The sequence below is a fragment of the Amborella trichopoda genome, chromosome 2, assembly GCF_054954075.1.
Source record: "Amborella trichopoda isolate Santa Cruz 75 chromosome 2, AtrichopodaSantaCruz75HAP2 v2.0, whole genome shotgun sequence".
Lineage (NCBI taxonomy): Eukaryota > Viridiplantae > Streptophyta > Magnoliopsida > Amborellales > Amborellaceae > Amborella > Amborella trichopoda.
In genome coordinates this window covers 14,290,328-14,349,526 of record NC_142337.1, presented here as the reverse complement: position 1 = coordinate 14,349,526, position 59,199 = coordinate 14,290,328, and the positions used below count along the sequence as shown (strand labels likewise).

The window sequence follows — 59,199 nt, the reverse complement described above, 5'->3', positions numbered from 1 at the left end:
AAGAAAGTATTTTATCAAGATTTTGATAATCATTCTTTACTCATGCTTTATTTTGGATAAAATTATAAGAAAGTATTCATGATTTTTTTTTTTTTTGTAGCCATGAACTTGACTTGGTAGGAAATGAATGTGATAAAATGATTTATGAAGGCTAAACATGTATTTTTGAAGTAAATTGGATTATTTAAAAAAAACCTAAGTCCATGAATATGGTTTTGAGAAAACCACATAGTCTTGCAAGGTCCACTAAGTCTTTATAAAGATCATTCTAAACCGTCATACTATTTTCTAACTATAGCTTGTGATTGTATACATACTTGGTCAATAGTTTTTTTTTAATTAAAGAGAAAAGCATTGTCCGTTGAAGGTATTTATAAAATTATGAAAAAACCTGTCCTGCTCTGATTTTTAAATACCAATATGCCTTGACTCATGTTTCTAGTTATTTAGAATCTTGGATTACCTAAGATCTTGAACCACAGGGAATGTTGTAGAAAGGCCACCTTGCTAAGCTCCCTTGATACATGCTGTGTTGATTAGATAACTTGGTTTGTATGAATTTAATACCAAGATGACTGTGGTTGAAACTTTGTAGTTCAGGAAAGTTTTGCATATTGTGAAACCAATGGGTATTGAATTACTTATTGTATAAGAATGCTAAGAATGTATAAGTTGTATATCCAATAATTGAGTGGGAGCTACTATAGTCCCTTGTTTTTTTTTAACTGCTTGGATATTTAGATATACAGATGCAAGCTATCTCACGAATCCAGATAATGCGAAGTCTACATCTAGATATGTGTTCATGCTTGGAGGAGGTACGATTTCTTGGAAATCAAAACATTGAATATGGTGGCATTGTCCACCATGGAAGCAGAGTACGTAATGTGCTTGTTGGTGGCCAAGTAAGTCATATGGATTAAGAAATTTCTTGATCCACTTGAATTTCTCCCCGTACGTTGTGAGACAATAAGGATTTTCTGTAACGACACGACGGCGATATGCATGTTAAATGAGTCATGATTCCATTAGAACTCCAAGCATATAAAACCATGCTACTACCACCTGAAGAATGAAGTGAGATTAAGAAATATCGAGATTAGCTATATATTCATAGATCTGATGATTGCAGATCCTCTAACAAAAGGGGTTGCCCCTAATATTTTAATAAGACATGCGAGAGAGATAAGGATAAGAGAAAGTGATGAAGATATAATGTAAGGCCTTCAAAGGTCAAGTGGGAGATGTTGGGTGGGTGTGGCCATTAAAGGCCTTATGAGTGCTTGTAATAAAAACATTTTGATATAATGGAACATGAACTAAGTGGGAGTGTGGTCCCTCATGGACCACAGTAAGCAAACGATGTTTGCTGATATCGGACTGAGCTTGAAGAGCTATGACAATCGGTTGGAAAAAACCTATATTACCTACGCATAGAAAACTATTCGATAAGGGTTCTAATAGGTTATCCCTTGATGAAGTCGGAGTATGCCCGGATGAGTGAGCCGAGGAACTGTGTGACCTTGTGTGTGATGGTAGCCTTCATAGACAAGGGCCAATGCCACATCCACGAGCTATCACACAACATGCATATATGATAGTCGTTTCGAGAAAGAGAACCACCTTTCAGGGTGAAGCTTATGCATGTGCGAGAGATAGCCCTATACGTCATAGGAGCTGTGGTCGCATCAGGTCTAGGTGATCTCAGTACGTCTCTAGGGGAGAACCTGCAATCCAAAAACTAGGATTATGACCCCTTGACTCATCGGTCAAACTTTGGTGGTCTACTAATGAGCCCTTGCATGGACTGTGGGTCATGGTAAATACTGAGTCAGTTTGATAAAGCAAGTGTGGACTATATTCTATAGTTGAAAGTAGAGTGACCCAGCATTTATTTGTTTAATTCCTAGACCATATGAAGCTTTTTCCCATCTAATGAATTTAATTATGTTTGTTTTTAATGACAAATGATTTTTGGAATTGTTATTTGAATTTTTCTTAAGCTTTGGATATTTCATTTATCAAATTTAGATTTATAAAAATAGATATATTGATTTTAGATTGATTTAACTATTCGTATTGGATTTTATAAATTTCTAAAAAATCATATAATTTTTAATTAATTTATTTTTACATGGGAGGCCCAATAAGCATATGGGCCACCATTACAATGTGGGTGGGCCCATGAGTGCCACGTAGGGTGGCACGCCCTTTCCAATTTGTTGGATCAAGCTTTGGCTTGAAGAAAAGGTTTGTGATATTTTTTAAAGCCTTTGCCTTGGGGAAGCTTTGAATGGATTTTTTAGAAAGCATGAGAAAGCTTGTGTATAATTTTGATAAGCATAATATTATGAATGGAATTATTTAATTTAATTTCTATTGATTGAAAAATGATTTAGGAATGGGGGATAAATGTTCTAACACCTTACATAATGTTGATGGCCCATATATAGAATAGATGGCTCAAATCTCTCACCCCATAAGTGACCTAAGATCAGTGGTACATATTCAATTTCATAAGAAGAGACAAGTCATGAAAAACCCTAATCTTGTTCAAGCACTGTAAAAAAGGGATTGATCCCTACCCAAATCGCTACACCTAACTCTCATTTCTCTCTTATATCCCATAAAAAGGGCATGCCCCACTTAGAATATCTCTCTCTCTCTCTCTCTCTTAATAAAGTTTCTCTCTCCTTCTTTTAAAAAAGTTTATCTCTATCTCTCAAGAGACCCAAAGGGGCACGCCTCACTCTCATCTTTGATATCTCTCTCATGGTGGTTCTCTCAACTCTCTCATGATATCTCTTCTCTCATTGAGGTTTTAAACTATAGGGTTACAGTAGAAAAGAGAAGCATCTCTCTCTAACTAGGTTGCTAAGGAGATTCACTTAAAGGTTTGAAATTTGTGATAAAAGAGTTCATGGTTCCATTAGAGGGTTTGGTCTAAACTTGTTTTCCTAGTTAAGATTGAAGGTTGATCGTTGATCCAACGTCATCGGATGGTGGTGACTTGGTGTGAGGCGTAATAAGTACAGTTGAGGTAATCTCTGGCACTGTCTTTTTGTTTCTTGCCATATTTAATTATGGGTGTAATTTTTATAGAGCTTAGGCTCTAAACAATCAAATCAGAGCCTACCTACAAATAGTATCGAGATATTGGGTTTAATACTGAAAATCTCTGTAATTGCCTTAAAATATATTTTTATCGTTATTTATAAAGTTTAAAGCTTCAAAAATAGTGTAGATCGACAAATCTATGAACACTTGAAATCTTGAAAATTGACGGTCCAAAAATACGTTACAAAATACCCTATTTCCAAAACTTGAAATTCATTTTTTTATCATGTCCATGCATCGTGATGCCGAGATGATCAATTTGCAAATATTTGGGCATCAAAACAACCTCTTCTAGTGAAAATTTTTATGTAGGCTCTAATTTGATTGTTTAGAGCCTCGACTCCATATAAACTTTTCCCTTTAATTATATTGTCTTTATATTCCAAATGATAAGAACTGTGGATATTTTCTTTGTCTAAAAAAAATTGGTTTAGTGGAATCAAGGTTTTTAAGATGTTATATTTGTTAGTTTTATTTTTTTTGAATCAAGAGTTATTGTAATAAAACTAATTGTAAGTGATCTTTGCCAAAAGAAAAGAAAAAGAGGTGGAAAGAAGAAAAAAATTTCAAGGGAATCTTGGTCAATTTATTTTTCACAAAATATTTTATTATTATTATTAGGTGCGCATCACTAAGGTGTACACACGCTCCAAATTTCATATCGATCCGATTTGTAAAAAAAAATGAAAAACTGAAACACTATCGGACAATTGTGACCGTACAATGAACTTTAGATGGTGATGAGGGTAGGTGAAATCACTGTTCATTTTTACCTATAGGCGACAAATCATTCCAATTTGTAGAAAAAAAATGAAAAATGAAACACTACCAGACAATCGTGACCGTGCGACGAACTTTGGACAGTGATAAGAATAGGCGAAATCAGTGTTCATTTTCACCTATAAGCATTATATGAAAAAGTCTTTCTAATGCCAATAGGCAAAACTAAACAGTGAATTTGCCTACCATCATCACCGTCTAAAGTTCATCGCACGGTCACGATTGTCCAGTAGTATTTTATTTTTCATTTTTTTTCTAAAAATCAGACTAATTTAAAATTTGGAACGTCTGATCATCAAAAATAGGCGAATCTATAAAAAATATCAAAAAAAATATTTTACGTGAAATAAATTGACCAAAATACCCCCAAAATGTTTCAAAGGTATTTTGGTCAATTTGTTTCACAAATTATTTTATTTTTATTTTTATTTGGTGTGTCTCACTAAGATATATATACGCTCCAAATTTCAAATCATTCTGATTTATAAAACTAAAATAAAAAATAAAACACTACTAGACAATCGTGACCGTGCGATGAACTTTGGACGATGATCATGGTAGAAGAAATTACTGTTCATTTGCCCCTATAGGTGTTATGAATATGGAAAATTCTTCCCAACACCTATAGGTGAAAATGAACAGTGATTTTTCCTACCATCATCACCGTCTAAAGTTCATCATATAATCACGATTGTCCGGTAGTATTTTATTTTTCATTTATTTTTTACATATCAGAATGATATGAAATTTGGAGCGTGTGTTTATAAAAAATAGGCGAATCTATAAAAATATAAAAAAAAATATTTTATATAAAATAAATTGATCAAAATACCCCCAAAATGTTTCAAGGGTATTTTGGTCAATTTATTTTTCACAAATTATGTTTTTTATATTTTTATTAGGTGCACCTCACTAAGATGTACACACTCTCCAAATTTAAGATCATTTTGATTTTTAATAAAAAATAAAAAATAAAACACTACTGGACAATCGTGACTATGCGATGAACTTTGGACAGTGATGTGGGTAAGAGAAATCACTATTCATTGTTGTCTATAGGAGTTGGGAATACTTTTCCTATATATTTATATATATATATATATATATATATATATATATATATATATATATATATATATATATATATATATATATATATATATATATATATATATATATATATATATATATATACCCCGGCAAGAGCACATTAGTCTTTCTTTCATAAATTATATTGAGTTATGAGTTCTTTTTTTGTTCTCATTGTACTCCGGGATGGAAACCATTTGGGCGGTTTGAAAGTTCATTCAGATGGTTCGAAAGTCTACCATTCAAATTGCCCAAAATATGTGTTTGGGCAGTTTGAAAGTTCAATATTCAGTCCACCTAAAGCACAAAACCAATACTAACATGTTTGGGTAGTTTTGAAATTTTGATTTTAGAGAGAGTGACTATTGTGAAACCCGAAGAGAGGAAGTGTTGTTTTTTTAGACACTAGCCAAGATGAAGGGTGAACTCTTTGCGAATGGAGTCAATAGAGATTTGGTTGCCCAGAAATGTGCTTTTTTAGACACTAGCCAAGATGAAGGGTGAACTCTTTTCCAATGGAGTCACTAGAGATTTGGTTGCCCAGATATATAACACATTTCTGGGCAACCAAATCTCTAGTGACTCCATTGGAAAAGAGTTCACCGCACCCTTCATCTTGGCTAGTGTCTAAAAAAACAACACTTCTGACTCCATATATATACCAGTGAACTAATACAATTGGGGCCAAATTCACTCTTAAATTTCATATTGTGGAAACAAAGGGTTTTTACATATATATTGGTCATGAGGAGTTTTAAGAATTTCTAATTCCCGTTACAATTTACATTAACCTTTTATATGGGGTCGAACACCTTTAATTCGATCTTGAAGCCTATACATACATAGATCTAAGAAGAAAAATATACATAAGTATGACAAAATATCAATATAGGGGCATTGGGGCCCGTATACTTGACTACTTGCAAGGAGGTTCTCTACTTCTACTCTGCCTCGAGCTGAGGACTCCAATCAACAACTTTCTCTATCAATATGATGATCTTTACATACAAATCAGAAGACGGATGTATCAGGGGCTTATCTCCTGAATGTCGATGTAAGAACTTGATGCAATTTGACATCACTCTTCTCTCGTTCTCTCTCTCTCTCTCTTTATATATATATATACACCTACAATTTCAAGTGATTTGGATATGTAGAAAAAATATTAAAATTCGAATCGTCAGGTCGACCCAGATTCAATCTGGGACGTTGGGCTTATATGTTCACATGAGCTATTGGGCTAATCCCATCTTTTCCCTATATATATATATATATATATATATATATATATATATATATCACACACAAGGATAGGATATGTTAAGGAGCATGTATGGATTCAAGGATCAGTCCCTTATCTTACTGAGAAATGGGGTTTAAACAAATTTTCTGCAGTGATGAGGGTGAAAGTTGATGAGGTTTATCCAAACCTTTGACCACAATCAATCATCTCTCATGAATTTGTTTCATATGATAAGTTCATATATTGGTTCGAATTTTAAAAGCACTTTAGGAGGTTCCAGTGATAAGATCTATCTAATTTTGTACTTGATTATGTCTTGATGCTCGAATTTGAATGTTTAACTACCAAGATCTGATGTGATATTTCATGAGAAAATCAATGAAAGTGGTTATCGTCCCATCACTGAAAAACTGCAGCACAACTCTGATACATTTGAGTATTTTCAACACCACTCACTGATGATGAATTATCTTACCATGAAATTTGTGGGGTAATATAAGACTCAAGAACAAATACAATCGTTCAAACCTCACCTCAAATAGATCATGGACAAGGGAAATATGGCCCATCAAATTTGACCAATTTCCGCAGCAGATTACGACAGCAGATATGAGGCTTGCGAGTGCAATTACTCCCATCACCGGGGATTATAGACCATGGAGGCATGACACACTTTTCCACAAAATTTGGGCTCAAGACTTTCGATATATTGGGATAAATCGCACAGAGGCAAGTTTCTTACATAGTTTTATGGGTATTGGTGTGGAGCTTGCTACTCTCAAGAAATCCATGAGATGCCGCACTTATATAGTAGATAGGAATTGAGTCAGGAATCTAATAGTTCAAGTTCCATGAGAAAACCCCTAATAGATTTGGAGAAATCTCACATTTGGTGACCTGAGTTTATTCTGACTATTTGCCTAGCAGACGACATATAGTGGTCTGGCTGCCTATGGATATAGATAAGGGGGAAAGTCTTCTCCAAACAATCTAAAACTTAGGGATGAGGGGTACAATGCCTTAAATATGATTTCACAAGAGTTTTGAATCAATCCCCAAAATATTGTGTTTGGGGTCGTTAGTCAAAGCATATTGTGGCCACATATGACTTATGGATGATAAGTCAAATGATGTCCAATTTGTATGATTCTTGGACAAGAGGCGTTTGAGATCCCATTAAACATATATACAAGGATACACCTCAGAAGGCTCATATCCCTTGCCAAGGAAGATTTATTATAACTACATTTTTTCCATCTCAATTACGACTTGTGGGTTGAGATTTGAGCCGGGGATTTAAGAGTCTCCGATCGCAGAAAAAAGAGTACATGCGGATCCTCAAATCAAACCTTACCGGAGAGTATTGTCTCAAATGAGTAATTTATTGTAGCGGAGAAGTATTATATAGCATTTCTAAGATTAAACAAATGGATTCACAAATAAAAGTACTAATGCCACAACCACTCCGTAAATTACAATCAAACTTTAGTAAAAAGACTCATTCTGTTAAAAAAAATACGAGGTAGAACTAATAAAGATTTCTTTTTTGATTCATCATAAGATTTTTTTTTTATTTATTTATCCGATCCATAGCAATCAATATAACAGATATATACCTTATGAACATCGGATTACACTTGGACATTAATAGAGTGAATAGATCTGCCTTTTTTTCCCAAATCATTTTTCTTATTTAAAATTGTGGTGTAATATGTATCCACCTTTTTCTTAGCCATTGAATAGGTGAAACAAATCATAAAATGTATTTTATAAATACATAATTATCGGGATACCCACTTTTTAATGATTTGTCTTGAAGAAGGCCCAATGTAGAATTATGTAGATGAAACCCAATCTCTTCAGCTCTTAAGTAGGTATGAAATCAGGATTTACGAATTAACACAGGGATACATGGATCTCTTGGAGGACCACCGTTGTATTACTTCCTCTTACTCTTGAAGTATTGGGATTGTACTTGCCTCCAGTTGCAACCTTAGGGGAGTGTGTAAATGTAGTGAGAGTTAGAAGGCGTTCCTTAACTTCCCAAAACGATGTCGACAAGACAAATTAATTCAATAAGAGTATTGGCATCGTTTGAAGATCAGCTATTAAGTCCATGAAATTCACAGGAGAGAGAGAGAAGATATTAAAAAGAGAGTTTTACAAATAGAAAGATGGGGCACCAAACAACTAATCAAATATTACATGGTACTTACCAAACAACCAACAAAGTAATATTTTGTACGAATATTAATTTTAAACATGATAGTTAATCGTTGATAAGATAGTCTATTCTTCGTAAAAAAATAAACAAGGCTCTCAAAATATCAATTGGTTGCACAAAGATATGTCAACCTTGATTTTCTTATAACAAATCCATTACTTTTATTCTTTTGGGGCAATATCAATTAATTAGCCAGATTAACTAAAAATCCTTAAAAGTGTCAAATCATCCTATTTTATATTAAGAATAGTGCATTTTAAGTTCTATTTCAGGATCCTTTTTTCAAGATTGGGAATTACGAACAAGTAACGGCATTTTGGTAATTTAGCTCTGCTTGGGTTCCTAGGAGAATAACAAAAATATCATTGTTGCTCACAATTAGCAACATGAATCATGGGATTTACAATGAAAAAAATGAGCTTCTTGTATTTAACTCTGAACAACCTAAGGTACTTTCATCGTTGGGCTCTGACCACTCAAGTGGATTAAATTACCAATATGTCGCTACTTGTTTAGGATTCCCAATCCTAAACAAGGCAATTGGGCCATTTTTAGTCTATTAACCTGAGAGTTATGTGAGTGAAATAAAACTTAAAAAGCAACACTCCAAATATGAAATAGGATAATTTGGCACATTTAAACATTTACTTAACTTGGACTCCAACTAGAACCTATCCAAACAACATTGTCCTAGTCACCAAGATTTACATAACAAAAGGTTTTATAGCCAAGGTATGAATCAAAAGCTAGGTTGACAAATGCACTAGACCATAAGTGGCACAAGTGATATTGTAGGGTAATTTGAGCTTTTACTTGATATTTTCCCTTCAGTGTTTTCATCTTACCTTTTCTCTCTATAAATATCTCCCCGGGCAAACTCCATAAATCCAATCCCACAGAAGAATAGATTCATGGGCAAGACAAACCTATATAGATTCATCTATTTCAACCTAATGAATCCTAGACCTATCCAAAATAGTGATGATATTGAATTTGCTCCTTGTCTCCATCCGTGATGTGCAAAGTGGCACATGTATATTTTAAATGGGTAATGATTGTCCTATTATAAGCCCTTGCTGATTTTTCACCAATCGTTCCCAACAACTGGTATCAAAGCCTAGGGTTTGTTCTTCATTATGTATGTGAAGAAGGGTTTTTTTTTGCTATTGTGGTTATTTGCTGTATTTTTTTTTAAATGGAAAGGGCAATAGAATTTGAAAAATTAAATTAAAGTAATTGGCTAATATGGAAAATGATGATAGAAGATTATCTTATTGGATCGGCCACTTCGAGGTAAAGAGGTCATGCCTGTTGGAATGGAAGATTGGGAATGGGATGTTCACGATAAAAAATGTTTGGTAGTGTAACAATCCTAAAATTTCAAAAAAAAAAAAAAGAGAAAATATGCTTATAAATAGGTGATGTTCTGTTTGAGTATGATGGTCCTTGGGGACCATCACTGTTTTAAAAACTTTTGCTTCGGATTAACTTTTGCTTTGCCTTTACTTTTTTCCTTTGCCGCTTTTGCCTCCTGCTGCTTGCAGCTGGCAGCGCCCTTTAGCGGACGTGGTTTTCGTACGATAAAAGTCTGCTTTTAACCCGACACCTCAGGTATGAGGTAGAGCGTAAGAAAACAATATAATAATACGTTATAAGAATTTAAATAGGGGATGTGAGCACTCCCACACTAAAACAAAATTTTGAGATCTCTCTCTCTGGTCGAAACACAGTGAACTTCTCTCTTGAACCGAAATTTTTTTATCGGAAGCTCCCTCTCAAATAATTGTGAGTAAGTGACATTGTCTTTCTGAAAAATAGTCTGTTTTTAATAAATAGTGATATTTTCGTTCAGGATATTTATTTTATAAGTTTTGTGTGTAAGTGACATCGTTTTCCTAAAAAATAGTCTATTTTTAATAAATAGTGATATTTCCGTCTAGGATCTTTATTTTATCAGTTTTATGTGTAAGTGACCTTATTGTCTCGAAAAATAATCCATTCTTTTTAAAAATAAAATGAAATAATTATTTCTGCTTATTATCATGAATTTTAGGCGCGATAAATTTTATGCGCAGGTGACCTCATTATCTTGAAAAATAATCTTTTTAATAAAAATTGTGATATTTTATCTATGTTAGAAATTTTGAATGCTGTAAATTAGAAAATTAAATTTATTTATTTTTCTTGTCTATTGTTAGAAATAAATGTGATAATTCTGCTTTTAGTAAAATTGTGATATTTCTTTCTACTGTTTTGAATATTTAGACATTGTAAATTCATGTGCAAATGACTGCCGTATTATTTAAAAATTGACATTTTTCCAATTGATTATAGTATTGTTGTAAAATGTTTATTTGTGAATTGATATTCCATAAATTGTGATAATTCCGTATTCTTGAATTTTTATAAAAGTTTTTCTATACATATTAAATTGGCAATTATGCTAGAATGCCTTTACAAACTGCTACCTTTCTAAATTTGAGCCCAAAATATTTGATTGGTTATTTTTGAAATGTTATAGAGAGTGACTGTTATTAATGGTTTAAGTGAAATTCATATTAATGGTTTCAGTGATATGTTGAGTACATGATATTGCTGCTTTCGAATATTTAAAGAGATTTTGAAATAATTTAAGTATGCAAGTGGACTCATCCGGTTCGCCGGTGAGGTATAAGTGGACCTATCCAGGACGCCGGTAGGGATTAAGTGGACTCATCCGGTACGCCGGTGAGGTATAAGTGGACCTGCAGGGATTAAGTGGACCTATCTGAGACGTCGATAGGGATTAAGTGGACCCATCAGGACGCTGATGGGGTATATAGGTGACCTACTTGGGACGCCAGTAGGGTATTTTGTGAAATCCTTTGAATTATGTACTGCCGTTAAAAGTGTTATGTGCATTTCAATTATTCGGATTATACTTAATTATGCATTTATTGAAAGTGAAACTATTGATGCATTTCTGTTAATAGATCTTCTTTTTGAAAATATTGATATCTTTCAACCATGATTATTTTTAGGATTATGATGATCACTTACTGAGTAGCCAAACTCATCAAACTATGGTAAATATTTTTCAGGATAACTGCGGTTTCATTTGTGTCCTCGTCAAGATCAACTTTGGGAAGATATTGTAGTTTTGCTTAAACTTTCTTTTGTTACTTTGTAAGACCTCGCCACTGTAAATTTGTCCTATCAATAGATGTATATATGTTTTGTCTGTCACATCTCAGGAATAACAGTATTGTAAATTCTTGGGGTGTGACAGGTAGCTATTAGACCATGTATTTCACCATCAAATTTACTTAATGTTTGTCAATGTAAAATATCTGCAAAGCTTTGGCAATCTTTAGAGCAATATTTTGAGCATCTCTTTGGTACAAATAAAATACATGCGATGAAAGAAGCAAGAAGAGCCAAAACAAGAAAGACTTGTTGTGGCTATACAATAACCAAATCCCATTGTTTTATCTTAGCAAGTGCAAGAGAGTCAAGCTCAAGCTCAGGACAGTTTTGATATAAGTGATGCTAGTTATGAGGATGACACTGAATTAATTCAAGATGAAAAAGGACTACCAGTTATACCTGAGCAAGAATTGAGAAGATCCACACGCCCTCACAAAGCCACACAAAGGTATTCTTATTCTTTATATTATGTATTGTATACTGATAATGGTGAACCTGAGTCTTTTCAGGAGGTTATTTCTTGCCTTAATGCTGAAAGGTGGCATAACGCAATGGAGGAGGAGATTGATGCTTTGCATAAGAATGATACATGAGAGTTGGTGGAACTTCCACATGGGAAAAAAACATTGAAAAATAAGTGGGTATATGCTATAAAGTGGGAGGCAAATGGTCTTATGCGATATAAGGCCAGACTTGTGGTAAAAGGTTATGGGAAAAAACCAGGTGTTGATTTTAATAAAAAAATTTCTCCTCTTGTTACGCATAGCTCTATTAGAGTTGTTTTATCTTTGGTTACTAACTTGAATTTGGAGCTAGAACAACTTGATATTAAAACTGTATTATTGCATGGTGATCTTGATGAAGAAACCTATATGTGTCAACTTGAATGTTTTGATAACAAAACCAATCTTAACTTGGTTTGCAAGTTGAAAAAAAGATTGTATGGTTTGAAACAAGCATCTAGGCAATAGTATAATAAATTTGAAAGTTTTATGTTGGGTGAAGGTTATTCTAGATGTGATTTTGATCATTGTGTGTACTTCAAGGGTTCAACATATGATTCTTTTACTGTTTTGTTGCTTTATGTTGATGATATGCTTGTTGTTAGCCATGATCTGAGTAAAATCAAGCGTTTAAAGCTTGATATGTCCAAGCATTTTGCCACCAAAGATCATGGACTAGCCAAGAAGACTTTAGGTATACACACCCATAGAGACAGAAAGCAAGGTAAGCATTAGTTAAGTCAATTTGAATATATTTCTAAAGTTCTTGAGCGTTTTCAATATGATTGACTGCAAACATGTTTCTATGCCATTAGCTGCACATTTCAAGTTGTCTAAAAAGGACTCTCCAATGAATGAGGTAGATGGAAGTAAGATGAAGAATGTTCCATATACTTCTGTAATGGGTAGTTTAATATATACAATGGTTTGTACTAGACCTAACATTGCCCATGCAGTAAGAGTTGTTTCCAGATTTGTCTAATCCATGTTGGGAACATTGGCAAGCAGTTAAGTAGATTCTTCAGTATTTGAAAGGGACACGAAATATATGCTTGTGTTTTGAAAATTCATCATTGGAAGTTGTTGGTTATGTAGATGCAAATTATATAGGATGTCGTGATACTAGAAGGTCTACCACTAGATACATTTTCAATGTTGGTGGTGGTGCAGTCAACTTGATGTCAAAGTTGCAAGATATTGTTGTCTTGTCATCAACTGAAATTGAGTATGTAGCATTGACTGAGGCAGCAAGGAAATGATTTGGTTGAGAAGGCTACTGGTCAGTTTGGGACGAAACAGGATAAATATGTTGTGTATTGTGATAGCTAAAGTGTTATTCACCTTGCTACGAATGCAGCTTATCACTCTAAGACAAAACATATAGAGGTTAGATATCATTTTATTCAGTTGGCCCTCGAGCGTAGAGATTTGCAATTGGACATGATTCACACTGAGAAGAACCTTGCTGATATGTTGACAAAGGTTGTCTCAAGTGAAAAGAATACAATGTATAGACGACTTTCGTGGTTGGAGGAGACATAACCTAGAGTGGATGGAGAGTGGTGCATTGGTGAGTATTTAAGAGGCTTTGTGATTTGTCTTCAAGTAGGCGATTGCTACATGTGTGAAAACAAATTACACATGTGGGAGTTTTATTTAACTGTTTTCTCTTTTATTTTGGGCCATTGGATTGCATCTAATCCAATGGTTGTTGTGTTGTAGGAAAATTATTCTTTTAAAGGGATTAAAACTATTTTGTTTAGAGTGAGAAAGAGTGAGAAAAAGATAGAGAGATTAGGCTGCAATTGGGTTTTCTTTTGAGACCTTGGTATGCTCTATTTTAGGGAGATAAAGTGAGCAAAAGGCTTAAACTCCATTTTGGATTTGTTGTGTGCCCTGTTTTAGTGAGAAAAAGTTTTAAAGATAACCATTTTTGGTGTTCTTGGAGTTTTGTTTTTTGGCTCAGTTTAGAATGAGAAATGGCTTCTGGAAATTGATATTTTGAGCTTGATTTCACATTGTAATATTCTCAAATTAGTAAGTAAAGCCTCATGTCATTCTCCCCTGGATGTAGGTCATGATTTGTGACCGAACCACGTTAAATCTTTGTGCTCTGTGGATTGAAAGTTGCTGGATTTTCCATTCCATGTTCTTGCTTTGATATTGTGTAGTTTTCATTGCTTGTTTATATTGATATGAATGCACAATAGCTGTGAATGTTATAAACCCTTGCTGATTTTTCACGAATCGATCCCATCACATTGGAACCTAGATTCTAAGGTAAAAGCTCTATGGAAGAAATTCATAATAGCTTTTTCTGTCTTTCGAGTGTCCTCTGGTTCCACTCCAAGAATTGAGATGCCACTTACATTGTTGGGCCTCCTGTGTGAGTTAGCAAAAACATGAGATCACTTTATTGTTATCTCCTTCCTTAGCTAACTTCAACATCGACCTTTGGAACGAAAATACATCCTCAAGCTTTTAGTTGGGACTCAAGCTCCTTCTGGTGTTTCCTTCTTCTCTTTTGATCTAAATTCAAACCACCATTACGTTGTTCAAGTTGGTTCAAAGCTTCAAGCCTATTGGAAGTATCAGAAATGTTCCTTCCTACGTCCTCAAATTTGATGTTACTCCAATGCTTGAAGCTATGTTTCAAGATCTTGAGTTTTTGGGTAATCTTGTAGCCATCCCATGCTTCTAGAATTATATTGTTCTATACCGATAAAACCCCATTCCTTAAAGATTTCTCACAAAGGCACATTAATTCAAAACAGAAAGGGGCACAACCAAAACGCTGACCGTTTATATCTAAGATTATTGGCACATGCTCTGAGGTTTAGTGGGGTAGGGCCTTAATAGCCGTTTTCGAAAAAGAGTCTCCCACTTATGAGTACCAAAAATCTATCCAACATCGACATTTGGGGATTAACCATAGAATTATTTGTCCATGTGTGCATGGTTCGCAAAATATGAAGATCAACTAATGCTTTGGAGGTGATCAAGTTATCAAATATTATTATTTGTGGGTTATATATTTATGCATAGCTTGATTTATTAGGCCCTTGAATTTGATTAAAATCCCGAGCCCCACATCAAAGGAAGTTAACCTCAGATAGAATGCAAGGCAAATCATTCAAAGAAGCAATCTTTTTCACTGATAGCATTTGGGCAATAAACATTCTTCACACAATAAGATGTTTGTCCAAAACCAAAGAAGATAACAAAAAAAGATCGAAAGGGGATCTCAAAAACGACATTGACCACCAAAGGGTACCATGCAGTTAGTTTCCACCAGACATATAAGAAGAAACTGAAAACCACCAGACATATACGAAGAAATCAACTAGGGTGCGGCTCAAAAAACTCCTAATGATAGACACGTCAAGGGAAATCTTCGATTCTTGAAGGAGTAAAATATGTAACTTATGCTTCTCTTATCAACCACCTCAACACTCTTATTTTTCTCTGATCCCTTAGCCCATTAATTTTCCATGAGCATATCTTCATTTCGACTAGAAATCTTTCCATCCCTAATGGCCCCCGAAGAGCCTGCAGAAAGTAAGTGGGTCAAAGGGGGATCCACTTCAAGACATTGCCCAACTCTCCTCCTCCATGGGGCTAACTGCCATTTGATCTCAGCTTGGCCAATGGCCTCCTCAATCACTTCTATACAACCAGTGAACTCCACTTACTTTGCTCTCTGCATGTCTCCTGCCTTTCGGTTCACCTGCATTTTTCTCTGTGGCTTTGTCTGTCCAGTTCTTAGATTGGGGAGAGAGAGAGATCATCAGCCAACGAGTCTGAGGACTCGGTAATGTAACGAGGATAGGTTGACAAGGCATCTAGCCATTAACAAAGCTCTAGGCAAGTGCTCATCTGTGGCGTCCATGGTGGGGATCTTGATAGTCATGTTGCCCCCAATTAACATCATTTTCCCGTTGAGAAAAGTTTCTTTTTAACGGTCCCCTCTGGTACCTGGTGAAGGCTAGCAAGGTGGTAAGTACTGGGTTGCTTCTCAACATCCAAAAGGGTCAGCCATGGGTGTGGTAGGAAAGGTATGGGCTCTGATTACGGCAGCACCAGAAAGGAAAACCCAAAACAAAGCATGGATTGTCTTTCTCTAGTAACCACTACTTACATATGTATCTCTCTCCTTCCCTTTTGATAAAGACGAACTTTTTTTTCTTGGAAAAGATAAAAGGGACAAAAGGTGTACCTTTCTATAGAACAACATGACCATTTTCTTCTCCTTCCTCTGTTACAAAGTCGCTGCCTTTCAATCATCCATCATCGTCGGTGTACTTTCACCAGATCGAATAATGGAAATGTGCTCAAGTTCCATCACCATTGGATCCTCTAATTGAACGGTCTGGGATTGCACCTCTTAATGATCTTATGCCTTCAATCATAGTCTCCCTTTTGGGAATTTTTTACTGGCCTGCGTAAAAGCTCAACTTCCTTGGTTTTTGGCAATTACTTGCCATTGCTTTTCTTTGGGGTGTTGTCCCTCAACTGGGTCCATCATTTGTTTGCCAGCCAATATCCTTTGCTTCCACTGAAGCAGACGACCCATTAAAAGACTGAATCACAGTGGGGTGGGTATTCTCAATCGTAATAGAAACTCTTAAATATTCCCCTAGGACTTTAAGAATCAAGTGCTCTACTACCTTTCTATGTGGGGGAACCTACACCTTGATTCTAAGAACCCCGAAGGGTAGACCGAAATGAACCAGTCAACATCTAGTAGTTTTCTACATTCTTGAGCTACAAGAAAAAACACCTCCTTCATCCAAGCATGAATTGGAATCCCCTCCACCTGAAGCCAAATAGTAGGCAATTGTAAAAAGGAAGGATTAGAGCGAGAAGACCACCATTCCAGAGGCATCAGAACTACATTGAACCTCCGAAACCGATGCTTGTAGGCCCTCCTAGCTTCATCTTCCTTGTCAAAAATCATGAGAACACTATACGTCGGGGTAGTTCGGCAAGCTAGTGGATAACCCCACGATTTGGCAGCCTTGTCTTGAAGCATACTCAAGTCCTTAATAGGAGGATTGAAAGAGCATACAATTGTAGTTTTCGACATGGCTCAGTACAACTGTCCTCAAGCTCAATAAGTTTGACATTGTCCTGAGTCTGCTGTGTCTTGATTCTTTGGATGTGATCTTCAACCTTACCACCTGTGACAACATCTACAAAGGAGTGTTCTTCAAGGCTCCTAGGCACCCAAGGTGGTCCCTCTGCTTCACAGACACCATTGAACCTCTACTGCTGCCCCCCTCCATGATGCAGAGACTTACCAATGGTACTTTATTTTTCACTCCACTGATTATCCTGGCTTCTTGTGTTCCCCATAATAGTGAGGCCTACCATATCCGAATCCATTTCCATTCCTCCATTCTCTAGCCACCTCCTCTTCTATGACTTCCACCTAGTGATTGGGAAGGCCCAAAACGACCCATCTCTCTCTCTTGGTATTCATCTGTTGGAACATTGAGACCTTAAAGAGGCAGGGGTTAGAAAAGAGAGCTATAGTGTACAGTGTTCTAATTTGTCTCTCTTAATACCTATAATTCCTTATCCCTCTTTACAAATTTCAGAGGTACTTTAGTCACAAGGGAGCACCCAAAGAGCCTTGCAAGTTTACCCTGGGAGAAGACATTTTTGAGCCTCATCGCCTGCACCATTCACTGATTTATTTCTTTAACCAAAAAAAATCCTTTGAAGTGCTTTCTCTGCAGAGTTTTAACCAAAGATTGGTTGATTTTAGCAAGCTTTTCTTGTGGCTATGCATTCATTTTCATTCTCTTTTGGTGGCTAATATAGTGGTGAGAAAGTTCCTTTCTTTCCCCTCTTTATTTACATGTTATCAATAGAGGTTTAGGGGAAAACACTCTTTAACGAAAAATTATAATTTTGGGGCACACTGTTGTAGTTTGGAGAGCCCATTTGGTTGATATTTACATACCTATTGGCTATTGTTAGGTGTATAGCAGAAAATGTATGTCATGTATTTGATGAAATTTCTAAGTGGTTCTAATTAGATTGACCTCTAGCCATATTTTGGCTTGCTCAAATTTTTGTTTAGTAGCATTTCCACATTGATCCTAACACACATAATATTTATAACATAATATCTAAAATTCAAAGTATTTCTTTCTTTATAAAATCATGATATTTAAACTCATTAAGTTCCACATAATGTCACATTTGATTTAGATTTTATATGCATAAAAAAAATCAAAACAATTCTACCGCTCACATGTTTCTAAATTTTAATATTTGTCTGATGAGGCATCTCAACTGCTTCTTACAAAAATTTATAATCAGCTTTGACCTAAGTCATGATTACTTTTTCTTTTTATCTCTTTGTATTATTAAGTGACCCTATTCTTGTTGACCTGTTCAACCCCCATGTGAAATATGCCCTTTATTAACAAATAAAACTGCTTATTTTCTGACACATTTAGGATTAGGATTATGAAAAGAAATAAAGAGAACACCTCAACTGCCAATATGTTACCAGAGATGTAAATTTTATATGAAAATTGGGGGGGTTGGGAACACTTTTGGCTGCCGACTTGGTGCAAACCACAAGAACACCACCCCTAGTTGAGTAACTCATACTCTCAGTCGTTGAATCCTGCTTCATTTTGTGCAAATTAAGAAAACAAGTCATAGACTACACATGAGATACCATGACTCAATGGATTACAATGCGCCTCTTATTTGTAACATGGTACTTCTACTAATGCATAAGTTCCACAAAAAGTTCGTCCCATAGTTAAGAGGACCTCCCAACATAGGTGGCGATCCGGTTTAGGATTCTCATTCCGGCACTTCAGAAAAGAGATCTACAAGGGATTTAGATTTTTAAAATTATGGGATCCCGATCCCCACTATTAAGGATCCTAATTCCTACTGTTTGGGATCTCACACCAAAACTTAAAGACCAAAAGAACAACTAAATTGATTATTGTATTTTTTATAGCAAGCTAGCAACACAACTATATTTTGAATTTAGTAACATTACTTGCTGGCTATAGATAAAGAGATCCCTGCTTTAAGAATTATATATTTCCCGAAACTATATATACTCTTTAGGGTTGGGGAGCAAGATCCCTTAAAGTTTGGGATCTTTGGGATCAAGCTCCCTACCATATGCATTGTAAGGAAGGAACTCCCATTTATAAAAATGTTCTAGGATTTTAGGATTCCCCTCTCCCAATCTCAACAACTATGGTCTGTCAATCTCAAGAATACAAAAAAGATTCATGAGCATATCAACCAACATCATATAACTACAGCTTGCCATTTCTGTTACTGTGAAGCCAAAAAAGTCTACTTGATTTTTTTACTCTAGAAGGCAGAATAACAAGAAGAAATTTTCAAAAACCACTTAAGAGTGAGTACATATCGCCTTATTGTGAAAATGTACATGCAGCAAAGGACAAGGATAGCCCACAAAGAAAGAGATTTCTTTTTTCTTTTTTTCTTTTTTGCCTTCTCTTTCTCATTTGAAACTGTTTCCAGTCTAGAACGTGTAAAGCAAATCGCACTTTTCCAATATAGCCCATGGCATAAAAGCAACAAATGAACAGAGCTTAATGGTATCATCACATGGGAAAAAACAAGAATCAATAAATATCCTGGTTTTGAACAGAATCAAAATGAATAGTACTTATATGTACCAAAGGACCAAACCTATACAGGAATTGAATTTTGTATCCAAATAAGTTTATAGAATCCATGTCTAACAAGAGGGATGTGCTACACTTTGCAACTGTCTTCATCTCTCAGCCGATTCAAAAACACGTCAGGCATTTCCTCAATATCTAAAGCTTGAAGGGATCTCAGGTATTGAAATCCTTTGGGTAAAGCCCTCAACTTCCGGCAATCACTTATGGTTAATTCACGTAGGTATGGCATGGCACCCTCCTCCACTTTCCTCCATGTTTCCACTTCTTTTAAACGAGAGAGAAGGAGAAATTGAAGCTTAGGAAAGCCCATTGCACTGCATTTTCCTATTTGCTTACCTGTGTGTGCACCAGAAAGAGAGAGATGCATGACATTGGGCAAGTTTGAAGGATAACAAATGGATCTTCCTTTAGCCAGGAACCATTCAATCCCAGCACAGTGAGGGACGAAAGAGAAGAATTAATACAACTTGGTAGCTTCTTTAACAGCCCATGAAGACGCAGTTTTTGAAGAGCTGTTTGGGGTGGCGATAATAATGTGCTCATTTCTTGGAGAGTGCAACAATAACCAGGGGTGAATACGTATAAGGAAAGGAGTGAAGCATCCTTTGGATTGATCTGCACAATGCTCTCCCATCTTCACTCTTTTCAATTCTAATTACTAATGTTTGAAATTGGGTCAAGTTGACCAGGTATCCAATGAACTTTGAATCAGCCCATACACCTTTCAATTTCTGGAGGCTCATTAAGTCCCCCATTTTATTGGGAACTTTTAAGCTTGTATGCGATACACTCAAACACCTCAAACTTTGCGTCTTTGAAAACCCACTTGGTAAAGATCCTTCGAGATATGTGATTTGTAGAGTTTGTAGGCTACTTAATTTTTCCAGAGACCTTGGAACCTGCTCCACTGTATTTAATGTGATGTACCTAAGATGAATGAGGTGCCCCACTGCTTCTGGTAGGGATTTGACACTTATGCCATGAAGGTCTAACACCCTCAAAAATCTTGAGCTAGATAACAGGCGATGCATAAATGACCGGGGTACTGAACCATCATAGATATTGAAGGAGGTAGTGTCCTAAGATGAGACATTTTTTAATCTCTACGAAAACCTGAAAGATTGTCCTTGACAGAGACACGCTGAGTATCCATCTCAAACTTTTGCATATGCCCATCATTGAATACCCCAAAATTCTCTCTTTTTGATAAAAAAATGCTAAGTGTGCGCACTACGCCATGCACCCGACATGCTTTGACTTGCCCACTTTTACCAATTTTAGCCACATGAATCAAATTCCGATCAAGCAGCTCTTTAAAGTAGTCCTCTGCTACCTCCTTGTCTGTGATTCCTTCCCTTCTTTCTATAAACCCCTCAGCAATCCATGCCCTAAGAAGTTTCGAACGGGGAATAACGTAATCTTCCGGAAATAAGCAACAATATAAGAAACAGTACTTTAGAAGAGCTGGCAAATCCTTGTAACTTAGTGATAAAACACCCTCACCACTTCAAAATTTGACCAATTGTTCAACTCCCACTTTAGACTACGGCGAACCTTTGCCCATTCAATTTGTGTTTTCATCTTTTTGGATACCATACCCCCGATAGCCACAATCGCGAGCGGTAGACCACCACATTCCTTAACTATGAGACTTGCTTTCTCCTCTAATTCTTGAGGACATGCATTCCCAAATTCCTTCCAGAATGCGTTCTTGCAAAAGAGGGACCATGCATCTTCTTTTGAAAGAAAATTAAGGGTATAAACATGGCATCTTACATGCACCGGTGAAGCTACTTCTCCAATGCGAGTCGTGAATATTAATCGACTCCCATTCCCTGAATTAGGGAAAGAAGTGCAGATCCCTGTCCACACATCTTCACTCCACACATCGTCCAAAACCACGAGAAATCTCTTATCTTGTAAATACCCTTGGAGCTTTTCTCGCAGAGCACTAACATCCATGTCCTCTAGAAATTTTGGTATCTTTCTATCATTAGCACCTGGAAATCCCAGTAGATGCTAGTTAAAATTCTTTTGATTGTGAATGATTGTGACACAGTGACCCAAGCACAACATTCAAAATTCCTTGACATTGTGCCTACCATATATTGTTTCTGCAATAGTAGTCTTCCCTAACCTACCCATGCCAACAATGGAGATTACCTTTAGTTGTGGCTCTCCATCCAGTAACCATCGCTCAACAAATTCTACTTTACCCTTGATTCCAATGATATGCGCTTCCCCGGCCGTAAAGGGAAGGAATTGTGGATACGCCTTTCTTGTATCCATGGCATTTGAGGAACTCGCTTCGTCTTCCCTTCTAATGCCAAGCCTCTCCCTTCTCTCGGCAATCTCACGAGCACGCACTCTAAAATATTGCATCTCAATTGCAGCTTGATGCCGAATTATCAGCTCCTTAATGAGGCAAATAAGTAAGACCAGATTGTATCAGCATAATTTAGGAATGCTTTCATGCTTTGGAGCTCCTCTCTGATCCATCTAACATCACCTTGCACACCCAAACGAAGTGTCACTTCATCCTTGAGCATTTCGCCCAGTTTTCTCAGCAAAAACGTTACAATAGGATCAGCCATCTCTCTATCCGTCTCTCTCAATTATTTGTTGTTTGGCCTGAGAGCTTCTTATGTCCTCCACCTTTCTGCCCCACAGTGGCGGCAATGCTGAATTATATCAGTAAGGAAAATTAGGTAGATAGAAAATTTAATGACCCTTGAAAAACTAGCACTTCACCCAATTTTGTTGCTTGGACCAATCAATTAAGTACACAGCTTCCACTTCACAATTTTCTTTTGATTGTCTATGTTTTCCATTTATATTTTCTATAGGTATGACCAGTTCAACAGGTGCTACCTGCACATATATTTAAGCAACAATTAACCTCTTAAAAGATTACTGCCTACACTTAAGCACCAATTTGGTAGACAGTCATTGACTTTCATTCTTAATGCCTAATAGAATATTAAAAGTCAATGAATGTCGGTGGTGACATCTTTTACAAGTGAAATTGGTTTTTTTTTTTTTTTCATTAATGGAGTTGACTATGAAATTGGGTAGGGATGGCAATGGGCAGGGTGGCCCAACCAGGCCCAGGGCATGAGCCACAAAATGTGGCCCAAAGGCCGGCCATGGGCCAAGTCAAGACAGTCCGGCCCAGCCCAGTTTGGCCCATCCCGGGCCTTATTTCCTTATCCTTTTTCCCTTATTTTTCTTAAATTTTACCCGGCCCAGCCCCATGTGGCGATGTCGCCTAATTTTGGTTGATAAACATTATTAAGTCAGTGAAAATCCGAATATTCCAGGACAATCTGAAAAATTCAACATTCTTGACTAAATATGAACCCTTGGATTATTTAACTGGATCAATTTTCAAACATACCCCTATCTCAACCTAATAATAGCCCCTCTAAAATCCCAGGAAAATGCACTAAAAACACAAGAAAAACACACCAAACATACTAAAAAGTACGCCATAGGAAAAATATCTAAAAATTAGTAGATAAATCACAGAAAATTCATAAAATAGGAAAAACCCTTAGATAAATCCTATAAATTTATAAAAAATTAGGAAAATTCCCCAAAAATATTAGAAAATTCTAAAAATTTGTATTAGACATTAGGAGATCCAAATTCCTTAGAAAATTAGGGAAAAGCATCTCCACACCTTAGGAAAATTTAAAAAAATCCCTACCTATGACCCTTAGCCCCTTTAAAAGCCTTAGGAACCCTAGATCTTGGTAAAAGAACCCTAGATCCAGTAAATTCCATCAAGCAAAAGGCATCTAAAAAGGAGACGGTAGCATGAGAAAAGCAGCCGAATCAGAGCCGAAAACTCTGGGTTATGGGCCCCTAAGGTAAGCAACTCCTCCTTTTCTCTTTTAAATTAGTTAATTTCTTTTATACTTCATGTATTTCTTTATAATTTATTTATCTTAGACTTAGTAAAATTTTAGAAGCATTTAAAGGCTTATACACAGATTCTAAAGCTAGAGCTGCCAGTAGTTTCAAAAGGAGACCAGATCCGTATAGATCTGTGATGTTTTTGAAGCTATAATTTGAGCAACCTCACTATCTCTATTATTCTATAAGTTTAAAGCATAAACAGGAGGAAGAAGATAAGAATCAACTACTTCCAGGTACGTAAGTGACCGCCATGCCACATTGGCCAAATTCCTGTTGAGAATGGCTGAGCTACTAAGTATGTGGAGCATACTACTTAGCCGAGTGAAAATATAGTGATCAAAGGATGCTTTTATGTAGTCTTACCGTTGACAAATAAATTGAGAAAGGCAAGGATATGAAATTCCTTTCTTTATTGGGATGAACATGGTTACAGTGAGTCATTTAGTAGCTACCATACTATAATCAAACGAATTCTACCTCATCTTGGAGATGATATGAAGATGGAAACGGTAAAATACAGCTCGAGTTTGTCAACTTGAAAGAACTCCTCCCTTCCTTGGATGGAATTGGAATAGAACTCGAGGTCTATCAACAAAGGATGATTAGATAGTTGGCAGACGAGACTCTCTTATCTATATCCAGCTACCCCCCTTCAGTTAACACTTAAAACAATCTAGAGGAAGCTCACAACAAAGTTGGGATTGATAAATTGAATCCCACACATATCAAAGGAAACCATAACTTCTCTTTGCAACTAGCACACAGGGAGAATGGTAGGAATACATAGTTACAAACCATCATCCATGTAAGAATGAAACCAGAAGGAAAGCAATTCTTACTTGTTCATTGGGCTTTGAATGCAGTCTAGGACTTCTAGGAGGTGCATATGAAATAAGACTTTCGGAATTTCCTCTTTCTTTGCCTTAGCCTCAAAAAACTTTCCATCAATATATTTATGTATATTAAATAGAGTGAATTCCAGTGACCAGACACGGATGAATCAAAGTAAGTCTTGAACTGGAGCCCCAGAACTCCCATGCCTTTCTTGGTTAGACCAACTTGACTTTCACTCTTTGGCTTGCTCAGTGCTTATGCTCTGGCTGACAAGAACAATTCTCTCTATTTTTTTAGGAGCAAAGCAATCAAAGAATGAACCAAAGCAAATGATTTTTCTAGAATGGCTATTCCTAACAATCACTCCTTGCGATGCTATGGAACCATGACAATTAGGATCTCAAGACACAGCTACACCTATGATACAACAATAATTGACTTACATCACCATATCTTTTTCTTCTTAATTCTTATTTTGGTTTTCGTATCATGGATGTTGATTCTCATTTTATGGCATTTCCACTACCAAAAAAATCCAATCCCGGCAAGGATTGTTCATGGAACTACTATAGATTTTATTCTAACCATATTTCTCAGTATCATCCCGATGTTCATTGCTATACCACCATTTACTGCTTTATGCTCAATGGATGAGGTAGTAGTAGATCCAGCCATTACTATCGAAGCAATTGGACATCATGGTATCAGAGTGCGCCCCTTCACAAGGGTGACAAAAGTGCAAAGAAATATACTAGTGGTTCATGAAGCATCTGGCTTACTGGTAACTTCCCGTTCCAGTCTTTGAAAGACTAAAAAGACTATACCATGACAGAAATGGGGAGTTGAATTGGTTAGACTTATACCCCGAAATTTTCCTAGTATAGGTCACATCACTCGCTCCTAATTCTAGATTTTGGGCAAGAGCAAAATAGGCTCTTTACTATTTTGTTTGTTTTGACATTGCGCTAATGACTGAACTTGTTGGGGCTTTGCTCATTACCTATGGTTCCATTTTTGTTGTTGATGGAGGTACATGTCCCTCTTTGTCGCAATATATGAGAAATGTATGCTCCGCCTGCAATGTCCGATAACGGCAATGAAGTAATAAATATATCGATACCGCAGCAGTGGCACCAAAGTTTGGATCTACTGGGCCGGACCCATAACCTTTCAGATCCCCGTTGGCCACAACCACAGCAGTAGTTGCAGAACAATTAGGAAGGGAGAGGACAACCAGTTCTTCCTGCTCGTGTTTCTTCGTTTAGAAGACATAGGTCTTACGATAGGTAACAACAGGCACAAGCACTTGACTGAAAGGTTTCAATTGCAAATCATAATTTCAAAAAATAAAAAAATTAAAGTAAGTTTGGTAGTAAGGACAATATAACTGCATTCCTGCATTTGAAAATTCACAATAATAAATTTAAAATTCGTCATAATATTATTTAGAAAGTTTATAAATAAAAAAGGAGAAGCTAAAAACATGGTAGGCTTGTTTCCTTATAAAATCTGCAATCTTTATAATTTCCTTATAAAACATTAATAATCTTATAGATGTTTTTAATGATCACAATAACATATGCAAATTGATTCTCTCCAAGGAAATTTTGAAATTTTTCTAATAAAGAGAAAATGAACAATTATAATTCTATAAAAATATAAATAAACACATTTTTATTGTTGAAAATGCAACTTTTTTATTTTTTTGGTAAATAGGGCATGTTTATTTTAAGGCATTGAAAAATTAGAAAGAATATTTATAGTATTTGAGACAACATTGATTGTATGTAATTTTTTAGGGTATAAACAAAAAGAAAAGTATACAAAGAGACCATATACTTTTAGTATAAGGAGGTCATAATTACTTTTGTTCGTAAGATTTTAAATCGTGTGGCTATAATCTACACTCAAAACTCAAAAAAAAAAAAATTATTGAACTTGGTGACAAACCCCAATCAATCAAATTTGACATGGCTAGGAGTGTTTGGGACCTCCATGTAACGATGGTAAATGACATCATAAGATATAATCCCGCAGGAAAAAGGAAAGTTATTCAAGCAACTAAAATACAAAGGAAGAAAAGATCCTCTCCAAATAAATATCTGTTGAAAAATGAGCGCAATTTTTATGAAGTATTTTAAAATTATTAAAATAAAATAAAATTTAGTCACAATTATTTCTAATGATTCTTATTGTAATACTTTTAAGGGGAAGGGAAAATGAGTCTTCAATGAAATTTGGAATTACTTAAAGATCAAAATAGAAAAAAATCACCCAATTCTCAAAAGTAATATCCGTTGAAGTTCCAATAACAGAAATAGAGAAGAAAAATAAATAAATCAACACATTATATACGTGGTTTGGCAATGGTGCCTCCATCCACAGAGGGTAATCAGAATCTCATTTATAGAGATTACTCCGGTTTACCAGAGATTTATAGAATTAACTCTTTCTTTTTAGGAAACAAATCCCATAACAATTGTAATATCACAAAATAAGAAACTAAATATAAGAAACTTAATATCTTATAATATACAAGATAGGAAACTCAATATATGATTTCTATAGTTGTCAACACTCCCCCTCAAGTTGGTGAGTAGATATCAATAGAGCCCAACTTGGACAGTATCTTATGAACCTTTTTCTTTACAATAGCTTTCGTAACATATCTGCAAGTTGGTCTTCACTTCGAACATAAGGAGTACTAATAATGTTTTACTGAATTTTTTCTCTCACAAAGTGACAATCAACTTCTATGTGATTGGTTCTTTAATGAAAACTTGATTGGACGCTATAGGCATAGTTGCTTGATTATCACAGAACATCTCCATTGGATTGACCGTTGGGAGCCCATATCTCAAAGTAGGTATATTAACTACATCAATTCACTTGTAGTTGAAGTCATAGCTCTATATTTGACCTCTGCACTGGATCGAACAATCACATTTTGTTTCTTGCTTCTCCAAGTACTAAGTTTCCTCTGACCAATGTACAATAGCCGGTAGTTGACCTCCTGTCAATTGGACTACCTGCCTAGTTAGTATCAGAATAACCAATAATATTAGTATGACCATTCAGTTTCAACCAAACACGTTTGCCAAGTGACGACTTAAGATATCTGATAATCATATTGACAGACTCCATATGACATGATCTAAAAGCATGTATAAATTGGCTCACAAGACTAACCGCATATATTATATCTGGTCATGTCACAGTCAAATAAATCAATCTGCCCATAAGTCTCTGAAAGCGGCCCATATCTTCAAGAGGTTTTTCATTTGTTGAATTAAGTTTGCAATTAATATCAACAGAAGTGTTAACGGGGTTTGACACCCAGTTTCTCAATTTCTTTCAACAGATCTAATACATATTTCTTTTGAGAAATGAAGTGTCCCTTTTTTTAATGTGCTACTTCAATGCCGAGAATCAAAGAATCAATTGTCACAGCAAAGAATCAATCCCTTTTTTGGACCGATTGTCACAGCAAAGAATCAATCCGACCTAGTTGATTCAATCGCATGGATACCAATCCAGGTTTTAAAAAATTATTGTTCAAAATAAAAAAATCCTTCATTTTGGATCAAAATTATGAAGACTAAAACTGGCCAAAAGAACAGGTGACCAGATCCCTATCTGATCTGATATAGACAATAAACCAGTGTTTAAAAAAACGCCAAGTAGAACCGGACTCGCCCGGTTCGACTCGGGAATCGACAGTAGGCCTTTCAAATCGCTCAAAAAACCGGGAATCGCCCGGTTCTAGATAGAACCAAGCGATTCTGTACAGTGACTCGCCGAGTCACTGTACGGAATCGGCGAGTCCCGTGAAGAACACGGGCTGCACAGTGTTCTTTACGGGATTCTTCAAAATTTGTCATTTTTTTTATCATTTTTTTTGTTTTTTTTGGCATGTGATCTAATATGCAGGCTTTAAACAGCTTTATTCAGCTTTTTCACGGATTAAATGGTTGAGAAATTTTGTGTTTTTGGATCACGAAAGTTGCATTTTTAGGGTTTTCGCCTTTCTTTGTGTTTCATATCAAATAGGGCATGAATCTGTCAAAATTTGTAGGCATTTTGATCGTAAAGTTGTTCATCAAAACCTTATGTTACGAATTTGTGATAATCATTGAGAAAAACAGAGTTATTTGGAGATTGAAGGCTCAGGTTCACACAACCAGGTAAGAAGTTTGGGTTTTTTTTTTTTTCCGCCATAAGATTAATTTCACTGCATATTTTGAAGATAATGAGTTTAATTTGTAGGGTTTTTAATCTTTATTGTGTTTATTATGATTTAACATATTCAATTTTATGTAATTTGGTCAATTACAACATGAATTTTTAGATGAACACATAGATGTCTATGGAAAAAAATATGTGCTTTTTTTTTTTTTTTTTTTTCCGCCTTTTGATTTTTTGTTCATGATATATTAGAAATAATGTGTTAGATTTCTAGCGTTTTTAATCGTTATAGTGTTGTTTATAATTAGATGTATTCAATTTGATTTGATTTATTCAAATTTAGCTTCATTTTTTAGATTCAATGACTGTTGTGAAGAAAAGAACTGCGTTTTTTTTTTTTGCTCAATTTAATCGATTTGATTTGATTTATTGATGATAATGTGTTCAAAATTTAGGGTTTTGATTCCTTATATTGTTGTTTATTAGAAAATGTACTCAATTGGATGTAATTTATTCACTTAGAGGTGGATTTTTTAGTTAAAATGGCTTATGTAAGATGGCTCTATGAATAACGATTTTTTTTTTTTTTTTTTTTTGTAATCCATGATCGAATTTTTTGTAATACATGATCGAATTTTTTGTAATCCACGATCAATTTTTTTTTTTTTTTTGTAATCCATGATCGAATTTTTTGTTTTTTTGTTTTTGTAACCGATGATAGAATTTTTTGTAATCCATGATCGAATTTTTTGTAATCCATGATCGAAATGTTTGTTTTTTTTTTTGTAATCCATGATCGAATTTTTTGTTTTTTGTTTTTTTTGTAACCCATGATAGAGTTTTTGTAATCCATGATCGAATTTTTTGTAATCCATGATCGAATTGTTTTTTTCTTTTTTTGTAATCCATGATCAAATTTTTTGTTTTATTTTGTTTTTTTGTTTTTTGTAATCCATGATCGAATTTTATGTAATCCATGATCGAATTGTTTGTAATCCATGATCGAATTTTTGTAATACATGATCGAATTTTTATTAATCCATGATTGAATTTTTTGAAAATTTGTGATTTTTTTTTTTAATCCATGATCAAATTTTTTTTTGTAATCCATGATCGAATTTTTTGAATTTTTTTTGTTTTTTTTTTTTAATCCATGATCGAATTTTTTGAAAATTTTTGATTTTTTTTTTAATCCATGATTGATTTTTTTGAAAATTTGTGATTTTTTTTTTTTAATCCATGGTTGAATTTTTTTTTGTAATCAATGATCGAATTTTTTGAAACTTTGTGAAATTTTTTTTTTAATCCATGATCGAATTTTTTGAAAATTTGTGATTTTTTTTTTTAATCCATGATCGAATTTTTTTTTGTAATCAATGATCGAATTTTTTAAAAATTTGTGATTTTTTTTTTTAATCCATGATCGAATTTTTTGAAAATTTGTGATTTTTATTTTTAAACCATGATCGAATTTTTTTTTGTAATCAATGATCGAATTTTTTGAAAATTTGTGAATTTTTTTTTTGTAATCCATGATCGAATTTTTTTTTTGTAATCCATGATCGAATTTTTTGAAAATTTGCTGTAATTTTTTTTTTATTTTTTTTTATCCATGATTGAATTTTTTGAAATATGATGATTTTCCGAAAAGATATAAAAATCGTGATAAGGTTTTGATTATCATGATGTATTAAACCCAATTTTTAATTTTTATTGTTTGAGTTTGCTATACTTTTCTTTTTTTTTTCCATGATCGATTTTTTTGAAAAATGACGATTTTCCGAAAAGATGTGAAAATCGTGACAAGGTTTTAATTATCCTGAGGTATTAAACCATATTTAAAATTTTTATTGTTAAGGTTTTTGTTGAAAAATTTATATGTTGATAGATTATTTATGCAAAAAAATGCATGTTATTATATTTTTAATGCAAAACTGTATTTTTTTATTCTGTTGTTAATTCATTTTTTAGTTGGAATGACTGATGGTAGGTGGCTCTGTGAAGAATTGTTTTTATTATTAATTTTTTATTGCAAAAAATGTATGTTCTTGATAATTGAGTTGTAGCTATGTTTGGAGCTTGCATTTTGTATTGTATTATCCTGAATGTTTATAATTGATATGTACGAAAATATTATTGTCAATAGAGGTATTTTGCAATAACAAATAACAACAAATATGGCTACATGAACTACGCCAACATATTATCACTACACATGGTGATTATTTTTCTTGTTGAACTGTCAGGTTAATTTTTAACTTTTTACATCGTAAAACAGTTGAATCATGTCAAGATCTGCAGAAGACCCCGCATGGCAACATGGGGTCAGACTTGTTCCCAACAAAAAAGACAAAATTATTTGTAATTACTGTCAAAGAGTGATAAGTAGTAGGGTACATAGGTTCAAGCAACACTTGGCAGGGGTTAAGGGAGATGTTTCTGCATGCATTAGTGTCCATAGTAATGTAAAAAAACAGATGGCGGCAATTCTTAATGCTAACAAAGGTAAGAACTTCATTGAGTTGTTATATTTGTGAGAAATAATACACTAAAACGTAATATATTTGTTTTAGCTTGCTATGTATAGGGATGCTATAGGATCCTTCGGAACTAAACTTGTCAGGAATTCTTGAACTATGATGGATCTAGGTTAACCCATCGCTAATATTTTGTTCATTCATATATTTAATCTTATGAATTGTTCTTGCCCTTACAATGCTTTTTGCATTTTAATCCAATTGAATGGTGGGAGATATATGGTACTGATGCACCTCACTTAAAGAGGATAACAATCAAGGTGCTCTCCCAGACATGTTCTGCTACTGGCTGCGAGCGCAACTGGAGTACGTTCCAATGGTTGCACACTACTAGAAGGAATCAACTTGCTTCTGAGAAGCTTCATAAACTAGTGTACGTTCATTATAATTTAAACCTCCGAGAGCGATAAATAAGAAGGAAGCTTGAATATTATGGGCCGATAGATTTAGATACAATATTTGTCATAGACACAGCAGACCAATGGGTAGTAGAAGAGGAGGAGCCAATGTTGCACAAGAGAGCGTTCCTTGAAGCTATCGGTGAGGAAGATCTTGAAGAAGGTGACGAGTAGCATGAAAGAAGAAGCAGCCAACCAACGTATCCACAATTCGTCGTAGATGTCGGTGATATTGTACCTAATGAGGGAGAGTGGGAAGGGGGTCTAAGAGAAAATGAGAGAGACGATGATTTGAGGCCACCCTATCCCAGCCATATTATTCACATATCGAGTCCCAACAGCAACAGTGTAGGGATGAGCACGACAGTGTAGGTGAGCATGAAGGATGAACAAGCTTCGGGGATTTTGGATTGGGAACACAACAAAACACTAACACTCAGGGATTTGGGTATAGTCAGACGCCTGCTAATATCATGATTTGTTTTTAGATCGAATCAATGAATTGTCAAACGAATTCAATTAATGGCATCAGCGTGACCAAGAAGAACAACAACGTCGTCTGTCATTTTAATTTATGTTACTAATTGTATGCTTTATTGTAGTCCATGTATGTTGATATATTTATTCCATGATAATTCTATGTTTATCCTTTTGTGTGATGTAAATTAAATGCTAAATAGTAGTTCATGCAGGGAAAGAACATATCAATATTCGCATATTCATGCAAAAACATGAAAATTCTTAATATAGTACCCTCATTTCTTATTGAATTCCTAAAAAATAATATTTATAATGAATTTTAATAATTTTTTTGTAATTTTTTGAAGCTTTATTCTGACCGATTCACCCAATTCTCGATCCGGATCATCGATTCGTCGATCCGGATCGATTTTTGAGGTGCCCGATCCGGGTCACCGATCCGCTTTTTAAACTATTGCAATAAACCAATATTTGTTGATAACTGGTTAAAATTGGTGGTTGACCGATTTAATCACTAGTTTTACGTGTTTCTTGGATTAGCCGACTATCTTCTCCCTACCGCACTATTGTTTGGCCTAATTATTTATTTATTTCTTACCCTTTCCATGATAATTGCATATCATATTTTTTAGAGAAATGACCTTGTGAGACCCTCCCACACCTATGTGTGTAGGACCCCAAATAATTACCATTAAATTTGGGACAGATCTCCCCAAAGGATCATCATTAAATTTGACATAGATCTCTAGGAAAGTCAAGTCTCATACTCTTGTGATAACTTTTCTAGAGATATGTGCCAAATTTAATGGTGATCATTTTGAGTCTTACACACATGGGTGTGAGAGGGTCTGATAGGAGCATCACTCTATTTTTTATTTCCAAGAACTTTACTAAAAAAATCTCAAGAATTTAGTAAAAAATCGTCCGGCCTTTCTGCCCATTTCAAAACATCGTTCAAAATAAAGGCATCCTCCATTTGGATTACAGAAAAAGGGGAAGACCATTTTTGTCCAAAAATCAAATTTAAGTCGGCCAATAAAAATAAAATAAAGGCATCCTCCATTTGGATTACAGAAACAGGACAAGACCATTTTCGTCCAAAAATCAAATTTAAGTTGGTCAATAAAAATAAAAGAAAAAATATCTCCATACTCTTTATTTTTAAGTTTCATTTCACAATAGACTCGAGATTTTAAAAGATATCTTGAAGTGTGACAATTGTAGATTTTTTTAAGTCAAACAAATATCAAAAGATATGTTTTTTTTAAAAGTCATCTTCCCAAACTTCTAAAGAGAGAAGGGCTTCATGGATGTGAGAGGTTATTGGAAAAAGGGAGAGATGTGTTTTGAAAAAACATAAGAGGATAGAGAGAAACCCATGAAGAGAAAAAGAGAGAAGTTTGAGGTACATAAGTAAAAAGAGAAAAATAATTGAGTTTGAGGTATATAAGTGAAATGAGAAATAATTCAGTTTAAAAAAAACATGTTTTTTTAAAATTTGTTTATATTAAAAAATAGATTTATTAAAACATATGTTTTGAAACTTAGGTTTATGAAGAAATTAAAAAATCATATTTATTTATATTAAAACATAGATTTATTAAAACATATGTTTTGAAACTTGGGTTTTTCGAGAAACTAAAAATAAAAAATAAAAAAATATTTTTCTCAAAATAATGCGATGGGTTTGGACGGCTAATAAAAATAAAATGCGGTGAGTGTGTAGATCGAACACGCGACCTTCAGATCTTTAATCTGACACTTTGGAACCAGTAAATAAAGACGGCGGCTTTTTTTATAAAAATGGAGATGGGTGACACTTTAAAACTTGAAATTTGGGAGTTAATAGGGTTAACAATGGCTGGGGCTTCTGCATCAAACAAGCTCCTGAGTTTGGGAACAAAGATAGTGGCGGTAGGAAGGAATTACGCAGCTCATGCCAAAGAGCTCGGCAACGCTGTGCCAAAGGTCGCCTCCATTTTCTCTTCTCATTCATCAAAATCTCCCCTTTTTGCCACGGTTCCATGATTCTTTTTAGGGAAATGTATATTCTATTTATTAGCTGACAGTCTCTATATGAATTCATATTGCTTTTCGAATACGATTTTCTTTTTCAATCAGATCTTGCTTACTGATCAAGTGTGATGATTTGCTTCCTCTTGATTTTGTGATCATTTGTGTACCAATGTATCTCCCATTTAAATGTGAAATTGGAGAGCTGCAACGGTTTCATTATTTCAAATTGTAAATCCCTACAATCCAAGGATTTACAACTAGGAATAACTGGTAAAATCCCCTTAATCAAGGGATTATATTTGGCATGTAATTGTAATATAAGTATCCCTTTTGGGGTAATAACAAGAAAGGTCAATTCTCCAAAAATTAACTATCAATAACGATCCAATCCGTCACTCACCAGTGATTTCTTCATCTCTCTTGATCGTAGAGATTTTTTTAAGGAAGGTAGACATTCCCGTTGTATCTTGCTTTCATCTTTCATCCATTGATTTCATCTTGCTGTTGGTGTACCATATTGCTGCATCTTACATCCCGCTGATTTCATCTTGCTATCGGCGTGTCATTATTTTTGCATCTTGCATCCCATTAATTGCGTATTGGGTTTGCAAGTTTTGTAACTTGAACGAGATGCAAATGGAGAGGGTTTTGCAAGTTTTGCAACTTGGATGAGTTGCAAAATTTAGAGGGTTTGCATGTCTGCAAGCGTGATTTGCAAAGGGCACTTGGATGTTCTTGGAGCGTAGGATCAAAGATGTTTTTAATCTCCAAAAGATAGTTCAAGAGGCTGTGTTTGGCGGAGGTAGTGGGTGCATGTTTAGGGAGTTCTTTGCAAGGTGGAGGCTATTTCGTACATGAATTGAAAGAGGGATATGACGGTACCTTTCTATTGATCTTGGGACTCAACTTCTTTCTCTGGGTTCCCTTATTTTTCTTCTGATCAGAGCCATTCAAGATCTCCATTCGAAATCACTTGATTGGCATCGAACAGAGATAAAATCCGAGCCATTATCTTCGCTCAAGCTCCTAGCCATATTCTTGACCTCACGCTGTCATGGTGGCCTTCGAATCAAGGCTGAACTCGTTCCGAGCAAATCAGGCCAGGACCTGAGACTTGCCCATGGTTGAGTCACTGATGAGCACCATCTTGAACACGTAGTCGATATTCCGGCTCGGATTGCTCGCCATAGTAACACACCACCGAGATTCTCTCTTACTAGCTTCCCTCTCTCTAGAAAGAAGCCTGTAAATTCCTTGCTACTTGTATTCCATTGACGCAGTTCCGTCAAATTTCCCTATTCTATGTCTATTGCCATAGACAACCAAAAACCTTGTCTGTCTGAAGACTCCACCAATGTCATCCCTGATGGGAACACTATGACCAATGGTAATAGCTTTTCTTCCTTTGTTAGTGATTTCACTAGCCTTTTTCATTTGACCAACAATGACAATCCTGGTAATATTCTTGTCTCTCACATCCTTGAAGGTGAGAATTATCCACAATGGAGTCGAGCTGTGACTACTGCTTTGAGTGCCAAAAATAAGCTCTCCTTTGTGGATGGTTCTTTAATCATACCTCCCATCTCTTCTTCTAATCATTTTCTATGTAAAAGATGCAATGATATGGTCCGATCCTGTATCTAAAATTCTCTCAATAAAGAGATTGCTGAAAGAGATTACTGATAATATTTTTTATAAAACCACAGCTCAAGGCATGTGAGATGATTTGAAAGATCGCTTTTCTCAAAGCAATGCACCTCGTCTTTTCAAGTTACGACGGGATCTTGCACTTGTTTCTCAAGGTTCTTCCACGATTTCAGCTTATTACACCAAACTTAAATCTCTTTGGGAAGAACTTGCTTCTTATACCCCTCTTCCACCTTGTTCTTGTGGGTATTCTAAGGCCTTGCATGACTATCTACAACATGACAGATAAATTTCATTTCTCATGGGACTCCATGAGTCTTATCACCCAATTCGAGGCTAGATCCTTCTAATGGACCCTCTTCCTAAAGTCAATAGAGCTTATTCTCTTCTTTTTCAAGAAGAAAAGCAGTAGCAGGTGGCTACAAAAACAATTTCCGTCGTAATTTGATCATCCCACATGCCTTGAGCAGTGGTTTCATAGGAAATACTATCAACAATCTCTTTATTGACAGAAGTTTGGATCCAGTATCAGACCATGTCATTGCATCTTTTTCATAGAAGTGGGTATATAAAGTGACTCGGTAAGGTAAAATGACAAGGAATTGGTGGAAGGGAGATTTTGATAAGGGAAAATGTTCTCATGAAATACTGACAAGGAATTAGTGGAAGGGAAATTTTGATAAGGGAAAATGTTCTCATGAAATACTACATCAGAGAAGTGAAAATAGAATTGGTGGAAAGGTTGAAAATAGAATTTCCGATCCAGGATCGGACCATGTCATTGCATCTTTTTCATAGAAGTGGGTATATAAAGTGACATCGGTAAGGTAAAATGACAAGGAATCGGTGGAAGGGAGATTTTGATAAGGGAAAATGTTCTCATGAAATACTACATCACGAGAAGTGAAAATAGAATTGGTGGAAAGGTTGAAAATAGAATTGGTGGAAAGGTCAAGAAGACGGTAGCCTTTTTGAGCATGGGATAACCAAGGAAAACACATTTGCGAGTGCGAGGGTCGAACTTATCCTGATTTGAATCGATTTTTTTTTTTTTCATTGACCCAAATGGGATAATTATATTACAATTACATGCCAAATATAATCCTTTGATTATGGAAATTTTACAGGATATATGCTATTCCCAGTTGTAAATCCCTGGATTGTAGGGATTTTTATTTTCTCCCTTAGACAACCCTCTTCAACTTCGAGTTTTTTGTGACTCTGATTGGGCAAGTTGCCTTGATACCCGCCGCTCTACCACTTGATATTGTGCCCACTCTCTTATATCTTGGAAAACCAAGAAGCAACATACTGTTAGTCGGTCTTCCGCCGAGGCCGAATACCGAGCTATGGCTACTGCCAGCTGTGAGATCATTTGGTTACGCTCCCTGCTGCATGACTTGGATGTTTATCACTCACCACCTGCCGTTCTTTATTGTGACAATCAAGCTACACAAAGCTACATTATAGATTTCAGTGATGCATGACAGTCTCATCTACTCTTTTAATTATTAAGGAAGGAAAAAGGGATGGTCTCTTCTACTTTGAGCATCCTGAATATCTGTAGTAAGTTTGATTTATTCGGTATTTGTGAATTAGTTTTTGCAGTTTCAATACCGTTGTATTTTCTACTGTGAAATCTGAGAGAAGCTCCTCTAAGCTTCTTCTTGATGACATTTTCAACATGAAATTGTTGGCTTTTGTTTGTATGCCATTTCTTCTAATAATGCATGGAGGATATTGCTTGAAATTGTTACCAGGATTTTACTTTTCATTATCAATGAAAAATGGAGTCCATATATTCTGTTTGATCCCTGGATCTTTGAGATGTTAGGCGAGCGGTTAATCTTATTTATATTGTGCTTGATTTACTCCTTCATTCAATTAGGAGCCAGTTCTATTCTTGAAGCCCACATCTTCTTATCTTCAAAATGGGGGTGCCATTGAAGTCCCTCATCCTTTGGAGTCATTGGATCATGAAGTCGAGTTAGCAGTCATTGTTGGGCGAAATGCTCGTGATGTACCCCAAGGAACCGCCATGGACTATGTTGGAGGTGCTCTCTGCTTTCGAGAAATTTTGTCCTTTAAATACTTTTAAGGGAGTATTTTAGTAAAAAAAATTGATTTGCATGGTAGCAGGCGATTTACTTCTCTCTCTCTTTTTCTTGCCCCTCCCTTGAAGAACCAAGCAATGGTACTTTCGTTTTTTTCATAATCAAGCAAGCATCATGCCAGTGACCTCTAATTGTTACGTGGCTACATATACTAGTACTAATTGTTACACTTATAACTGTAGAACAGATTATTTCGTGATAAAAGTCTTGATAATTGCACTGAAACAGATCACGCCCCAGCCATGAACTTTGTCACTGAATTCTGGTTATAACTTGGGTAGTATATTTCTATTTCTCATCTAGGTCATGCTAATGTGTGTTAAACAAACAGGTACATGATCACATTGATATCTCATATTATCTACCTTAGTAACATTGACCTTGGACCTAGAGCTGCTGATATTTATATTCTTGCTGTCGTTACATTTACAAAGGAGAATCAGGTTTTACAACTTTGCGTAGAGGATCATTCTTAGCAGATTGTTGGCAAATATAGCTATGGGTGATATATCTTTGTGGCCCTCATCCTCACTCCTCCCTAACTCTCTAATTTGCCAGTCCATGTTTTTCCAGCTTCTTTTCTATTCCTTTCTTTCTTTTATTAGATGTGTACATCTCTAATTCTTTTATTAGGGGATACTTGATGTGTGCTTCATAATCAGTGAATCGGTTATTTATCAAAAAGAATGAATGTAGCTATGGATGGTTTTGACTTCTAACTACAGTAGACACCAATCTATGGGATGATTTAAAAGCTCAAGAAGCTCTTTAATTTAGGATTAAGTTGTTGGAAGAACTTTTGAATTTTTCCCTATATTTCCCCTTATATTGGTCCTTTACTTCAAAAAAGAAGCCCTTTAAAATTAAAGGGTTCCTAAAAAAGAGTTTTGTATTTTTTACTACAGTGGCCCTAAAAAATAAGAGTTTTGTATTTTTTACTGTAGTGGCCCTTTACTTCCTGCATATTTGATCTTCGATGCATGTCTTTATGTCTAGCTCTTCGTTTTTTATTGTATATAGTGTTTCCCTAGAACTTCTTGGTTTTGGTTTTTCTCAAACTCTGGCTTGGGTTTTCTACCGTTTCTTTTTCCTCTCTTTAATGCTTTTTCTCTTTTTTCTTAGAATCAGCCAGGTTTGCATATTTGCCAATTCAAATTGGATTGACATGAAAAAATGCTTCATCAACTGATCTGGTTCTAATATCATTGGGTTTTCTCTTTTGATCAAGATAATGACCATCATTGGGTATTCTGGATGCTGGACCTACTCTACCTTCCATTTGCATATTAACTGATCTATTTACAAGATTACTATTTGAAGGCCCAAGAAGTTGGTATATTGATTTGTGATGAGTATCACGTATTACTTATTACCTTTAGCAAGGCTGCTTGCTATTCTCGTTAACAGTCTTTTGCAGTCAATAGAAACCATTATCTCTGCTAGAATTGTGCAAACTTGTTTTCTACTAGTCCATCTGCAGTAGCTGAGGAGAGGCCACTCCTTGTCTACTTAATTTATCAACCAAGTCTTGAAAATATTTCTATAAAACCCACACTTTGGGCAAAGTTCATAGCCTATTAAATGCATAGATTTGCATGGTTTCTCTTGTATGCCACAATGACAACTTTGACCCAATTTTCTGATCACCAATGTGTTGGAATATTACTCAGGAAAGCAACAGTTCAAGAAGGTTTAGCCCTTTTAGCTACTCCCAGTCAATCAGCCTGCGACATTGTCTGCTGCTCTTGTACAATCTTTGCACCAGGGACAATGCATTAAAACTAAGTTGATGGAAACATTATATTATGATTTTGTTTAAGAGTCCTTACCTTCTGTCATTTTAGTGGAGTCGACAATGTCGATCAAGCTGATAGTGAAAAAAAATGAAACTTTCAACTGAGCATAGAAGAAATATGGTTTTCTACACCTGAAATCGATTAATAAATTATATGCATCCAACCTCAAATAGTTGGGAAAAGGCTCTGAGGATGATGATAATATGAAGGGTTACTTGCGTCAGACGCAGTCTAGAAGGATTAAAGGAGTTGAAATTTCTCTAAAATATACTTGTTGATATGTGAAGATGAATCAGACTTTGTAACTAAATCTAGAGTAGTCATAACAATTGATTAGGTAAACGTTAAAATAAAATAAAATTGATATGGTAAAATGCACTATACTATGTGGCTTTGTGCAATAGATATCTGGAATCTAGAATTCTTATGAGGAAGCCAACAAAGATATGGCATGTAGGATTTGTTGGAGTGAGGCCCTAGACAGTTAACTGATCCAAAATCTCTGAAGATGAGAATTAGAAGTGAGAGCTTCAGGAACAAGACAAATGAAAAAGCAACTAGGAAGTTAAAGAGCAAGAAACATGACAGAAATTAAAGAAGCAATAACTTGAGGAACACGACAGACATTAAAGAAGCAAACACATGTCCTAGAGCAACTAGAAGTTATCTTTAAGCTCTTCGTGTTTTTTTTTTAAATTATCTTTATGCTCTTTGTGTTACAGTTGCTGGACATGTAAATTTCATGTGCTTTGCCATAACAACCTAACCTGAGATATATTTGAAGCTTCAATAAGTATAGAAAAAACCAAAAGGATTTTTGGTAAGCGAAGAACTATGAAATCTTCCTGAAGTTGCCATAATATGTTGTCCTAAAGAAAGAAATGGGAGGTTCTTGGTGTCTCTCTCAACTGGAAACCAAATACTGTGAAGTTTTTAGGAAGAGTATTAATGAAAGAAATAAAAATAGAGTTCCGAGGGCTTGTATTGGATTGTATATTTAGTGTGTGCCAGTTTCTAGTTTGCCTGCCAAAATGATGGATTAGGGTTTTCCAAAATAAAGGATTTTGTTTAGTCATGGCTTTGATTCTATGTCAGACTTGAGTGAGACAAGGAATAAGGACTTGAATAACGGAAAGAATATTCCTTTCTGGTAGGAACAACTAATCGAATATAACTCTCCTGTGTTTTAAAACCTTGATTAGAAGGTCGGATCGATCATTCGGGACCAATCCAAGTTGCCGATCCCGGCTGGATCCGGCTGATTCTTTGGTGTGAGATTCGGTTCCCCAAAAAAAAATGATATAAAAAATTTTAAATTTGAAAAAAACTTATAATTGAAAAAATTAAGAAAATGAAATGGGTGAGAACCATGCAATTCGACCAATCTGAATTACCTGGTTCCCTTACAGACTTGCTTGGATCCTTGATAGAACCAGGTGATTCTATCAAATTCAAAACAATTCTTGGTTCCAACTAGGAACCAGGTTGGACCCTACCAATTCCCAATCCGAATCGGTGATTCCCCGACTAGATCGACGATTTTTAAAACACCCGAATACTATTATGACACATCGACAGTCTGTCATGCACTCCAATTGACTTGCATTTGCAGCTGGTGGTAATAGCACCTTTTTTATTCTATACTTTCTCTTTGTTGATGGTTTGGTAACTATATTTAGATGAGAAGGTGATATGGCCCCCTTTTTTTGGTAGTCTTCCCCCCCTCCCTCTAGAAGTGTCTCTTCCTTTATGTGCTCATCTTTCTTCCCTGTTAGGAGATTTGGAACTTTTACGCCATTGGGTATGGCATAAAAGATTTCTCCAAATGAAATATTTGGACAATTATATCTGCAAGTTAAATGCTATTAATTTTTAGATAATATGATAATTGTTTGGGTAAATATAATGTGTATAATGAATTTTTGTATTTTATATTTAATCTATAAAAAAGATCAGGAGCTTTATTCAACTTGGAGGCCATCTTTCTCTTCACTGTCTCTAATCATAAAAAGGATCTTTGCATTCCAATATGTCAATGGTGCTTTTGAATCCATACTCTATAGTTTACATTTCAAGTATTAGTAGAAGTTTGGCAGTTAATGCCTACTGATTCAAATCACAGGTTATGCACTTGCCTTGGACATGACTGCCAGAGAAATACAATCTTCTGCTAAGGTATACATCTGAGCTTTTGTATTTTAAATGTTGATTTTGTTACAAATTTTTTTAAAGAGGAAATATGTAAGTTAAGTTGCTACATTTAGCCTTTGTCTATGGAAGCTAACAACTTTCTTCAATCTTGTCGCATCATTTGAACTTCACCACTTAAGGGATGTGCACTAGATTTTGCTGCATTTCGCAGTCAGACTTAGATGGTTTTGTGATCTAAACTGCTCAATCGACCTGTGGAACATTGCTTTTTGTGAGGTTGTTTTCATAATCAATGGAGTCATTCCCTTTTAATGGAAGGATGTGGCTAGATCCCTATGCCTTTATATTAGGAAGATGAAGGTAATATAATAGTATACTTAGGCCTTCATGAAGGTACGGCAATTTTCTCTATACACACAAACAGGAGCATGTGTTTGGGTTCGTGTATGTGTGCGCGCGCGTGAGTGCGTGTGTGCGTGTGCTTCTGAAAGATGATAATGCTCATATATTGCCTGTTATGTGCTCCCAACTTTTCACAGTTATTCATCTACAATAGTAATTGTTGTCCTTTTTGTGTACAACCAGTGGTCAGGTCTTTGTGGAGGAAAATCGTTTTGTGCCATTTGGTTGTGTACTATATATTATTAGTTACCCTCCACAATCACTAGTTTCAAAATTGGGTTAACTACCTATTCTAAGTTTCAATCTCTTCTTCACTTGAACTGAGAATTGTAGTAAGAATTACAACGATTAGATTGACTAGCAACATTGGTGCAGAGAGGTGGCACGGACTAGGTTTATGAACCTATATTTTCTCAATAATTACTTTCAGTTGTCTACTGTCGAGAGAGATTCTTAGCATGTCTACTGGTTTCTCACACATTTTTCTATCTCTAGGCTGCAGGGCTTCCTTGGACAGTTGCCAAAGGCCAAGACACCTTCACCCCCATTGGTTCAGTTGTAAGATCTCTTATATAGCATCTATTTTGGCATTGGATTCTCCATTAAGCAGCATTGTACCTTGGTTTGAAATTTGTGTGCGCTCAAGATGCAGTGAACTTGTATATATTCACACACACAAACACATGAGAGTTTCCATAGAGAATATACTCTCTTTTCTTATAAGTTGCATCGACAACCCCCCTATTTTTTAATAAATTCCTGTACACTCTTTTAAACTTTATTTTAAGACTCTCGCAAGATGGCATCATGGCATCAAAAGCACAACATTTGAAAATTTCTTTCCTATACTGAAGTAGGTGCTGAATCGCATCGAATCTTCTATTCCAAAGGAGCAAATGTTTTGTGACTTGGATTTGAGTTGGTCAAAGTCTCTAAATTTGGAGTTTGTGCAGCTCCTATCTATGGAAAAATATTTTTCAAATTTCAATTTTTAGATCATGATGTTTATTAAGTTTTACCTTCTTGAGATGAAGTTAAAAGAACATGATGTATCTGCATATATGTAAAACATGGATTGTTGGAGGGTTCTCATTATAACCTATAAGAAAACTGGGTATGTTGCCTATAAGAGACACAATCCCCACCCCGAACCCTCGCCCCCCCAAGGGACCCCTTAAACTTTTATTAGATTCGCCTATTTATTTTTACACACACACTTAAAATATTAAAAAAATAATTCTCAAAAAATAAATTGATCAAAATACCCCTTAAAACTTTTATTAGATTCGTCTATTTATTTTTGCTAATTATTTTTTAATATTTTATTAGATTCGCATATTTTTTAGGAATAGACACTCAAAATTTCAATTGATTTGGATTACTAAAAAAAAATATTAAAATTCAAATACGAAATTCAATCGTAACAATTAGATTACCCAGATTCAATTTGGGCCATTGGGCCTTTACTGTAGCTGTCAGTTAGTAGACTGATCTCAGATTCTTCGAGAATTATTATTTTTTGGAACTTTGTGTCAATCCAATGGCAATCTTACAAGCACCATTTTGAAATTTAAGGGACAAGAATGATTGGATTGTGACCTTCATGTACAAAAGATAAATGGTCCCACTAAATTTTTTAAGGGTATTTTGATCAATTTATATTATACAAATTAATTTTTTAATATTTTTATTAGCTGTGCCTTGATGAGAAGAATAGATGCCTAAATTTTCACATGATTTAAATTTGTAGAAAAAAATTAAATATGAAATAAGGTCATGTCCGTCAGATCGGCTCAGATTGAATCTGGGCCATTGGGCTCATATGTAACTATAGGCTAGTGGGCCTACATATATATATATATATATGGGAAAAGATGAGATTAGCCCACCAGCTCATATGAACATATGAGCCCAACGTCCCAGATTGATTCTGAGCCGATCTGACGATCACAGATGTCCGGTAGTGTTTCAATTTTAGGTTTTTTTCTATAAATCCAAATCACTTGAAATTCTAGGCGTGTGTTTATCAAAAATAGGGGAATCTTCGAAAAACATCAAAAAAATATTTTACATGAAATAAATTGACCAAAATACCCCCGAAAAGTTTCAAGGGGTATTTTGGTCGGTTTGTTTTTCTCGAACAATTTTTTTATATTTTTATTAGATGCGCCTTGATGAGAAGAACGCACATCTAAAATTTCAAACGATTTGGATTTGTAGAAAAAAAAAATAAATTCAAGCACTACCGGATATCCGTGATCGTCCGATTGACCCAGATTCAATCTGAGCCGTTAGGCTCATATGTTCATATGAGCTAGTGGGCTAATCCCATCTTTTCCCACATATATATATATATATATATATATATATATATATATATGGTGTAGGCCCACTAACCTATGGTTATATATGAGCCCAATAGCCCAGATTCAATCTAGGCCGATCTGATGGACATGACCTTATTTCATATTTTAATTTTAATTTTGTTTCTGTAAATCTAAATCATGTGAAATTTTAAGCGTCTATTCTTTTCATCAAGGCACATCTAATAAAAATATTAAAAAAATAATTTGCATATTATAAATTGATCAAAATACCCCTAAAAAGTTTAGTGTGTATTTTGGTCAAATTATTTTCACAAAATATTTTTTTGATATTTCTTTTGGATTCTTCTATTCTAAAGAACACACGCCTAAAATTTCAAGTGATTTGGATTTATAAAAAAAACTAAAATTCAAATACGAAATGCAATCGTGATCATTGGATCGGTTCAGATTCAATCTGGGCCATTGGACTCATATGTAATGTAGGTTTGTGAGCGTACGACAACATTTTTCATATATCTATATATATATTTCATGTATTTTATAAAGGGCATTTTGGTCTTTTTAAAATCTCTCCAAACCTTAATTTCAACATCAAAAGATTTCTTTGACTTTTTTGAATGATGATTGAACTTTCAATGTATTTAAAATTACAAAAATGGCCTTATCAAAATTTTCGAGTAAGCCATTGTTAGTGTAATTTTTTGGACTTGTAAGGGCATTTGATGCCAAAAATTTTGGATACTAAGCTCTAAGTTCATTATTAATATGGTGTACTCTAAAATTAACCCTATATATATGGAAAAAGTTTATATAAGTGCGAGGCTCTAAACAATCAAATTACAACGCACCTCAAAAATTTCACTAGAAGAGGTTGTTTTGATGCCCAAATATCCTCAAATTGATCATCTCGACCTCAAAATGCATGGACATGAGAAAATAAATAAATTTGAATAGTGAGAAAAAAGTTTATATAGAGTCAAGGCTCTAAACAATCAAATTAGAGCCCACCTCAAAAATTTTATTAGAAGGGGTTGTTTTGATACCCAAATATCCTCAAATTGATCATCTCGACATTATGATGCATGGACATGAGAAAAAAATGGATTTCAAGTTTTGGAAATAGTGCAATCTTATAATGCATTTTTGGACAATCAATTTTTAAGATTTTCACATTTTCATAGATCTGCTCAATCTGCACTATTTTTTATGCTTTAAATTTCATAATTAAAGATGAAAATATATTTTAAGGCTATCACAAAATTTTGAAGATTGAAAGTCACATTTCTCGACCTATGGGCGAAAATGAACAGTATTTTCGCCCATAGGCTCGGCGCCGTCCGATTTTTTTGGACAGCGTGGATTAAAGGCCGTCACCGACTTAGCATGTCCATGGCGGTTCGTGACGGGATTTTTTTCGCGCAAAAAGTATGGGTCAAATATGGGGGGACCTCCATGGCTCCCGTAGGTCCGTGGGATTTTAGGCAAACCATCACGGACATAGCATGTTCGTGACAGGGGCGAAACACTATAGCACTTCGTCTCTAGGCATTTTTAAGACTTTTCCTCTCTCTCTCTCTCTCTTTCTCTCTCTCTCTCTCTCTCTATATATATATATGAAAAAAGCTGGGATTAACCCACTAGTTCATATGAACATATGAGTCCAATGGTTCAGATTGAATCTGGGCCGATCTGACGATCACGGATGTCCGATAATATTTGAATTTTATTTTATTTTCTACAAATTCAAATCATTTGAAATTTAGACGAGTGTTTATCAAAAATAGGTGAACCTTCGAAAAATATCAAAAAATTATTTTACATGAAATAAATTGACCAAAATACCCCTAAAAAGTTTTGGAGGGTATTTTGGTCATTTTATTTTTTGCGAATAATTTTTTTTATATTTTCATTAGGTGTTTCGTGATCGTCAAATCGGTCCAGATTCAATCTGGGCTGTTGGGCTTATATGTTCATATGAGCTAGTGGGCTAATCTCAGCTTTTTCCTATATATATATATATATATATATATAAGCGAGAGAGAGAGAGAGAGAGAGAGAGAGAGAGAGATGTTCTTTCTGAGTTTCATACAAATAACTTGCCAATAAAGTAGATAATCTGCAATAACTTACCTAAGTAAATAGATGATTTTGTATAATTGATTCAGCATGCTTCAGCTAGTTTATTAGCGATTTCTGTTGCTACATGATTGATGCAGCATGTTTCAGCTAGTTTATCAGCAAATTCTGTTACTATATGAGTTCTTCTTTGGGATGCCTCCCTGTTATCTATTATGCATGGATGCTTCGTAATAGCTGCCAAAATCCTGATGGGTTTTTTGAAAACCTTTGGAAAATGACCATGGATTGATGGTGAAGCTGTGACCACACCTGTATCCGTGCATCATACCTGTTGAAAATGGCAAGTCATCCAGTGGTTTTACAAATAACAAACCACATTCGGGCTGCAGTTTCACAATGAATTCTCTAATGAAATGGCTATTTTTTTTATTTTTACTTTTAGTAACATTTTTTACTGCAAAACTGTATTCTGTACAATTGTGGGCTTTAAGCTGGTAAGACAACAAAACAATGGGGTATCGAGAGACAAAATTGTGTGTTCTTTTTGTCATATGAAATTTGGGAGACTAATGAAATAGGTATAAAAGAGTGTGGTGGTAGGCGTAGTGCTTACTCTGTTTGGTTCGTGCAAGGGGTATCACTGATGACAGGCATGCAGCATTTCTTGGTTAACTCATCCGCAAGGGTGTTACCTTCTACAAAGTCTATTGGTAAGTAATTTGAGAGAGGATGTCATGGATTTTGTTGAATGCTTGGTGCAGTCTCCATGGGCAAGTTGTCTCATGCAGGCTCATGTTATGGTGTTCGCTGAATCGCTCTGGATGAGCAAGTTGTCATCCCATTGGCTGTAGAAGTTTTTGAGAACAGCCAGAAGTTCCCAGGTTTCGGCGAAGTTTGCATCTCCATGGCCTGCAGGGAGTGAAAATGTTTAGGAGGATATGTCCCTGGCTGTTTGAGTATATACTTCCCTAATTCCACTGGGTCCTGGGTTTCCTTTTGAATCAACATTGAAATTAAATTTGTTTGTTCCAATTGTCTTGGGGAAATGTGGGGTTGCGTGTGGTGGACAAAACAATGTCATTCCATTCAGCTGGGAACATGACTGTCAAGAAACTGACTAGATGATAAATCTTGAAATCAGACTGGATGCCTGCTTTTTGAGCAACAAACTGCCTAGGGAAGCAAACACTAGCCAGACTTGATACATATTTTGTATTAAAAACCGTGACAGTCCAGGTTCCTTCATCCATGGGAATCTGCTGGTTTATATCAACTGGTAATGATACATAAGGGTAGTAGTCATATCAAGAATGAACACATGCATCTGACTTGGATAATTATTCTGCATTACCGTAGTTTCATGTGCAATTCTATCTCACTTGAATGGCCTATTAAATTTGGACCCTGTTCTGACTCTTTTCTTAGTGTTCATTGTCTTTTATTGCATGATCTTCGAACTTGATTATCCATTGAACAACCTGGTATATTGGCCACTTTGCCATAGAAAATTGGAATTCCCTTTGATCCTCCGGAGGAAAAGAATTGTCCTACTACAAACTAGGCTTATCATAGATAATCTAGGTGTGGATGTGATAGCATTTTTTTTTTTCAGCCAATTTGAAAGCTCTGAGAAATTTTTTACAACGTTCTTCAATGTGCTAATGTACCAGTTTTCTTCCCTGCAGATACCCACGTCTATGGTGAAGGACCCTCATGACTTGGAGTTATGGCTAAAGGTTATCATCCCAAGTCATGTCGTTGTTTTCTGTATTTTTCTTTTCTCTAATTCATTGGCATATTTCCTTGCTCCTTATGTTTCTTTCATTATTGTATTATATATGAGTTGACAAGAAGGGATTACGCAGGTAGATGGTGAAACCCGACAAAAGGGTTCAACCAAAGATATGATGTTTAAGATCCCATTCCTTATCAGTCATATAAGCTCTATTATGACTCTTTTTGAAGGAGACGTCATACTGACTGGTAATGGCTTGAATTTTTCAGCATTTTTCTACCAACTTACTTGACGTCGATCTTTTTTTGTTCTTTTTTTTGTTTTCTGCCATTTTTGACCATTGAAAGCTCCATATGATAAAATAAAACGAGAAAATACTGAAAAGTTTCTTCGAACTTTATATTACAAAAATTAATCAGTTAATTACTTTGAATTGATTATTTACTAGGTACTCCACCAGGAGTTGGTCCTGTAAAGGCAGGACAGAAGATAACAGCAGGTATAACAGGCCTGGTTGAGGTCCAGTTTGATGTTCAGAAGCGCCAGCGACCAAACAGTTCTTAAATACATCAAAACAATCAAAATGATTTCTGCCACCGAAACTCCTCTTCCTATTCCAATCGAGACCTGATGATTTGAAACTCCGCAATTCAATGCTGAAGGCTCCCAAATATGTATTTCTGATTATAATATTATGCAGATTGGACAATTGTGTTTGTGCATGAACATGTGCGTGCCCGTGCGTATGTTGATTGCTGATGGGCTCATGTGGATAGTTCTCCAATGCACACACATTTCATCATGCAAAGCCAGCCAAAAGATAAGGGCGTATGTTGATTGCTGATGGGCTCATGTGGATAGTTCTCCAATGCACACACATTTCATAATGCAAAGCCAGCCAAAAGATAAGGGAAAATATTTCATCCACGCACCATTGGGTGGATGCTACATAGGTCAATCGTCCCCTATTTTGACCCCTGAGGGCATTTCTTCCCCTCTTTAAGGAGCCCATGAAGAAACATTTTGTAAAAGATCCTTAAAAAATGTTTTTAATGGTTCAAGAAGTGCAGGTTATCTATTTCATAGGCGGTTATATCTAGCCCTTTATAGATTCTTTCTTTCTAAAAAAGGAGTTACATTTGGAATATTTATGGGCATATTTCATAGGAGTATGAGCCTACATCTCCGTTAAAAATAAGAACTGAATGTATGTGACCAACCTCCGTAATGAATTCCGTAAGACATGTTTGATTCGTAAGTTTTGTGGTGGTTTTCATGAGAGGTCATGGACACCACCGCATGCATCACTTAATTTTATTTTGGAAATTGTGGCTACCAAAAAAGCATGGAACTACCCTTTTTCACAATGGAAAGTAGTATGGTCAGGAATGGGCTCAATGTTAGGTAGTCAATGTGGCAAGGAGTCTAATGTGACGTTTTGAGTTTCATTTTTATTATAGATAATAAATTTTATTTCCCATCAAATTATCACTACCTCCTCCAAAGAAAAAAAAGAAAAAGAAAAAAAAAGTTCACCGTTTTGGAAGCCTCAACTTCTATAAAAAAAAAAAAGAAAAAAAAAAAAAGAAAAAAAGAAAAAAAAAAAAGGAAGCTCACTGTTTTGGAAGCCTCAACTTCCATTGCTAAAATGGGACTGTGATACATATGGGAAGTGATATATATATTAGACACATGGGTAATGATCATGTATATTTTCAATACACGATATAAGAGTTTTTTATCCTTTGTTTCCTTCAAATTTCCTTTTTACCCCATTTCTCTCTCACCCTCTTGTATCTTGAGAGTGCATCTAAATAACAAATCTCTTGCTCTCTCTCTCTACATATCTTCTCCTAAAAGCCTATATACCTCTCATCTCTCTTCTCTCTCTTTCTTTCTCATCGGATCTCTCTCTCCCTGCTGAACTGAATCTCTTGGTCTCTATATTTTCCTAAAAACCCATATCTATTCTTTCTCTTTCTCATCAGATCTCTCTCTCCCCGCTGGCCCTCACTAGAAAGCCATATTCTCCCTCTGTATCTCCCACTACCCATAAAAACCTGCAAGTCCCTCTCTTCTCTCTTTCTCACTTTATCATCAAACCTCTCTCTAGAAAGCCAAATTAAAGAAATTTAAACCATTGTTGTACTCTTTGAGACTAGCCATGAATCATGCAAAAACCGAAGGAAAAAATCACATAAAAGAGCAAAGTGTGCTTGAAACCCAAATTGTTAACAGATGCATAAGTATCCACTTCATCCAAAAAGCGAAATCCTCTGGTATTTGCAGAGAATGAAAGTACACAGACGCAATAAGATATGTATAGAACCAGTCCTTTTGTGGTGACATATGATTCAGTTCCAGTAAGAGAGAGAGTAGGGTGATGGAATGGCAAAATATAGAAAGAGAAGATGTGAGATAGATGGAGAGAGGTGTTCATGGAAAAATGAAGAGTGAGGAATAGTGACATTTCAAAGAGAGGTTTCAGGCTTCACAAATTAGTGGGCTTTGAGATCTTTCGGTTTGTAAAATGGATGGCCTACAAGTCCAATGCACCTCAACACCACGTATTGAAAATACACATGATCATTCCCTTTACACCGTGTATTGAAAATACACATGATCATTTCCTTATTTTCTAGAGTTGAATAGCAAGATTTAAGAAAATTTAATATCTTTGGACAGATGCATATTGTGATACAATGGTTGTGGGGCTTTGGCTACGAAAGAAGCCGCCAAGATTCCAACTCATTAATCACATTCCTATCATTTTTCCATATTTTTTTGTGGTTACACGAATTCGGGTGAGGTTTATATAAGGCCTTCATGTTAAATAATTAAAATAAGGTGAACCTTTAAGCTGTCCGAAGATGTAATTTTAGTGTATAATTTTTTACAAAAACCCGAAATCTTTTTCGTCCCCAATTATAAATTTCAATTTCTAAAAATGGTACAATTCAAACACATTTGTGAACTTGAAAATCTTGAAAATGGATGGTCTAGATAATGTGTTATAAGATGAATTATTTTTTGGACTTGAAACCTACTTTTTTCCATATTCATATTCTCAACGTCAAGATGATCAACCGGAGGGCCTTCCATTGCTAAGGACCTTTTCTAATGAATTTCCAATGTGCAACTTACTTCAACATTCACACCTTATGTGAACCTTTTTTTTTTTATTATTATCAAATTAATGCCCCATTTGAATGTTGTCTCTGAGTGCCAACTTCGCTCTCTAATGCGTGGAAACTTTTATAAGTTGTTTGATGTTGTGATCCTGATCTTGATGAATGAAAGAGCAACATGGGAAATCATTAACGATGGTCTAGATAATTTTGAAAATGGATGGTCTAAACAATCTAGAAAATTGATGGTCTAGATAATATGTTACAAGATGCTTTATTTTTAAGATTTAAAGTATGTTTTTTTTTCTATATTCATATTCTTAATATCAAGATGATCAACTGGAGGTTTTCTAGGGCTGAGAACCTTTTATAACGAATTTTTAAGGTGCAACTTACATCAGCATTGACAACTTATGTGAACTCTTTTTTTTCAAATTAAGGCACAATGGATTTAATATTGATTAGGATTTCTTAAGGCACAAGTTAGATTTGAAGGTTATTTTCTTCTATAAATATACAGCTATTGGACTAAAAGAAAAACAGAGTGAGAAGAGAAGAATTTATTTCGGTCTAAGATCTTTTTTGGGTTGGCTCAATCGCAGAGATTTTTTTTGGGTTGGCTCACTTGCAGAGAAGAGAAGAATTTATTTCGGTCTAAGATCTTTTTTGTAGTTTTCGAATTTATTTGTTTTCTTTCCCTTCTTCTCCCTACATCTAGCATCAAAGCCTTGAGGTCCATGTACCATGATTGAAGCACAAACATCTACCACTCCTGTTCTATAGCTTGTGGATCAAATAATTGAGGGAGTCAAAAAAGAGTTAATAGGATGACTTGACAAACTAATGCAAACAAGTGCTACAAGATCTACTTAGTGGATTGCAATATAAGGAACGAGAATATAAAAAGGTGGAAGATAAAAAATCAACCACCAATTCAAACATTAATCACACGCCATGGCTCACTTTAGAAGTTGATTTCATTGTAAGGCATAATACAAGTAGTGGAAGGTAAAAGGGACTTGGGCATCCTAATTGATTTTTCCAGCATATCACAAACTTTGGCGGTTTAAATCCAAAAATTAAGAGTTCAACACGAAAAATATAAAAATTTTTAGTTGGAACAAAGTGGAGAAGACATGAAATGAGAATCTTCCAATTACTTAATCTCAAGATCGAGCTTGCCCCAGCCCTCGGAAAATGATCTAATGGTATTTTAATTTTTAATTTTACTGTTTTTAAATTAAGTTTTAGGTTTAAAGAATAATAATAATAATAATGGGTGGGAACCATGCCATTTGGCTTTTCCAGAACACCGGGTTCCATAACAAACTGGCATTATTCTCTTACGGAATCTGGCAAATCCGTTTGAGTTGGACTGATTCTAGGTTCAGACAAAGAACATAGTCAGTAGGGATATTCTAAATCCGAATTGGCGAATCCAGACCAGTGGATTTGAAATCACTAGTTTAGCAAAAGGCTGTTGTTTGCAATTCTATAAAATTTAAACTAAAAAATTGGTGCAAAGCAAGCAATTCTATAAACGTTTTAAAATCTTGAAATGGGTAGCTTGCAGATAATATGTTACAAGATGCACTATTTTTAATATTTAAAATCCTTATTTGAATCCATTTATGTGTAGCTCCAATTTAAGATGATCAATTCGAGGATATTTTAACCTTTTTTTATGAGTTTTTAAAATGCATTTTACTTAGTTTATGCCTTGTATAAACCTTTTCCTGGCGAAAAGATTCTGATGTGGTAAAGAAGGTTTCAATGATAGATGTCATATTGATATAATGGCTCGTATGACCATAGCTGCAAGAAAGCATAAAATATAGTTTGCACAAATAAATAACGGTGTTTTTTAGGAAATTGTTTCATACGGGCTGGACCGCATTTCTACATTTGCGGTCCAGAAAGTGTTAAGTGTCCATCTTAGTAGGTGTTCCATCTAAAAAGAATAGAAAATGACGGTCCAAATGTTTTCTTATTAGAATTATTTTTTCTAGTTTTTTAAATTTATTTATTTATTCATATTCATGATTTCCATGTTAGATATTACTTTTCCTTAAAAATTAAGTCTTAAAAATCCATCACAAAAATTAGATTTATTAAGAGGCCCGCGTTTCTATACATGCGGGCTTGGCCGCATGAAAACCGGGTTTTTTTTTTTTTTTTTTTTCCGGTGAATCAGTGGGAATGACGGCTCCTATGAATAGTAGCCATTCTCTTCAGCTAACCGTCGTTATGTAGCGTTTTAGGGCATTGAGACATCTGATTTGCTTTCTAAAGTCATTAACTAGTGATTGAAAGCATAAATAACTGCCACTGCTTTTTGGACATGGCAGGCTTTCTATGCTTCTCCTACAATATACAACTTGTATATTTCTCCTTATCCAACTGTCCATTCCGAATTGAGGGCAATATAATCACAATGTCACATCTCTACACTATCTTATTTTTAATTTTTTTCTATAAACTATTTTGACACCAAATTTTGGATGTACAATTCTCTATTAAACTCACACTATAGAAAAATATAAAAAAATATTTTCAATTAAATAAAATGACCAAAATACCCTTGAAAGGTTCAAGGGGCATTTTGGTCATTATATTTTATAGAATAATTATTTTTAATATATTTTATTGGTGTGCCCCAATGAGAAGATGACACGTACCAAATTTCATATTCATACATTTTTTTTAAAAAAAAACTAAAAATAAAATACTTTGAGATGTTGGATCTAAGATCAAACGGTGAGTGGCTCTCTTGATCAAAATTGGACGGCTGAATGGAAAGGGAAGCATAGATCTCCTTTTCCTTTTGGATATAGGATATAGCAATTGTATTTTTTTACAAAGGGTTTATCTAAAGTTAACAACCCCTAAAAATATAAAGGTTAATATTAGAATAAGTTGTGGTGGGTTTATTTATAAAAAAAATCATTACTTTTTATTAAAAAATTATTTTATTATGTAACTTAATCATTAAGAAAAAAAAATTTAAATTTTTTATAAAAATACAATGATATCACAAAAAATAATTTTTTTAAAAAAGAAAACTACGTGGTTAGTAAATACTCCCTTCACAACTCACCATTAACGTTGGTAATTTGAAAGATTTTGAATTGTAAATTATCCCTTTTAAAAACTACCTTTAAGAACAAAAAAAGATCGTCCATTGTAAGACTATTTATTTTTAATACAAGGAGGTTACAATCTTTTTTAGTCATTGGATGCGAAATCTGACTGATTGAAATATGTCAAAACATTCGAGAAATTTTATTTTGGACATTGTGCATAATCAATGACGTATCTCCCTCCACCCGATTTCATATATCTAATAGTCAATAATTTTGATGTCCTTGTATAAATAGTAAACGGCCACATCAATATATTTGGGGGACCGGTTTTTATAATGGCGAGGCTCTAAACAATCAAAGTACAACGCACCTTCAAATAATGTCGAGAAATGTGGTTTCAATACTGGAAATCTTAGTGACAAACTTAAAATATATTTTCATCTCTAATTATAAAATTCAAAACTTAAAAAATAGTGTAGATCAAGCAGGTCTATAAGAACTTGAATATCTTGAAAATTGGCGATCCAAAAATACATTACATTATGCACTATTTCTAAAACTTGAAACCCATTTTGTTTCTAATGTCCATCCATCTTTTGGTCGAGATGATCAATTTGAGCATATTTGGGCATCAAAACAACTTCTTTTAGGGAAAATTTTGAGGTGCGGCCTAATTTGATTGTTTAGAGTCTCGCATTTATATAAACTTTTTCCTATATATTTTTTAAAAGATAAAAATGCATTTTTAATTATTTTTTTATTTTTCCCTTTTTTTTTTTTTTCTTTTGCCATTTTCCCTGTTTATTCCAGGTTGGTTGCTCCTTTATTTTGCTTTTGTAAATTGGCCATCATCGTTATTGTGTTTTTTGTAATAGCAGGTGAGAGAAATAGAGGTAACTTATTTATTTTGCTAAGGTTGTAAACGGGTCGGTCACCTAGACCTTGACGAGATTGTGGTTAATTGGATCCAAACTCGACCCGATCCTGGTTAATTGGACCTAGACCCAACCTGCATGATCAAGACGGTTACACACACAACTGATATGACCCGACCCGACCCGACCTGGTACGAAATTATTCAAGCTGTACCCGATTGAGGTCCATTTGGGATCAAGCGGACTTTTTTTATTATGAAGCCTCCATGGAGTTTAAGAAAGTACCGGCTGCAGGTGATGGATTTATGCAAAAATCAGGTGGTCATTTTCAATCATGTTTACGGGAAGGCTAATAAGATTGCCGATTTTTTTTGCTAAAGATGGGATTTAGGCTTTATTTCATATTTATCATTATAACGGAGTTGTCGCGTTTTGAATAAAAATTACGTGTGCTTATCCAAAAAAAAAAAAAAATAAATAAATAAAAAAAAATAAAATAAATAAAAAAAAAAGAAAAAGAAAGAAACAAAAAGGAAAAGGAGGAGGGAGGGCAAGCGGACTTGAGCCTGAGGTCCACGCTCTGGACCCAATTCTTGGATCTGTCTCCCCATATTCTGTGCAATTTAGATATGGTAGGAAACTAAATGGGCAGAAGACATAAAATATATCCGCTACACTACACCGCCCTGCATAATGCATCATCATAAACCTGGTTTAACCCATTCCTTCCCCATTACCCATACATACAATAAACCAGTGTCAGTCTTACTTTCGTGACCTACCAACTCCCAATTCCAGCTGTCCTCCACACCCACACAATCCTCCAAAGAGAAAGAGGTCCCATGGCCATCCATGGTTTAGACTTTAGAGCATGAGGGAAGATATTTTACTAATAATAGAAGGAAAAAGCTTACATAAAGGTGAGGCCCTGAATAATGAAATTAAGGCGCACCTCAAAAATTCATTAGAAAAGGTAGTTTTCATGTTGATAAACCTTCAATTTGATTATCTCGACCTCAAGATGTATGGACGTGAAAAAAAATATATTTCAAGTCTTGAAAATAGTGCATTTTGTAATGTATTATTTAGATAGTCTATTTTTAAGATTTTTAAGTATTTATAGATTTGCTGAATCTACACTATTGTTTGTACTTTAAATTTCATAGTTAAAAGTGAAAACAAATTTTCAAACGATTATAATTTTTTTTTTAATACCGAAACAACATATTTCGGCACTACTTGAAGATGTGCCCTACTTTAATTGTATAGAGCCTTCGCACCCATAATATAATAAGGTAGAATAAGGGAAAGTCTATGTGCATTGTACAAAAGACAACAAATCCCCCATACATACATGAGATAAATGTGGCACCATAACTATTCCATGCCTCCCATACCCACCAACAAACACACAGTCTCCATTATTGTCAGATTGTCCTGCTATACCCATGCATATCCGCCATTTCGTGGCGCTTCAAACTGTTATTTTTGTACAGTGGAATATATAAAAAATAAAAATCTTAAAAGGTACCTAAAAGGGGTAGGCGGGTCACAGTACAGGATGCATACAAGAATATGTCATGTATCATCTAAGAGTATTTTTGCAAAAGGGAAAACACTAATTCTAAATTAAAATTTGTAATCCTAGGTTTGTTTTTAAAAGCTGTTTTTTCCTTATTTTATGGAGCAAAACGGCGGAATTTTAGTTTTAGGATTGTATACTATGGATATTTATTTTTGCGACAAGAAAGGCGTAATTATTCCTAACTTGACTTGAGATGTACCACAAAGTTTGAGAATTTCTTTTGTCTTTAAGTCTAGCCAAAAACACTTTTACAACCATCCGATTTTGAAATCTGACGGAGGGTGCAAGGCACTTGAGGTTCATGGTCTCATTGGCATAGAGTGTTAAACCCCATAAACATCCCTTCCAAATTTAATTTTATCTCTGAATACTGAAATCTTGATCAACAGTCAACCTACACCCCTAGTCTAGCCTAGAATATTCTATGAATATGATAACCAAGTATCCTTAGATATTCCCAAATATCTAAACTTTGGAAACCCAAGATATTTCAAATATTTTTGGATACATCATTTTAGGAAACCAAATTTTCACAAATCCCTATATATGCTAGTTAATATTTCAAAATCTCCTGGTTAAAAAATTAGCATCTCAAAAATAGGAAGTTTCTATGACTAAAAGAAAATAAAATTATTGATAATTTCGATCAGACCACCACCATTGGATTCTGTGCGATCTCTAGAGTAAATATGTTAAGATAACTTTTGTGAACTATGATATGCGCTACAATTTCTATGCCATATACTATGGTGTTGACACGTATCACTCCTTGGTTGGGGAATGATTTCATGCAACAGTTGTATAGTAGTATAATACAACTATCTTCCAAAACCATGTTAGAGACATTTGTTTGACATAAATTTTTAAATGTACGCTCTTTTCATTGTAAAATATAATCACAAATTTTTTTTTTTTGAAAAAATGCTCTAAAACGTTTTCATTCTAGCCTAATTAATGTAAGCCGTCTATTTTATTGAGATAGTTAGATATAGGCCACAACAACATTTTTTTTATTTCCAAAATTTTTATATAACATTATCATCATTAGATTAATAAATATAAAAAAGAAAAAAGTGATTTTGAATTTGTTAAGGCTTAGATATTGAAATTCACCAAATGAATGGTCGAGATTCATTATTGGATGTGTACTAATTTTGACCATATCTAGAGTGCAAATTGAATTTTCTTTCGTATAATTGATTATGAGGATGAAGAGAATATGTGTGCAAAATTTGGGGTCATACAAAGGTAAAAAATATGGTTTTCTAGAGATGTGGTTGCATTATACTACTATACAATCGTTGTATTAGATGATTTCCCCTCCCTGGTTTGTCCTGAATTACTGCCTTCCTATTTTGGTAAATTATTGTCTATAAATAGAGTATTTTTCAATTGATTTTAGAGGACCTAACGACAAAACCCTAATTCCTTAGTCACAGAAACCTATAGCATTCTAATCCTAAACTTAGCCATTCAAACCCTTATACTAAGACCTTGCTCTAACCATTTTCAGAGATAAACAATAGCCCATTAAAAGTCCTAGATGTAAAATTCCTAGTCATCTCTCTCTTTCCGAGAGTGTAATCAATCATTCATGATCATCAATAGTAAGATCAAGTAGCTTATACTCATTCCGTACCCGAGTATAAGCTTGTTTTATACCTGAGCATAAGCTTGTAAAGCTAAGGAATCGTCGAGACAACGATAATGACGAAGCCTTAGCTCAGATATTATAACTCAAAAAAGCCAGAAGAACAAACTATTTCATGGAAAATCCGATTTGAAATCGAGGATGTAGACCTACAACACGTCGAAGATATTCCTAATATTCTGTTTAGCACGAAGTAGAGGGGGTGATCTTTAGATAGAGGCAACACAAAATGATTCAAATCCAAAAGGACCAGATATGTGTCATTCTCGAGTTCAAAAGATGACAGATAATTTGCAAGACTCAAGAGTGCTTATTCCTTCCATCAAGAACTAGGCTCTTATATATGAAATTGACCTCCTAAAAATCTTAAGGGGAGCACTTAGACCACACTCACATGATTTTCTGAATAACTA

The 59,199-nt window shown here is 34.9% G+C and overlaps 2 protein-coding genes across 2 annotated transcripts; one reads left to right on the top strand and one right to left on the bottom strand.

Moving 5' to 3' along the window:
• Positions 1-15,273: 15,273 nt before the first annotated feature.
• LOC18445053 (disease resistance protein RPM1) lies at positions 15,274-28,024 on the bottom strand. The gene is given in 5 exon segments (XM_088858136.1): positions 15,274-21,339; positions 21,342-21,810; positions 21,813-21,926; positions 21,928-22,261; positions 22,264-28,024. Coding segments are annotated over 5 exon segments (1,491 nt in total). The 5' UTR covers positions 22,437-28,024; the 3' UTR covers positions 15,274-20,938.
• Positions 28,025-34,027: 6,003 nt separating this feature from the next.
• Positions 34,028-49,186, top strand: LOC18445055 (oxaloacetate tautomerase FAHD1, mitochondrial). The gene is made up of 7 exons (XM_006855202.4): positions 34,028-34,165; positions 37,749-37,914; positions 41,893-41,945; positions 42,819-42,881; positions 48,415-48,465; positions 48,595-48,712; positions 48,913-49,186. The coding sequence occupies exons 1-7, from the start codon at positions 34,055-34,057 to the stop codon at positions 49,026-49,028; spliced, it is 678 nt and encodes a 225-aa protein (XP_006855264.3). The 5' UTR covers positions 34,028-34,054; the 3' UTR covers positions 49,029-49,186.
• The last annotated feature ends 10,013 nt before the right edge of the window (positions 49,187-59,199 follow it).

Bases quoted from the DNA above. Each gene is read 5' to 3' on its own strand.
- LOC18445055 (XM_006855202.4), top strand. From the start codon at position 34,055: ATGGCTGGGGCTTCTGCATCAAACAAGCTCCTGAGTTTGGGAACAAAG. The intron at 42,882-48,414 runs GTAAGATCTCTT...TCTTCCCTGCAG, and splicing joins TCACCCCCATTGGTTCAGTT to ATACCCACGTCTATGGTGAA. The intron at 48,713-48,912 runs GTAATGGCTTGA...ATTATTTACTAG, and splicing joins AGGAGACGTCATACTGACTG to GTACTCCACCAGGAGTTGGT.